This window comes from Nicotiana tabacum, chromosome 16 (assembly GCF_000715075.1).
Source record: "Nicotiana tabacum cultivar K326 chromosome 16, ASM71507v2, whole genome shotgun sequence".
NCBI lineage: Eukaryota > Viridiplantae > Streptophyta > Magnoliopsida > Solanales > Solanaceae > Nicotiana > Nicotiana tabacum.
The window spans coordinates 3,170,988-3,243,076 of record NC_134095.1 but is presented as its reverse complement, the minus strand read 5'-3'; the positions used below and the strand labels follow the sequence as shown (position 1 = coordinate 3,243,076).

General features: G+C 40.0%; 2 non-coding genes and 1 pseudogene across 2 annotated transcripts; all 3 read right to left on the bottom strand.

Moving 5' to 3' along the window:
- Positions 1–11,817: 11,817 nt before the first annotated feature.
- TRNAA-UGC (transfer RNA alanine (anticodon UGC)) lies at positions 11,818–11,890 on the bottom strand. The gene has a single exon. It is a non-coding gene; the product is annotated as a tRNA-Ala (tRNA).
- A 915-nt stretch (positions 11,891–12,805) lies between these two features.
- LOC142170621 (agglutinin-like) lies at positions 12,806–66,027 on the bottom strand (annotated as a pseudogene).
- Positions 19,308–19,380, bottom strand: TRNAA-UGC (transfer RNA alanine (anticodon UGC)). The gene has a single exon. It is a non-coding gene; the product is annotated as a tRNA-Ala (tRNA).
- Positions 66,028–72,089: the final 6,062 nt, after the last annotated feature.

Here is a 72,089-nt window from a genome sequence, read left to right as displayed (position 1 = left end):
AAGGTCAGAAGCAACCGTCAAAGGAAAAGGCACAATGATGGAAACGTCATAATGAGAACTGTCACTTTGTAATTGGTGAAGTCGTAAAAAAGCCTTAAAAGACGCTGAAAGGTTGCAGAACCAACTAGGAGATGCCACGTGTCAAGGACATTAAATGGAAGTGACAGATGAAGCATCAGTTCCAGGGAAGAATTAATGGCGGCAAATATTCCCGCTTTCATGAGATATACTTCCCAAATATTCTATTGATGAATAAATGGCAAGTGGGGGGACTATCTGTATTGGGATAAATTAAATTTATATATGGAATTTATTATAAGATGACACGTGGACCAGTCAAAGGAGGATAGGTGACGAAGAATAATCAAAGAGGCACGAGCTTCAACATGCACGGGTAGATATTCAGGAAAAAGCAAGAGAGATAGACGCTTGAACCTCTTTATGATGGAAGAGAATGAATCTGATAGTAAATAAGGTATAGATACGTACTACAGGGCATTAAATACAGGAAATATTAAGAAATCTGTATTACATCAAATATGATTACTGATTGTAACGTTACAATAAATGCCATTAATTATCAATAATGGCACTATTATGGTAAAAACAAAACGTAATACCTAGAAATAGCTATAAAAGGAGAAGATTGATCATTTGTAAGGACACGAAATACTGTTGGAATACATTGATTTACTTTGCGTTCAGCTATTATTTCTCAATTATTCTTATTTCTATTTGATTATCAGTAAACTGAGTTCTTCTAACATAAGCTTTGACCAAAATCCCTATATTTGGTTAAACACATAGGTCCAAATTTGGTAACCATGGTAACGGATAAGCAAGACATAGGACGGGGTTGACCACGACACAACGACTGACGGTCGTTGCGATAAAGGACGACGATCAGAAGCGGACAACTGAAATAAGATAATAACGGTAGCTTAAACTTAGAAAGAGATATGAAGAATATTCCTTTGGATATTCTTTATATTGTACTTTTTAGAGTTTTTAGTGGAATGTCCCTTATAAATAGAAGGAGATAGTAAATAATGGGGGATCTGCCTTTTCTAAGAACTGAAACACATTGTAAAAGAAGAGAGGGAATATACGAAAGAATTGTCTTATTCACTTTATTCAAGTGCATATTGTTTAACCTTCATCCATAAAATCTCAAGATTCCACATTCATATCAATTGCATACCCTTTCACGTCGTCAGAAAGAAGAGGCACCCAATCACATAATCATTGGGTGACAGTTCCTTTACATTATAACCACTGTCATTTCTTGTATTCATTGCACATTTATGATATTATATATTTTGTCAATCAAAGCGTATTAAGTTCACTGGTTAATGCTCCCAAACTTTTCTCGCAGTATTAGAATTTCATTCTATTTGCTCTAGAATTTATTAAGCTCCAATGAGATTCACCCCATTAATTTGTTACTAATTGGTTTAGTATTTATTTGTTCAAATAATTTGGCGCTGTCTGTCGGGATTTTTTAGTTGAAACTATTGTTCTTTCTAGATCATAAAAAAAATCTCTTCCTCGTTTGCACCAACTAACAATGGCAGGAAAAGGAGATGCGAGGTTGAAAACAATAGCAAGTGTCACTATCAACATCTTGAATACCATCAACGAAGATGGCAGGGAAGACAATGAGAACGCAACACCAAATGCTACACCTAAGCAAAGTGCTTATCCCCCCCTCCCCCGCAAAAGTGTAACTGCTCCACGCGAAAAAAGAGCCCCTACATCAACAATAGAGGAAGCACCACTGGCGGTAAAAAGACTATTGTAAGAGTGGCTAACAAGCACTCTAAACAACATACTCGATAAACCCGCCCAAAAGGATAATAGAGATACTACACACGTAGATATCACAACAACTACAAGCGAACATAATGCCCCTAAACAGGTAACACTCACACCACTATTGATGCAGGTAATGATGTACTCGCAGCCATTCTAAAAAAATGAAAGAAATGGAAAACGAAAACAAGGCTCTCCGTGATCAGATGAAAGAGCATTAAGAAAGGGTCGATCATATATCGGGCGCCCCAAAGTTGTTACCGAAACGAGACGTTGGTCGATTTATCGAACAACCGTACAGCGAGGAAGCAACCTCCCATGCCATTCCCAAAACCTTCAAAATACCACTGTACATAAAGATATACGATGGCACTACAGACCCAGAAGATCATATCGTTTACTATGCCACAGCGTTAAAGGGTAATGATCTTTAGAAGGAGCAAGTACCGTCAGTGCTACTGAAAAATTTGGTGAAACCCTAACAAGGGGAGCCCTAACCTAGTACTCACAACTGCCAGCATGGTCAATAGCAACATTTGAGGAAGTGGCAGACAAGTTTATCACCGCTCATGCAGGGGCTAAAAAGGCGAAAGCCAGGGTGAACAATATATTCGTCGTTAGGCAATCGCCTGGCGAAGGACTCAGGCACATCCTCGCCCGGTTTAACAGGGTGAGAATGAGCCAACCAAATATATCAGAGGGGATGGCAGTAGCGGCCTTCCAGAATGGGTTAAGCAGGAACGGGTCGAGAGAAACCAGAAAACTATTAAGCAGGCTCATGAAATATCCTCCCTCCACTTGGGAAGAAATCCACAATGCCTATTACGCCAAGGTAAGAGTCGACGAGGACGACCTTAACGGTCTGATCCAACTACTGACGTCAGTTCAAGCAGAATCGAGGAAAGATCGTCGTAGCAACTGTCGAAGGGATCAGTCGGGCCCCCGTCTAGGACAAGAAAGACATTAGCCTTACATCAGAACAGTCATCTCACCACCTCCTCGGCACACGGAAGGCCCTCCCAGGCCGCACACAGGGACTTAGAGAAACGAAAGAGGTATGCCTCCACTCTTATCTACTCACAATTTTTGTGTTTCCCCTTCATAAATAGTGTACGCACTAGAGAAGCTCGGTACGAAGGTGAAATGGCTGCTAAAGATGAAGTCCTATCCAAATACTCAGAAGTCAAATGTCCTATGTGAATTTCACCAGGAGCGGGGTCACAAAATTGAGGACTGCATAGGGCTACGGCTAAAGGTAGTGAGAATGCTAAACCAAGGGCACCTGAGAGAACTAATAAGCGGCAAAGGATGAGCCAACTTTGCCCACGGACGCGAACAACCCCAGGGACCTCCAAAACCCCCATCTCTTGCTCGCACCATCCATATAATCATCGGCAGAGGCGACGAGGCAGCAATTAACCATGTGAAATTCACTACTACTCACAAACTCAAGCGGTCGATCACTCACGAACGGTATGATGATCTCAAAAATAGTATCATCTTCGATAAGTCGGATACTGGCGGTTTGACTTTCCCTCATTACGATGCTCATGTTATTACTTTATGTATTTTTTATACTGATATGAAAAGAATAATGGTGGATGACGGATGCAGAGCGTGCATTATCCATCCTCGAGTCCTCGTACAGATGAAACTCAAGGATAAGATAATACTGCATTGTATAACACTAATGGGTTTTAATAATGCAGTCGAGCGAACTTCTGGAGAAATAATGCTACATGTCCTAGCTGGAGGAGTCACCTTAGAAACAACGTTTCATATCATGGACCAAGATATAGCTTACAACGCCATCATAGGACGGTCGTGGATACACGCCATGAGTGCCATCCCGTCGAGCCTCTATCAAGTAATCAAGTTCCCTACTCCATGGGGAATATTCAGCATCCGAGGTGAACAACGCACTATGCAAGAATGCTATCGTATCGCCCAGGATTGCACACACACATAACAACTAGAGGGAGCAAACGCAAAAGCATATAAATTAGCAATGTCGGGAACCAAATCCGATGCACAGACAGACGTTATTAAGGATCCTGACATCGTGGACGCCACTGAGTTGATGATAGAAGATCTCAATCCCGTCCAACTAAACAACAGCAACAACACAAAAAAGGCTTATATCGGGCACAATCTCTCGGAACCAGATATATTTAATAAATTCTTAGCTAACAATGCCGAATTGTTTGCTTTCTCCCACTCAGATATGCCGGACATCCCGAAAGACATCGCTACACACAAGTTGAATGTCGACCCGCTCTATCCACCAGTGCGGCAAATAAGGAGAAAATTCAACGTCGTAATTAATGAGGCCATCAGCAATGAAATTGATAAGTTGCTCGCCAATGGTTCTATATGAGAGTCAAAATAACCCCAATGGGTCGCAAATATGGTCATGGTAAAGATGAAAAACGGGAAATGGAGGATGTGTGTAGATTTCACAAATCTAAACAAAACATGCCCGAAAGACTCTTCTCCCCTGCCTTATATTGACCAGCCCATCGAAGCAACCGCAGGGCACGAACTACTAAGATTTTTGGATGCCTACTCGGGTTACAACCAAATCCTCATGGAGGAGGAAGACCAGGAGAAAACTATTTTCATCACCCATCAGGGAACGTATTGTTACAAGGTTATGACATTCGAGCTACAGAACACAGGGGGCACGTATCAAAGGTTGGTTACCAAGATGTTTAAAGAGAAACTCGGCAAAATAATGGAAGTTTACATCGATGACATGTTGGTCAAATCCAAAAGAAAAGAGGACCACATCGACCACCTTACTGAGGCCTTTGACATATTAAGATGGTACAGAATGAAGCTAAATCCCGAAAAATACGCCTTCGGCGTAACCTCGGGCAAATTCCTCAGTTTCTTGGTATCACAAAGAGGCATAGAAGTCAATCCAGACCAGATCAAGGTCATCGAAGGAATACCTGAAATACTAACCAGCAAAAACAAGTACAAAAGATGACTGGACGGATAGCAGCCTTGTCGAGGTTCATCTCACGGTCATCTAACAGATGCCATAAATTTTTCAATATGCTAAAAAAAGACAACGAGCTCCAGTGGAATTCAGATTGCATCGAGGCCCTGAGGAAACTAAAGACATACTTGTCCTCGCCACCACTACTCGCTAAAGCAGAACTCGGCAAACTCCTCATAGTCTACCTAGACGTGTCAGAAGTCACGGTAAGCACAGTTTTGGTCCGCAAAAACAAAGGTACACAATCTCCGATTTATTATATCAGCAAAACCCTGGTCAATGCCGAAACAAGGTATCCCCACCTCGAGAAACTGGATCTGTAACTGGTCATAGCTTCACGAAAGCTCAGACCATATTTTCAATGTCATCCCATATCGGTGGTGATGACCTTTCCCCTAAGGAGCATCCTGCATAAACCCGAATTGTCGGGAATATTGGCCAAGTGGGCCATAGAATTGAGCGACCATGATATAACATATCAGCCGCGAACGGCGATAAAATCGCAGGTACTCGCCGACTTCGTCGCCGACTTCAGTGCCGAAATACTGTCTGAGGTTGAGCAGGAAATACATTGCACCTCTTTTGGACAGCCCGACCTCCGGGTCCTTTACACTGACTGCGTATCTAATGTGTCAGGATATAGACTGGGACTCGTACTTGAAGTCCCAACAGGAGAAGTGATTCACCAATCCATATGGTACCCCGAAATGACTAACAATAAGGTCGAGTATGAGGCCATAATTGCAGGATTAAAGCTAGCCCTCAAATACGGAGCATGACGAGTTGTACTAAGATGTGACTAGCAACTTGTTGTTAACCAAGTTACTGGGACTTTCCAATTCAAAGAGTAAAGGCTACAAAACTACCAGGCATAAATTCATAAACTACTGCCAGAATTCGATGAATGCCGACTCGATCATATACCCCGGGCGCAAAATATCGAAGCAGATGGCCTCGCCAAACTAGCAGCAGCAACCAAAAATATCACCAAAGAGAATGTGGTCACCCTCTTCCACTCGTCAATAGACCAAATTGAGGTACATTTAATAAATTTGACTTGGGACTGGTGCAAACGCATCATGACATATTTGCAGGAAGGAACACTCCCACAAGATAAAAAGGAAGCTAAAAAGCTTCTAATGCAAGCGGTCAGATACAACCTCATAAATCACGACCTTTACAAGAGAACGTTCGGTGGCCCCTTGGAAAAATGCCTAAGGCCAAATCAAACTAGGTACGTGCTCGAAGAAGTACACGAGGGTCACTATGGTTCCCATTCAGGAAACTGAGCCCTCATCAGGTGCCTCATTTGGGCAGGGTCACTATGAAAAAGGAAGCTGCAGACTACGTCAAGAGATGCGAGCGGTACCAAAAAAATGCGCCTATGATACACCAAGCGGGCGAACTCTTTCACTCCATCACTTCACCATCGTCGTTCATCAAATAGGGGATGTACATCGTTGGACCCCTCCTAGTGGGGCGAGGTAAGACACGTTTCCTTTTAGTTTTAATTGACTACTTTTCCAAATGGATGGAAGCAGGTGCATTCACCCAAATACGTGAACAGTAAGTCATCACATTCATATGGAAAAACATCATATGCCGCTTCGTCATCCCAAAGAAATCAGCTGCGATAATAGACCCTTGTTCACCGGGAAAAAAGACGGCCGACTTCTTCAAAAAATGGCGCATCAAGCGAATCCTCTCCACACTATATCATCCCGTTGTCAATGGTCAAGCTGAATCCTCCAACAAAATAATATTGAATATCTTAAAGAAAAAGCTTGAGGATGCCAAAGGGCTATAGCAGGAATTGATACCAGATGTATTATGGGCCTACCGCACCACGCCAAAAACAAGCACAAGCAAAATGCCATATTCATTGGTCTATGGGACTGACGCCATGATACCTGTTGAGGTCGAAGAACCTAGCCTGAGATACTCCAATGAATGCGGACCAAATAACGACAAGAACAGAAAACAAGACCTCGACGAGGCAAAAGAACGAAGAGACATGGCTTATGTAAGGATGGTATCCCAAAAACAACAAGTGGAAAAGTACTACAATAAGAAGGCCAAAATACGACCACTCAAAGTCGGAGACTATGTTCTCAAGGCCAAAACACAAGCGACCAAAGACCCAAAAGAAGGCAAACTGGGAACCAACTGGGGATGGGCCGTTCAAAATCACAGTGACAGCAAGCAAAGTGGCATTCCAACTAGAAACAACGAAAACTACTACAAAACAACTAGAATGTCGCCCATCTCAAACACTTCAACTTCTGAAAAAATGACGCTCCTCAAGTCGTACTCTTTTTCCCTCACCCGGGTTTTGTTCCAATTGGGTTTTCTCAGGGAGCTTTTTAATGAGGCGACGAGGGGGATGTCTCGAAGTTCAAAGTTTAATTCATCGCCCCGCCTGCCGACGACCTCTCTAGGCCGAACGATGAAGGGACTAGATACATGGAAACTTCTCTAATATATGTTATGAAATAGACATGTACTCCAGTAAATGAAATAATGCAGCATTTTTTACTCCAAGATATTCTCCAACGAAGTAAAACAAAGCAACATTTACTCTCCATCGTTTTCTTTTGCATCTATTGACCTCGATTGAATTATAACGGGTTAACATTTCGACCTTAACTCGAAATAACACCCCTACGGCCGAAGGACATCGCCAAAAGAAAACATTCGACCTCGCTCGAATTACAATGAGTTAACATTTCGACCTTAACTCAAAATAACACCCCTACGGACGAAGGCCATCGCCAAAAGAAAACATTCGACCTTGCTCGAATTACAACGGGTTAACATTTTGACCTTAACTTGAAATAACACCCCTAAGACCGAAGGCCATCGCCAAAAGAATACATTCAACCTCACTCAAATTACAACGGGTTAACATTTCGACCTTAACTTGAAATAACACCCATACGGCCGAAGGCCATCGCTAAAAGAAAACATTCGACCTCGCTTGAATTACAACAGGTTAACATTTCGACCTTAACTCGAAATAATACCCCTACGGCCAAAGACCATCGCCAAAAGAAAACATTCGACCTCACTTGAATTACGACAGGTTAACATTTCGACCTTAACTCGAAATAACACCCCTACGGCCAAAGGCCATCACCAAAAGAAAACATTCGACCTCGCTCGAATTACAACAGATTAACATTTCGACCTTAAACTCGAAATAACACCCCTACGGCCAAAGGCCATCGCCGAAAGAAGACACTCGACCTCGCTCGAATCACTTAACATTCGACCTCACCCAAATTACCAAGATCTACAATCGAGTGAGCCAAAATGTTATACACAAGCGGCGAAACAACTGGCAACCCCCTCACAATAAATAAATAACAATCTGGAAGTGCATAACAAAAGGTACTCATTCCATTACAACTGTTGTATTAAAAAAACTTTTTACAAAAAGCTCGAGACGCCCTCACAAAAATAGCAAAACAAAATAAATACAACAACCCTACGACGTGTCATTACCCGCGGCATACTCCTCGTTATACCAAGAATTAGAGGTGAGCCTATCTGTATCACCATCATCGACATCATCCCCACTGGGCGTACCGGGATCAAAACCACAAGTTTTATGGGCTGCACATTCTTTAACACGAACATCGTCGAGTTCTGCCTCAGAAACCTTCCCGTTAGCCTATAGAAACTTATACACATCAAGCTGAGCCTCGACGTAGACTCACATCTCATATAACTCCCGCGGAACGACGGGATCAACTGAGGTATGAGACGTGGATGGTTGTGACTGCCATCGCACCCCCTCTACCTTCAAAGCAACAACATGTTCGTTCAACACGGACAACCCCGCCTCCAGATCTTGGATCTTTTCCTCCAACCTCGCTACCTTGAGCGTAGACATTTCCATCTCATTGTCTCGCTCAGACCTACAAACACGAAGGGCGTTTTTCAGAGCCGCTACCTCAGATACGGCACTCACCCTGCCCTTTTCAGCGCGAGTCAATCCATCAGTTGTAATGCCCAGTTCGCCCCTCAGATCGACAACCTCCGCCTCTTTTCGACCAAGCTCAGCAGTCAAGGTGGCCACCCGCACTTGAAGGTTAGCGTTCTCAGTCATCATCCCCTTTCTCACCTCAAACTCATCCTCCTTGGCCTTAAGAGACACCTCAAGTTCGCTATATTGGCCAATGGCCTTCATCAGCTCTTCATCTCGCTCTTTCAGCTATTCACCATCTGTTCCAACTCTTCCTTCTTCTGCTTAAGCCTGTCACGAAACAGCTGAAAATTGTTGTCTTTAGTGAAGACATCGGCCAATGCACGATGTTTGGTGCAGTACTATTTGTACTTAAAGGCCACCTTCCCAAAAATGGTTGTCCTTCATTTATCCATCCGATCGCGCTCGATATCCATGATGAGAGTCTGACATGAAGAGGAAAAGATGTCACTTTAAGTAGATTACGCATACAAAATGAATCCAAAAACAAAAAGAAGAAAGAAAAACCCTTACCCGCAAAGCCATACTAGAAATACTCCGCGATAGCTCCATGTCACTCATCGCCTTAAGCGCCGTACTCTCGGAAGCAGCACACAAAGGGGAAAACGCCGATGCTACCTGCTTGGAATTCGCCAACAGGTCATAATCCACGGGGATGACTATGTTCCAGTTAGGACCCTCCGTCCTCACTTCCATGAAGGTATGTCGCTCCAAGAAAGTTCGCACATCTCCGAGATTGATGTCCGAGCCTGAACCATCGTCCTCCGCATGCACCGCTCCATCTCCTCCGGCAACAGACAACGCGCTGCCTTCAATAGATCGTAAAGATCCCCTACCTTGACATACCTCTTCGGCCCTAAGGGACCTTCCCGCCAAAATAGCGTCCGCCATAAAAATGGCCCCTTTGCCTGACCTAGGCGAAGACGCCACTCTCAAAGCAATGATTTTCCTCTTTTCAAGATCGGTGGCGACGACCTTCCCAAGCTCCACCCTCCTCCTCTATCTTGATGGAAATTCATCCCCGTTGGAAGACTCATCTACGAGGTGGTAGGTAGGCTAGGAAGAGATCTTGTCTCGTACAGTGACGTCCCGAAGAGGGTCCCTTGTTGGTACAGTCTAAGTACGACCTCCGCAAACGGACTCAACTAAAGAAAATTGCATCCCCGCCGATGCAATGGCCTGGCGAAATGCCAGGACTAGAGCCTTCTTGTTGGAAGTTCGTCGGCCTGTCACCACAAAGAGGTCGTATCAATAAACGATAGCAAACAAACAAAGGTCGGAGCAAAAGAAACACTTACCAGATGGAACCTTCGGTCCAAAGCGTTTGAAGAAAGCGGCCCAATCTCGAATCCTCACTATGTGAGATAGCACGCAAGCTACCCAATCCTCAATGCCAACGATGGGAAAGGGTGCACGTCTCTCAGCTGCACAGAAAATTCACAGGTGAATAAAAGTCAGAAAGAACGAAAGTAGATAACAAGCATACGTTACCGACACCTACGGTTATGATTCCACTGCTCTGGAAATCCAGCAGGGTCCGACACCAAGTGCTCTGTTTTGATGAAAAAATACTTGTGCTAAAACTTCCGACTTGCCCTATCATCCATTCCAACACCTTGGTCCTGCGATGTCGCAGATGTATCATGGTACCCCTATGAAAGCTCGGGGAAAACAGAAGTAAAAGATGGTGAATGACAACCTCACATTCAGCCAACTCCGCACATTTCATCAACACTAGAAAGATTTTATACACGTACGGAGATAGTTGTGCCAGGTAGACTTCGTAAAACCGACAGAACTCCTCCGTCAGCGAAACAAAAGGGAGGGTATGACCAATCACGAAAGGATACATGTAAAAAGAACAATATCCCGGTTCGTGGACCTCCATGATGTCCCTCCCGGCCGGAACCATATCGACATGGGGAGGAATATTATACGTAGACCGAAGTTCATTTATTTGAGATGGCCGAAATGGGAGAAGGAGCAGGCTCCTTGTGGAAATCGTTCCTAGACATAGGTTTTCTGGGGAGTATCTCCTCTACGGTAGGGACATTGTCACCCTCCTCAGCCGCAATATCCTCGCCACTGGAAGGAGGGGACACTAACAACGGAGTGGCTTTGGAAATTTCATCGTATGCATGGAGGGTTTGGGGCATCTTGGTAATAGGAGGTGTGCTAGTAAACCTGAAATGAGGAACGATGACTGAACGAGAAGACGGGAAGCAGAACCACTGGAACAGAGCTAAAGAATTAAGAAAGATGATCAAAGGAGGATAATGTATACACAAGGAAGGAAATGGCGAAAAATTTCTGAAAAAACTAAACCCTCACCTATTTATAGGGTTGGATGGCGCGAGAATCGCAGTAGAAGACTGCCAATAGGGCTAAAACCAAAGCGACAAGCATTCATATGTTGTCTCGTGAAGATGCGTAATGATGACGTGCGTGGGAGTGACGTCATATCTATATAACCACATCAATTAGGGTTCCGCAAGTTGTGTCGCTCTCTCGATCCTGGTCAACGCGACATAATTTAACAGCCAAATTCTCCCACAACAGAAACGGATTTCGTTCTATTTGGTCTAGAATTTATTAAGTTCAACTGAGATTCACCCCATTAATTTGCTACTAATTAGTTTAGCATTTATTTGTTCAAACATTAAGGATGGTAAAATAGAAATAAATTACATCACATTCATTTTTAAGATTAAATCTGTCACGTAACAATGGGAATAAAAATGAGAAGAGCAATGAGTTGAAAAATCACCAAAAGAGACAGAAAAGATGGAGATACGGGGGATCGAACCCCGTTCTATTTGGTCTAAAATTTATTAAGCTCAAATGAGATTCACCCCATTAATTTGTTACTAATTGGTTTAGCATTTATTTGTTCAAACATTAAGGATGGTAAAATAGAAATAAATTACATCACATTCATTTTAAAGATTAAATCTGTCACGTAACAATGGGAATAAAAATGAGAAGAGCAGTGAGTTGAAAAATCACCAAAAAATGGAGATGCGGGGGATCGAACCCCGTGCCTCTCGCATGCAAAGCGAGCGCTCTACCATTTGAGCTACATCCCCTTGTGGCTTACAATGCGAGCGCTTTTCTATTTGACATTTCCTTGCTTGTTAGTACAGCATTATATATTGCGTTTTTCTACCTTTTTGGAGTTAAATTCTAAGAATCTCTCTACAATGTTAGTAGACATTGCACAATATTCGGTTGAAGTTGGAAAAAATATATTTGAAATTGACGTTGAAAAAGCTTATTTGAAAGTTAAAACTCTATTTTAAATTAATTTCACTTTGAAAAAATTGAAGTTCAATGCATAAAAACCATTACTAATATTTCATTTGAAATACTTTTCGAACAAACTTTTAGTATTTCAAATATTGAAGTTAAACATACGCAAACAATGATGATTTAACCATTATTTGTGAATATTGAAGTTCGATATTTACAATATTTATGGCTAGATATATGGTTAAGTAAAATGGCAGCTTGATTTATAAAGTATTCTGCATTCACATATCCAAAGGGACGGGATATAGAAAGTCTACCTTAATCAAAATATTAGTGGCTGCTTCCACACTTCAAATTTGTAAATTATAGATCACACGAAAACGTTGCTCCAAGGCTCACTCTATAAGTGGTTAAGTTAGCCTTACACAAATTTCCAAATAGCTTCTTCGAATAGATTGGCAGCTTATCCTTGATAAAAAAATGGGATTGCCACTCAATGATCAACTACGAAATGATATTAATAGTAAATTCAAAAATCCATGTTTTCATTTGAAGAAAACCTCAGCAAACACACAATATTCAGAGAGAATCAAAACATATATTATCAATTCATCAATTTCTTTTGGAACAATATCAGGTGGATGCCACAAAGAATTTTGAAGCCACGATAAGTCTCTCCAATATATAAAATTTTATAGATAACAAGAAATATTACAATTGTTAACATCTACGCTTTGATTGTGACTGTCCACTTTTCATTATTACCTTTGCTATCAACATATTTAGAAATATTCCATATGAACACCAATTGCATTTAAGAAAACACCACTTTTGCCATGAAAACCAACGATCTTTCCTCTAGCTGCTGAAGAGCTAAAATAAGTTCCAATTTCAGTTCCCTATGGTCCATATTTTTCTTTATTTGTATAAAATGCAATCTGTCTTATTGCGTCTAGGCCCCATTATCAACCACTAGACTATAAAATCCTTCAATTCCAATTAATATCTCATTTTCACCGTCAATATTTATCTGCATATCAAATCTCAAACTAGTTAGAATCAATCACATTCATTCCTTTTTGTTCAAGTAATTTTATTATTTAGATGATTAATTGTGAGGATCAAATCGGCGGGTTGGACTAATTTTGGGCGAGTTAAAATGATTAAGTTAATAAATTGGCGAGTTAAAATGATTAAGTTAATAAATTGGCGAGTCAATGACCTACTCAAAAGTTACTTGGGCCTATATGAGCTAGGTCAAGATAGGCTAAAATTTGGGTCATAGTCCAACCCGCCCAACTTTTATCAAGCTTTAGTTAAGGGATCTTTACACAAATAGCCGGTCATATTCACCGTTTATTTTTTCTAGCCATATACATAGATTATACATAATTATACACATGTAGTACACAAATTATGCATATGTTATACCTCCACCGGTTATTTTTAGTTTAAATGAACGGGTGAGCGGCTATTTGGGTTAATATTTCTTTAATTAATGTGTGTTGTTTTCTTATGAATTGTTTAATTATCAAATAAAACTATTTTCTTTTGTTATGGTCATATATAGCATATCAAACAAAATAAAATTACTCATGGATCAATTTGGGCTAAAAATCAATCTAACTTTAGATGGACTGAGGCAAGATGACCTGAATTCAACAAATAGGCGGGTCAAAAAATGGTCCAACCTTACGCGAGTTAGCCTTGTTAAATGGGTTTGGGCTCAAATTGTCACCCCTAATTAATTGTAGACTATTTTGGGAGAATGACAGAATTACCTACAAATTTATTGTTTATTGCATATTATTACCTACAAATACTGAATTGTCACCCCTCACACTGGGTAAAAGCTTAAAACAAATTAAAGATAAAAGGCAAGTGAATTTAAGGGTAATAAGTATACTATTATGGTATATTATATATTATTACAGCATACAGTTATAGTATATTGCATATTATTACCATATGCTATAACAATATATTGTATACTATAATAGTATACTATTACAGTATAACTATATATCCCTATAGTATATTGTATATCGTAGCGGTATACTGTTAGGTAACTGTGTTCTTCTTCGATTATTACAATATACCGTTGCAGTATATTGTAAACTATAATAATATACGGTTGCAGTATAGCTATGTACTCCTATAACATATTGTATACCGTAGCACTATACTATTGGGTAGCTGTGTTCTTCTTCGATTTTCAGCTGAAAATTTAGATCTCAATCACCTCAAATCAACTTCAAATGCTATCAAATTTCAGTATGAACTTCTCGAAAGTACTATAAGCAATATTTAACAGTATCCACTTTGAATAAAACAGGAAATCATCAAAATAAAAATTTTAAATTCAAGAGTTTCAAGCCCAATAATGGTAAATATTCAAATACACGTAAGAAATTCAGATCCAGGAAGCTTACTTGAAGGTACTATAATCAATATTTTATAGCACCCACATCGAATCAAACAATAAATCTTCAAAATAAAATTTTAAATACATGAGCTTCAAACTCATCAATGGTGGATCTTCATACACACACAAAAATCAGAGCTGGGAAACATAATATATAACTGCAACAACACATGGATTCAGAAATATAGATAAATATATAGAAAATACTAATATAGAAAGAGGATTTTGGATTGAAACTCATGTACTATTATATTGAAGATAGAAACAAAATCAGAAGAAAAATTGTGATGACCCAGTCATCACTTGATTTACAAGTTAATTCTGTGTTCCGAGACCTTAAAAACCTCCTTTTATGTCACCTCGATTTGAGTGCATGGTCCGAGCATATATCCGGAACGCTTTATGTGAAAATTTGATAAAAAATTCTAATTTGGCCTTTAAAATTGAATTTAAGTTGACTTCGGTCAACACTTTGGATAAACGGACCCGGACCCGTAATTTGACGGTCCTGGAGGATCGGCAGAAAAATATGGGACTTGGGCGTATGCCCGGAATTGAATTCTGATGTCCCAAGCCTGAGAAATAAATTTTTGAAGAAAATTGTTTAACTGAAATTATAAGAGTTTTTGGAAATTTGAATGTGATTGAGTTCGATGGTATCGGGCCCGTATTTTGGTTTCAGAGCCCGATACAGGTCTTATATGGTATTTAAGTTGTGCCTGTAAAATTTGAGAAACAGAATTCATATGACGTGAATCGGACCCTCGGTTGTAAAATTTAAAACTTAAGAGTTCTTGAGATTCTTCTTTAATTTTGATGCTAAACTTGAAGTTCTAGGTGTTATTTTAGCAATTTGATCGCACGAGTAAGTCCGTATGATATTTTTATGTTAGTGTGCATTTTTGGTTTGGAGCCCGAGGGCTCGGGTGAGTTTCGGATGGGGTTCGGGATGTTTTGGATTTAGAATTTCTACTGTCATGGCTGTTGCAGGTGCACAGTGATTTTATTCTTCGCGTTCGCGTGGCTCCACTCGCGAACGCGTAAGGCAAACTCCCTCAGGTGTCATTTTGTTCTTCGCGAACGCGGAGCTCAAGACGCGAACGCGAATCTTTGGGTGGGTTACCCTTCGCGAACGCGTTCTGGCCCACGTGAACGCATAGGGTTAGTGGGCCTGGGGGAGGGAACTCAATATGTTCTACGTGAACGCAGCCCTTTGACCACGAACGTGGGCCATCCAACGCGAATGCGAAGGCCATTTGAGCCTGACCCATCGCGAACGTGGCAGGCCCATCACGAACGCGATGAAGTCCTGCCCAGTCTTTTTAAAACAGATTTAAAAATGGGTAGAACCATTTTCTTCATATTTTCGAACTACCAACAACTAGAGGCGATTTTCTTCACACAAATCTATCCCCAAAGTGTTGGTAATCAATTCTAAACTCTACTCTTTCAATTACCCAACGTTTTTCATCACTTTTTAATCAAAAATCAAAAATTTTAATGGTAGAAATTGGGAATCTGGGTAGAGTTAGAGCTTTTTGAATAATTGGAATTTAAACCTCATTTTGGGGTCGAATTTAGAAACTAATTGAGTATTCAGGCTCGTGGGTGAATGAGTGATCGGGTTTTGGTCTGAACCTCGAGTTTTGACCAAGCCGGCCCGGGGTTGATTTTAACTTTTTGGGGAAAATGATAGAAAACCTATAATTTAGCATTGGGATTGAATTCTTTAGCATTTATTGATGTTGTTAAATTGATTTGGGTTAGATACAAGTAAATTGGAGGCAAAACCTAAAGGGAAAACGGTGTTTGAGGCTTGAGTTTGGCCGTAGAAGTTGAGGTAAGTGTTTGCCCTAACCTTAGCTTGAGAGAATATGTGTTGTATCTTAATTGCTATATGTTAGTGTCGAGTACGACGTATAGGGGAGGTGACGCGTACCTATACATTGGTATCAAGCATGCCCGTGAGTCTTATATTCGGACTTGTTGTGATTTTAATATGTATTGATCGTGCTTAACTTGATAGTTAGCAATTGTGGTACAAGAGTTATGATGAATTCCTAGTAATTGGCAATTGTAAAGTATTGGCTCATGCTGAGGTCTATCTTGTGAATTAACTGTGGAAACTGGATTAGTTGTAGTTGATTCCCTTGCCGGGATATTATTGTTAGGATATTATTTTCTTTGCCGGGAAATATTGTTGTTATATCATTGTTCCCTTACCAGGATTCTTTTGTGATTGGTGTTGATTTGTATATTGGGATCGGGTTGCACGCCGGAATAATATTAAATAGGATCGGATTGCACGCTGCAACAAGGAGTAATAAGGGAGGACAAGTGGGATCGAGTTGCACGCCACAACAGAGTTAAATGCTTTTGATCGGGTTGCACGTCGCAATAGTATTATATGATTTGGATCGAGTTGCACACTGCAACAGAATTATATGATTGGGATCGGATTGCATGCCGCAACAATAAAGAATAAAAGTGGATATTGATTCGTTACTGTTTTCCTTATTCTTGCTGATACGAAATTTAAGACGTTCTTTATGCTTTTCTATTGAAATTCTGTTGGTACTTGATAATCCCCGCAGCATGTTCCCCCTTCCCATCTTTATTGCTAGTTTCCATTGTTATTATTTGCCGTATATGTTTTAACTGCACATGTTTATTTGGTAGTCTTGTCCTAGCCTCGTCACTACTTCACTGAGGTTAGGCTCGATACTTACCAGCACATATGGTCGGTTGTACTGATACTACACTCTGCACTGTATCCAGATCTCGGTACCAGAGCTTTTGGACCATAGCGAGGTTGTTGCCTTCAGTCCTGCGGAGACCCGAGGTAGTCATGCAGACGTCCGCAGACCTTGGCGTCCCCTTCTATCTTTTCTATTATGTTTTTATTTACTTCAGAGACAGACTTGTATCTTTCTATTCAGACCACTGTTTGTAGTATTCGTAGATGGTCCGTGACATTGTGACACCAGTTCGGGGTAGAGTTGTATTTTGGATTTTCGCGCTAGTATTTGGTTAAATTATCAGTTTCGTCTTCCGCATTTCTTTTATTATTATTATTATTATTATTATTATTATTATTATTATTATTATTATTATTATTATTATTATTATTCCGTTGTTGATCGCATGTTAATTTGAAATTGTTAAAAGGTTAAGGAAAAAGGGTAATTAGATCTATAACACTCGCTTGCCTAGTTTTCATGAGTAGGCGCCATCACGACTTCCGAGGATGAGAAGTCAGAATCGTGACAAAAATTCACAAGTCAAATCAGTAATTGTTGTATGAAATATGATTTCTCATGGTTTGGCTATGGAATTTTTGAAATGAAAGAAATGGCTGGGTGAAATAGCGTTAGCTGAGGTATTAAATGAGGGGAATAAGCTAATGCATGAGCCGGGTAAATAGTTTGGGCCGCATGGGTAGGAAAAGTAAATAATTTGGGCATGAGCATTAAAGGATAAATAGTTTGAAATTAATGGGTATAAAGTAAGATTTTCTCGACTATTTTTACGAACTATTGTAGCCTTCCTTCTTTATTTAATCTTGAGATAAAAAGAGAATATTAATTCATACCTTTCTTATTATGTCATTTCCAGCTCCAAGACCACCATGAAGTTGGCACCAAAATGATGTTTTATCTTTCAATTCATACTCAATTTGAATTCCTGATATAGCTGAGCTATGCAAGTTCATATGAACGTGCACTTGTTTAATAGTAGAAAATACTCCATCGTCCCAACCTTTTCCACTACATCCTCCCCAAGGTCCAGGACTTCATGCCACAATAGTCTTCATCACATCCATTTTCTGTTTGCAATGATATGATGTTAAAAAACATAAAAATTATATCGTCATAAATGTCAAATTAAAGTAACTGAACTATATCCAACATAAGGGTAAACTAACTAAAACTTACTCATTGTAATAATGAATCTACTAAACTATTTTTTGTCACATTACCGTAACTAAAATTTACTGTTTAAAACGATAAAACCTGTCTATTAAGGTGACATTATTGTTATGGCATGTATAGTTTCTGCCATAATATAGTAACTGAAATGAAATCTATGCAATTCAAATTAAGAGAAAAAGTAATATGTACGTCATGAATTTCAATTTTTTCAACCATAGGTTCAGTCGGTTCAATTTTTTCAGCTTCAGGATCCTTTGCCGAAGTGGGAGGAGTAAGTTTCTGCAAATAAATACCAATAGCATCAAGGTACAACCCATAACGCCCGTGAAATCCAACAATATCTCCACCTTCTTTTATCACAAGAGAAAATGGAGTTCCATCCGCTTCACTCCCAAATGGTCCAAAATTCTTTGTATTAGTTAAAACTTAGAGATTTCACAGCAAAATGGCCGCCATAATGTCCCAATGTTCCCTTTATGCCCGTCAAATATTCCAATGGTGTCGCCTCAATATTAACCTGATATTGGTGCAAATAACATATTGTTAAATTAGTAGCGAAACAAAGAATTCTAACAAGGATTCAAGAAAGTGCAAGAACATCTCACACGTAGAGTTTATACTTTATGACCTATAACCGGTTTGAACCACGTTTATCATTATGTTAAAAGCTTAAAATAAGAAAAAGAATTAATCTGAAAGATTATGAAAAGCTATTGTTGATTTTTCAATTCAAATAATCAATGAAACGTAAATCTTTTGGGATAAGCTCAAATAATTGATAGTCGCATGAAGTTAATTCATCTAAAATGAAATTAGTAAATAGCAGAAAACTTTTATACGTCTTTCATACAATGATGAGCAATGAGTTGAAAAATCACCAAAAACGACAGAAAAAGATGGAGATGCGGGGGATCGAACCCCGTGCCTCTCGCATGCAAAGCGAGCGCTCTACCATTTGAGCTACATCCCCTTATTGCTCTTAGCCGTCTGCAATTCTAAATTATTTGTTCTTTCTTTCCTTTGTACTGAGGATATCCTACAATGTTATTGGAAAATATCTTGTTGAAGTTTAAACAAAAGTGTTTGAAATTGAAGTTAGAAAAAGAATATTTGAAATTTAAAACTTTGTTTTGAAATAAATTCCACTTCAAAAAAATTGAAGTTTAGTGCATGAAAACCATCACTAATATTTCATTTGACATACTTTTTGAACAAACTTTTCAATGTTTCATCAGTATTTCAAATACTGAAGTTTAATATATGTAGACAATGATGATTTTACCATTTTTGGTGAAAACTGAACTTCAATATTTACAATATTAACATATTATATATGGCCAGATACATGGTTAAGTAACCCTTACACAAATTTCCAAATATCTTCTTCGAATAGATTGGCAGCTAATCCTTGATAAAAAATTGGGATTGTCATTCAATGATCAACTACGGAATAATATTAATTGTAAAACTCAAAAATTCATATTTTCTTTTGAAGCGAACCTCATCAGACAAATCATTCTGTATACGGTAAAATCGGAGGGTCCAATTTTCGGTCACTACGATGCTTCATAAGCACGTTTCTATAGGCTCGAGATTACTGTCGAAATTAACACCCGGGGAGTTATCGACGTCCAGCTGCGAGGCAGTGCGGACCGATTAAGTCATGATGAAAAGGTGGGAGGCTCCCAAGACATGCGACTAGAGCTGACAGAGTCTAGTAGGCTAGTTCAGACCCGAATCAAGGCATTAAATAATTGTACCAGCCCTATATCTTTTCAATAAATGCATTTGTACTATGTTGGGATTCTCCCTGGTATATAAAGAGGATCCTTGTTATTTTGTAAACATCGGTTGCTCAATATTGAATACACAAGAAAATTTTCTCTGCTCTCTAACATATTCTCTTGATTTCATTACTTGCATTTATTGCTTATATTCATTGTGTTCCATTTGTTGTTCTTCATTTATTGCTTATTATTGGTCATAAAGAGCCGTCATTGATTTTATTATAACTGTTAATCATCCGTCGACTACCCTCGGCAAGGCATCAGACTCGACCCCAAGGCCCCGAATAAGCAAGCTCGAGGCCCCGATTGTCGGCCATTCGGTCTGGTTATCATCTTGTTTTCAAGCTCTTATCTTGTTTCCAAGTCTTTTACTTAGCATTTATTGCCTAAACAACTAGCATAAAAATAGATCACGTATTTTTAGAACCACAAAATCAAATCTAATTGTAATTACCACTTTCAAGATAAACAGTTTGGCACCCACCGTGGGGCTAAAAATAATGGTGATTATTTTCTTGCTGGTTTTACTACATAACGCAAGTTATCTTTCACGCTTTTTCTTGTCCAAGATCTTTGATTTCAGGTCAAAATGTCTAACTCAGTAAATGCACGAGAAAACAACAATCTTGAAGACCATGGAAAGAATGGTGTGGATGTTCCAAGTGTTGGTGTACCACCACGAAACCCTGAGAATGCACCAGAACCAATTCCCATAAACGTGGTCTCGCACAACGTTCAACACGGCGAAATAAGCTCTCACACCAACAGGAGCATACACCAGGAAGATCAACAAGAAGCACAAAAAACCCGGCTCAGGAAGAACAAGGGGTTAGCCTTTACGTCATCTTTAAAATGTTACAAGCACAACAGCTGATAATTGCTCAGTTGCAAAGCCACCAAAAAACTCCCAGCACGGTAGCTCGAGAAACGGCTCCCCGAGCCGAGTAAGTACTAGAAAGATCAAGCAACAACGGGTCGGCAGCCTACCCCGCCATCATAAAGATGCTCGACGACCTCACAAAGAGGATCGAGTCGGACGAAAAGAAGATAGAAGCCAACGACAAGAAGGTAGAGACCTACAATTCTAGGGTTGATCAAATCCCGGGTACACCCCCGATTATGAAAGGTGTAGATTCGAAGAAGTTTGTAAAAAGTCATTCCTACAGGAAGCGGCCCCAAAACCCATTCTAAAGAAGTTCAGAATGCCCGACCTTCCGAAGTACAACGGAACCTCGGACCCCAACGAGCACATCACTGCTTACACTTATGCGGTGAAGGGAAACGACCTAAAGGACGACGAGATCGAGTCCGTCCTACTGAAAAAGTTTAGGGAAACGGTTTCAAAGGGGGCAATGGTGTGGTATCACAACCTGGCCCCAAGCTCGATAGATTCATTTGCTATGCTAGCAGATTATTTTATAAAGGCACATGTTGGTGCCATCAAAGTAGCTATAAGGAAATCCGACGTCTTCAAAATCAAGCAGAGGGAGAACGAAATGCTGCGAGAGTTCGTGTCTCGCTTTCAAATGGAACTAATGGAACTACCACCCGTCTCCAACGACTGGGCAGTGCAGGCCTTCACTCAAGGTTTGAATGAACAAAGCTCGGTGGCTTCAAAACAACTAAAACAGAATCTGGTTGAATACCCCGCCGTGACTTGGTTGGATGTTCACAACCGATATCAATCAAAGATTAGGGTCCCCCTCGGACTCGAGATATCCTAACAGACTTCCGACAAAGGAGTCAAAGCCGAACAAAGAGAGATACCAACCATACACCGAAGATAGAAGAAACGCCCTAAGGCGCAACATACCCCGCAATGATCGAAGAATGGAACGAGGTTAGAACCCTCGGGGACTTGTCAGTAGAGCTGGATTCGATAGGCACATAGGGTCAATAGAGGCACCTCGCTTGTCGGAATACAACTTCAATGTCGATGTTTCAGACATCGTATTCGCCATCAGTAAAATCAGAGACACCAGGTGGCCAAGGCCCGTGCAATCAGATCCTTCACAAAGGGACCATAACTTAGTGTGTGAATTCCATAACACGCACGGTCACAGGATCGAGGATTGTCGGCAACTCCAGGAAGAAGTAACCTGACTACTCAGAAAAGGTCACCTCCGAGAATTCCTCAGCGACCGGGCCAAAAATCAGTTCCGGGAAAGAGAGGCGACCAAGAAGAATGAAACAAATGAGTTGCAACATGTCATCCATATGATCTTGGGAGGCATCTATGCTCCACAAGAGCCCATGATTGCGTAGAACAAAAATTTCCATCACTAGAGAAAAGCGAACTCGGGGATACATACCCAAGGATGCTCTCACATTCAGCGACGAGGACATCGAGACCTTGTCTCAGCCTCACAACGACGCACAGGTAATCTCTTTCCTTGTAAATACATTTCAAATTAAACGTGTACTTGTGGATCCAGGTATGTAAGGCCCCGAAAAATTTTTGCTAAGTAATTTAGGATTTCGAGGTGCCATATAAGCTAATTATAATATTTTATGTGCTATTAACATGATGGGAATCAATTGGATTTGGTAAATAAGTATATGTCTTATAATGTGTAATGTGGGGTCTAATGGGAGGCCTAAGTCTAAGTCAAATTGGAAAATTTCATAATAGGCTAAAATTCCAAATGAGTTCAAACAAGTCCACACTTTGGACGATCATAGCTAAATATATATAAGGTTTTATGTGGTAAACAACCTATATATATATATATATATATATATATTATGTGGTGAACAACCTATCAAATGAAAGGTCTTCGAGTCTAGTTTCTAACGCTTCAAACCGTTTGTCATTTGGACACTCCTACAAGAAGTTATGACTAGATTACTAAACACTGGCCGAAAATTGCACTACAACGGCACCCCATGCGGCGCGCCTGTGGGGAGGTACAGAGAGCATCCAAAAACGTTTTCTGAGCATATTTTTCGCAACCGCAGCGCCCCTTGCGGTGCAACTGTGCAAAAAATCGGGCTTTTGTTATAAAACGACCTCATTTCGCCAAATAAATGCAATGGATCATTTCTTTAGCTAAAATTGGATATTTTTAGAGTGAGAGAGTGCCCCAGAGTGGGAAAGTGCCCCTCATCATTTTTTCTTCAATTCTTGCTCAAATCTTGAAAGATTAACAAGGAAAAACACACTAGGTCTTCATCCTTGAGATAAGATTCTACACCCTAACCCTTAATTTCAAATTTTAGCTAAAGATGGGTATTTATCAAGAAAGTTTATAGGTATTGGAGTTGTTATCTTGCTTGCATGTGTAGTCAAAAGGTGTAGGAATATTGTTGAGCTAAAAATGGTAAAGTATGGGTTGTGGGTTGATGAAATCCTCTATAAAAGGACCATAGAGATTTAACGCACATATAGTATTTGATAAAGTGCTCAAATGAGCTAAATTATGATCATCTTCCTAATTTTGGTTCAGATTGTTATACTTCCAAAATAGATTGAAGTTGCTAAGAGTCCCGGAATTTTGTAAGAATTTAAGGAAAGCTCTATTGAGGTATGTAAGGCTAAAACCTCCTCTTCTTAGAAATTGAGCTCCTTTGGTGTCCATGCAACTGTTGTTAAGAGCAAAATTTGATTGATGTATTGATTGTTACTTCATATGAATTAGTGTTGCAAAATATATACGTGAAATGTGTGTCTCAGTGTGTTCAACATGCCATCCTTGGTAATTTAAGGATATGAGAAGAATGTGAACCATGTGTTGAAATGCCTAGACTTCAAGTCAAGTTTAAACTGAGATTGTTATGCCAAATTGTGTGAGAAAACTCATTATGGTTGATCCTCCTAATTGTTCTCATGTGTACTAAATGTATTTGATTGATTGTGTCTAGTTGTTGGTAATGTATAAAGATGTTTGAAATAAATCAAATGAATATGGGAAATAGCGTGTGGCCAACGTGCCGAGAACTTGAGTTATAATTGTACCTGGTGATGCCTATGACATGAGGAAATATAAAACAGATTATGAAATGAGCCTTGACTCTACTTTCCATAAATGACTTCGATAGTAAAATGCCCTAAAGGCTTTGTACACAATTTTTACCCATAAGTGGTTGTTCGAGATAATGTTTTGCCTTATAAGTACATCCAATGTGATCCCAGTTATTACATACTTCGATGTTGAAAATGTATATTGTCGTGATTGGAGAAGAGTAGTTCAAGAATAATTGGTGTAATTGCTTGTTTACGCCTTTGATGTGTGTTTCTATTGTGGTTTGATGTGTCCCCTCCTTTTTGGAAGAATCCTTTGTGTTTAAAGTTCCATTACTAATGAACTTGAGGTGTATGATTCTGAAATACTCTATATGTCATGATTCATGTTTCCTCTCATGTGTACTTGACGTCTTGAATTGAATGGCTTGTTGTTGAAATTGATATTGATGTGAAATATGTGGAAATGATGTGAAATGTGGGAAAGAAGAGCTTGAGTTATGAAATATGACCTAGTGTCAAGTATGATGTGATAATTGTAGCTCCAAGTGCCTATGAATTGATATATATAAAATAAAGATTGAAATGAGATGATTAATGAAAAAAGGACAACGTCTTGGTAAGACGGCCTAGCCGATCGGGTCGTGATCGGACATCATGTCGCACACATGGTGGTATTGTGTTGATATTGAATTCTGGAAATTGAGAATGAGATTATGATTGAGGTACATATCTAAAATGAGGTAACCTAGCTGATCGGGTCGTGATCAGACTCCGCTCAAAAAAGCGGTGGTATTATGAATGAGGATGAACAGTATCAAATGCCCCAACCTAAAGCTATGGGAATTATGTGAAAGTTATATGATTCTTCGATTTGATGATGTGGTGATTGTTAAAGCTTTTGATTAACCTTTATGATTTCTTTATTCTTGTATGATAGTTCATTCTAATGGAAAGGTGTTTATGATTTCTTTATTATTGTATGATAGTTCTTTCTAATGGAAAGGTATTTATGATTTCTTTATTCTTGTATGATAGTTCTTTCTAATGTAAAGGTGTTTATGATTTTTTTGTTTTCGTATGATAGTTCTTTCTAATGAGAAGGTGTTTATGATTTCTTTTTTCTTGTATGATAGTTCTTTCTAATGAAATGGCGTTTAGTTATACATACTAGTGCTATTCGACGGCACTAACGTCTCTTTTGCCGGGGGCGCTACGTCTTTAAATGGATGTATGTTTTTTCATAGCAGGCAGTGTTGGTCGCAGCTAGTGACGCACCTTTCTTTTAGCTGACTTGGTGAGCCCCACTTTATTTCGGGGTCCTATTTCATCTGTTTATCATGTACTTTGTATTTTGAGGTATAGCCGCAGTCTTGTTGCCGATATTTCCATATTATTCTTCAGTTGTATTTAGAGGCTCCGTAGATAGGTTGTGGGTGGAGTTTGGTAATAGGGAATTGAATTAGAAATATTGATATTTGGCAAAGATGTATAAAATTTGTAATATTTTTGAAAATTATGAATAAAATTGCTAATGAAAATGAAATGAAAGTCGTAAATGTTATATGTACAAGTATGATTAATGGAGTCCATCCCCTCCTTATTTATGGATTAGTTTGGGTAGAATGAAACCTAACATGCTTGCTCAGTCGTGTTTAATCAGGTGAGCGCCGGTTATGCTCCTCGGTTTTTGGGCGTGACAAACTTGGTATCAGAGCCTATGGTTTTAAAGTATCCTAGAATGTCTCAGAGCCGTGTCTAGTAGATTTCTTCTTATCTGTGTGTTGTCGACTACATCTATAAGTTTGAAGCTATTCTGACATTTAGGAATTTCACCCTTCTTTGATACTCCAGATCGTGCGATATAACACTCAAGATAGGGAGCTAATTTCCTCGCTATGTCTTACTCTCAAGATGAGTAATCTTGAAACCATAATCCACGAGTTTGAAGCAGTAAGAAGGGAATGACCCCACCATTGAATCAGAGGGAGATTGCCCAAGGTTTTTTTTGAAGAATGTATCGAGCCGTGGAGGGATTGGTAGAACTTGTTGCTAATGGAAGTACCCTTGTTCCTATTAATGTCTCTGTACCACCAGATCATGTAGTATATCGGTATGTTATCAACGTACGTTAGGGATGTGGAGTCGAGGGGTATCGATTAAGCTATTGCCCTATCAACCTAAAGTCACCAGGTAAGTCACTCCTTTTTACATCAATATGAACAACACAAAATTTCTACTTGTTGTATATGTACATCCATAGTGAAGAGTCCTCATAAACATGGTCTTATCAAGATGTTGAATCACAAAACATTGCAAGCACCTACTCTTTGAACGAGATGTATTATTCACGAAACTTCCCGATCACAGTTCTCTTACTTACAGCCTCCTATGGAATTGAGCTCTATAATTATGTTCCTGAATTGAGTTATAACACTATTAATACTTCCCACTTGCTTTCCTAAATTCTAAACAAGGGACCATACCTGATAAATTTCTTACATGATCTTTTTATTTAAATGGACAATATCTGCTCACTTGTGCCTATGCATGCACCGTCGTAAAGTTTACCTATGTGGTGTCAAGTTCCATATAAAGCATCCCAGTGTTGTGATCCTTCTCGAGTCACTCTTTTACTTATTGGTGTATATGGCTTCTATGGTCTGAACAGTCACTCTACTCTCTTTCGAGTATCATCACGAAACCTTCACTCTACTCTCTTTCGAGTATCATCACGAAACCTTCTCACTGTCAAATATCATGAGAGCATGCATCAACACCTATCATATGAGTGCATGTCAATCGAAATGGTCACCGTGTGCATAAAGTCTCTCTGAAAATTGAGATCCTCACATCTCCATCATAGGAAGATCATGTGTCGCCATCGTGGTATAACTTTCGTGTCCACTTGGGACATACCATAGCAAGTAGCTCACTTGGTTCCTAGTATTGTGGTCCCCATGATGTGGTCTTGTATTGCAGTTTGGAAGTTAGTATAGCAGAAGCATGTCCAACTCATAACAAATGATTATTTTCTCTTTATACCTCCACAACGTGTTAATTGTATTCCTTAGTTAGTGAATTCATTTTGCTAGTTTCCCAACACTTGTTCGATAACCATGAGAGAACATGCCCTTCTATGTGTCACTATGACACTTCCTTTCTCAAGTCAAAATCCATGGAGAATTCATCATGAAAATCTGCAAACCTTCCATGATTATTTTGCACTGTCTCATTGAGTTTTGTTGTCTTTACACCCTCGACTTCTAAAATCATTGACTATGTCATTGTCATGTGCGGGGAGTTTTGCTACCCTTGGTATTCCACCTTCCTGGGTGGGTAGGAGTGCTATTTGTCTTTCTCCCCCGAAGCATCATGTTAACCATTAGAACTCCTCCAACCAATACATGATTTCGTCCCAATATTAAGATGTCCTAGCTATGTGGTTTTACTCGTGAAAGGTTGAGATTAGATGTCTTCAGATTTTTGCACATATCATGAGCATATTGATTGTGAAGACAAGTCATTGTATTTTTACTTCTCTCATATAGGATCAATTATCATGAAGGGTTAAGCTGTTTTAAATATGATAATCTTGTAAGTGTTCCACTTCTTTTCATCCTCATGGGCTTGTGGCATAGATTCCTTGTGTCAGTTAATGTTAAGAGTGTAATTCAACTTCATGTTTTTTTGAAACCCATATCGCATTCAAGGTGCCAGAATATTCTCATTCTTGATAACTGGATTTTCCCTACACTCTAGGAGACGATTGGGTCACGTACTTGAATATTCCTCATTAATGATTCCTATTGCCAAGGTACTAGTTACCCATATGCCTCATTTGTCTAATAATTAATGCCGTCACAATGATTAACCCTGTCAGCATTGTTAGTAGTAATTTTCATGTCCCTTAGCATATAACCTTAGGAAGTACTCTGCTCAGCGTCTTAATGGATTGTTAAATAATTCTAGCCCGATCTTGAACTCCGTTGCTCCTCATTGTATTAAATCTATTGGGTATTGAAGGTTCAAACATGTCAAATAGGAAGCATCCTCGTGTGATCACATATATTTGATAGGTAATTTTATGGTCAGTTTATGATAGCACATCTTAGAGTAATTGTTGAAGGTCATCAAAGGTTTAGCGTGGGTGTTCATATAGAGATTTAGAATTTAGGAGGGTGAACAAGTTATTCTCAATATTTTCCCCTGAACATGTTATGTGAGTTGATAATGAAGGTTGTATAAGTGTATTTCACATTAGGCCACATTAGGAGTATGAAGTTTCCCCATAGTTGTTCCCCATATATTTTGTGTTTTCACGTGTCTATGTCTAAGAAGGCAGTTGGATATCCTTTGTGTATCATTCCGGTGAAAAATATTGAAGGTGAAGTTAATGGATGGTTAGCTTATGTGAGGTATCTAGCTGTCATCCTTGTTAGATAAGTTTGGAGGTTGGGGTTGTTTTCATGAACGTGTTATGGCAAAGCCTGTGAGTATAAGAGGTCATATTAAAGGCCGAGAGTGTTGTGGAAATAAGGTATTTTCTCTTGATTGTATAGCAATTGGTCTTGACTTGAAAGGTACCTTCTAGGTTTTATGATTTAGAAATGTGCAGTTCATGTCCAGGTACCCTTATGATAATGTAGTGCTTAAAATGGTGATATTAGTATTGTTGATATATACATTGTGGTGCTTTGTCTCGTTGTGGATGTGTTTTTAAGATGGTTTTGGTGGTTCTCTGGCAGGTGGATAGGCCTAGTTACAAAGGAGACTTGGCCGAAATTTCTGAAACATTTAGGAGTTAGTCAAAATTTAGGGACTTGAGGTAGGTGAGAAGAAAAGAGATATGTTATGTTAAACGTTTAGGGCGGACTCTACTCCTCATTCGAGGATGAATGATCCTAAGGGGGAGAATGTAAGGCCCTGGAAAATTTTTGCTAAGTAATTTAGGATTTCGAGGTGCCATATAGGCTAATTATAATATTTTATGTGTTATTAACATGATGGGCATCAATTGGATTTGGTAAATAAGTATATGTCTTATAATGTGTAATGTGGGGTTTAATGGGAGGCCTAAGTCTAAGTCAAATTGGAAAATTTCATAATAGGCTAAAATTCCAAATGAGTTCGCGCAAGTCCACACTTTGAACGTATATATATAAGGTTTTATGTGGTGAATAACCTATCAAATGAAAGGTCTTCGAGTCTAGTTTCTAACTCTTTAAATCGTTCGTCATTTGGACACTCCTACAAGAAGTTATGACTAGATTACTGAACACTGGCCGAAAATTGCACTACCGCGACGCCCCATGCGGCGCGCCTGTGGGGAGGTACAAAGAGCATTCAAAAACATTTTCTGAGCACATTTTTCACAACCGCGGCGCCCCATGTGGCGTCCCACGTGGCGCGGCTGTGCAAAAAATCGGGCTTTTGTTATAAAAAACACCTCATTTCGCCAAATAAATGCAATAGATCATTTCTTTAGCTAAAATCGGATATTTTTAGAGTGAGAGAGTGCCCTAGAGTGGGAAAGTGTCCCTCATCAATTTTTCTTCAATTCTTGCTCAAATCTTGAAATATTAACAAGGAAAAATACACTAGGTCTTTATCTTTGAGGTAAGATTCTACACCCTAACCCTTAATTTCAAATTTTAGCTAAAGATGGGTATTTATCAAGAAAGTTTGTGGGTATTGGAGTTGTTATCTTACTTGCATGTTGTGAGCACGTGATTTTTGACCTATATGAATTATTCTCATAGATTCAACAAAATAATTTTTCTTCATTATTTACAATTTCGTAGATTTTCGTAGCATTTTTTGTTATTGTTTGCATTTGTCTCTGCATGTTTATTTTATTTAATTCATGAAAATACAAAAATACATTGCATTTGCGTTTAGGATTTATTTTCACATTTTAAGGTTAATTATTAAATTAGGTATTTTATTAAAAAATAAAAATCACAAAATTGGTTTAATTCTGCATTTCTAGCATTTTAATTATAAATCAATAATTTCCCTTTTAATTTAGAAGTAATTAATTCTTGTAAATATTACATTAGGTTTTTAGCTTAATTTGGTAAATTAATTATTTTTAGGAGTTTTTAATTTAAGTTTTAATTAATTAAAAAGGGGAAAAGAAAAGCAATTAAATAAAGGAAAAGGAATGGAAATGAAGAAAAGGAATTTGGGCCAAAATTAATTTAATTATATCCAAGCCCAAACATTTTGCCCTGGAACTCACCAAATTTTTGGCCCAAACCCGCCCCAATATCCGGTCCAGCCCCACCGCCCACCTAAACGACGCCGTTTTGACATCCCCAGATCTGAGTCGTTGATCACTTTCAATCCAACGGATGGGAACTGGCTTTCCGTTAGTATATTAGTGTCCAAACGCACCCCCTACCCCCCTCATCGTCTCTTTCATAGAGACTCCAACCTGCAAACCCTAATGACGCCGCCTCCATTTCCACCGCCTTAGCCCGACAGCGTCACCTCAAATCCACACTAGATTCACACCATAACACCCTCTTCCCCCCCCCCCCTTATGTCGAATCCGTCGTTGGTTTTGCTCAAATCACCATGGAACTCGTCGAATCTTCAATTGAAAGTTAAGACCAAAAACCTAACTTCTCCCAAATCACCCCAAACTAATACCCTAAAACCCCCATGACCCCCTCTTTCCAAATCCCTAACCCATTTCCCTCGAATCCCTCTCAATCCCTTCGAATCTCGAATCAAAATTCGAAGCCCTAAAAGCCAAATCGCTCTGCCTTCGATTCTGTGGCTTGCATAACCACAAGTGTCCGAGTCTTCAAGATTTTTGAGTCTAATTTGGCATAATCAGTGTTGGTCGTTTGTTCTTAACAAAGAACAAGCGACTAACACTGATTGTGTTAAATCAGGAGTCCAACGTTGTGGTCAAGTCTAATCGGTAAGCTTTCCTTGTCTTTTTCTTCTGTCCACTTTTGATTCACGTCCTACTCCTCTTCTATTCTTCTCATCTTTCTTGAAGTAGACTGAAAGTCGAGCAAGTTTCCGAGCTTAGGTTTTCCCCCTAGATTAACTTTTGTGTTCGTTTTGTCATTCAGTTTTTTGGTCGAGGTCTAAAGGTCTATTCTCTGATTTTGTTAATAACATGCTCGAACCTTTGATTTTGCTTTAGTCTCATAAGTTAATTTAATTAGGTCGTCTCAATTTAATAACCTAACTCACCATTTGCTTGTTTATGTAATTAATCAGTCGTGTAGTTAAACTTTAATTTTCAAACAAGTGTTTACTTTCTGCTCTTGGTAAACTCAGAATCTAGTTGGTTCTGACTGTATTTGGGCCTGGGGTTCATGCCTTTAGGTTCAGGCTCATGGTTTGGGTTGGGTTTTGAGTTAATTCAACCTAGGGTCAAATTGACCCATACCCGTTTGGTCTATCTGATTAATTAACGGGGGTTCAGGGGTAATTTGGGTAGTATAGGTAGGGGAATCTTATGTAACAACCTTAGGAAGCTTCCAGGAAAGGGGTTTTGGGGCTGGTTTTGAAATTCTGAAATTTGCATTAGGGGTATGGGAGCTAAAACAAAAATTAGAAAAGGTTTGAAATGCAAATTTTAATACTTTTAGGTTGCCCTAATGCTTTGCCTATAAAGGCACTTAAACTTGATAGGCAAGGCAGATTTAAAAAAGAGGAAGAGACTTGAAGAGATAGAAAAATTCAAAAAAATCAGAAACGGTTGAAGAATATTAGAAAAACTACTGTTTCCTTGAATTTTCTGAGGTTCTCAACTTCTGAAGCAGTGTCTGGTTCACTAGGGGTTGAAATGGATTGAGCTTGATTTTCAAAAAGTTTGGTTTTGAAGTTGTTCAGTTGAAACTGGTTTATTCTTTACTGCTTCACATCATTTTCTGGGTTTGAGCTGGTTTTGCTGGGACTAATTTCTGCTTTGTTCTGCTGCTGCTGGCTACTAATTTCTTCATTTCTTTTGTTTATCTTTTATGCACAGGTATGTATTGACTCTTGATTAACATATGAAGTGCAAATGTGAAGCCATGTAACCAAATTGAAGGGAAATGGCAAATGCTAGCTTTCTATTGTCGAATAACTGCTCGAATGTGTTATATTTTGTCCATGTGTCCTTAGTTTAGCTTTACTATGTATATTTCGTTCATGTTATTAATATTGTATTTTGTTATAAGGCTTGTATTTGTGGTTTTCTTTTGAATGATGTTTGGATTCAAGAATGTTCTTAGGCTTAGGATGATATGTATGGGTTGAGGATTATGACTCTTTTGGTCTGATTTTGTTGAAGTTTTGCTGAACTTTGAAGATGTTTTTTTTTCTATAGTCGTGTTTAAGCATCCATCAGATTAATTATTTTATTTGTTCCTCCTTACCAAATCAGGTTTATGTTCTGTTGTCCATCCATTAGCTTCTTTATGTTAGATTGTTCCGTCACGATCCGCAGAATAGCTCAGTTACTTCAGTTTGTTGCCTTGCCTTGCTTTACCCATGAATGAATGACTTGAATTCATAAAGGCTTTCAAATAGATGTAGGGTTTAATTTCAAACTTGAGAGTTCTCAGATTAGCTTAATTCTTTACATCTTGTTGTTTTCTTTTGCGGAAATAATTAAAGGCATATGACTCTGACCAACGTGTTAGCTTGAGTCAGATTTGGCATTGGGCTATAGTATTTGTTCTTTCCTCTACCTCTGGGTTTAGCCTGGAGCCCAGATCTCTCCATCAGTGCTGTGTTACTGAACATATAGCACACTGCAGCCCATCTGGGCCTGGACTCGTAGCCTATTTCTGAGTGAGTGTTTGTAGTTCATTCTCGGGATCAAGTTGGGCCTAATTCTCATTTGATCGTTGCTGCCAGCCTCGTTCGTAACAGGCATGGTCCAAGGGTCTGAAAACCAATGTGAATGATATACGCCCAAGCAATAGCCCAAAATTACGTGATTTCAGAATAACTGCTTTATAGTTGAGTCGTGCCATATTAAATAATATTAATGGTTTATGGCCCTCATAATGTCAAATAAAGAATTTTAGACATTTGCATGTGAGGCGTACCAAATTAGATAATAATAGTTATGGCCCTCCAAACTTTAGTTTGAATACCCTTTAACAAATGGAGTTGAGGTGGACTACGCCAAATATAATCCTGAATGTGTAGCCCTCACTTAATTATATCCCTTAAAATTCTTAGAACTCGAGGAGTGCCATTTATCAAATTTTCATGGCCCTCGCAAAGTTGCAAACGCGTAGTTGCTTTAGGTGCGTCATTTAATAATATTACCTTCCAAAATTCGGGTGCACATTTATGTGACCCAAATCCAAATCTCAACGATGTTAAAATATATCAAAAACCACGGGTTCATTTATGTGACGTGGTTCGAGACGTGTTTTAATAACGTTGCAATTTTCTTTAAAAAATGAATAAAAGCGGTTAAAACTAAAATTTGCACATAGGTTCATAATTGTTTAAAATCAGATAATTAAGCCGAATATAACAGTTGAGCGACTGTGCTAGAATCACGGAGCTCAGGAATGCCTAACACTTTCTCCCGGGTTAACAGAATTCCTTACTCGGATTTCTGTGTTTGCGGACTGTAAAATAGAGTCAATCTTCTCCTCGACTCGGGATTTTGAACCGGTGACTTGGGACACTATAAACTATCCCAAGTGGCGACTCTGAATTTTATTATTAAACAATCCTGTTTCGATTTTATCACTTTAAGTTGGAAAAATCTCCCTTCTACCCTTTTTCTGGGGTATAGTGAAAAAGGAGGTGTGACAGCTCTAGCGACTCTGCTGGGGAATCAAACCCAGAATCACTGGTTCAGGTTTCAAGAATTCGAACTTAGACGAATTGTTATATTTGGTTTTATCTGTTATCTGATTTTATTGATTTTATTAATGATCCTTTTATCTGTGTTAAATGTTGCTTTTTACCGCTTTGATATTATCTGAACTGTATATAAACTACTACCAAACCCCTCTCTTCTCTTTCCCGAGGAGTGCACGCTGGTCGTGACTTCTTTCTGTTAGTGTCATATCCCAAATAGAACGAGGTTCGGATAAGTTGCAAAGATGGATGATCTTTTGGTTATCGGTACGCAGCCCCCCCTCGGCTAGAGTTGTCCGCTCGGGTAAGCCAGGTCTAGAACAAATAAACCCAGGTTTTTTAAACTTAGTATAATAATACCTCATGCCGGATCTCTAGTAGGAACATTTATTTGCATCATGTGCATTTTGACTTTGGAGACTCAACACAGAGGTTGGGTCTGTCTAGGACAGGTGTACCTGAAATGAAAGGATCATCCTGATACATCTTACTTGCTACTTGTGCATTTATTTGCTTCGGAGTCGCATGCTGACCGGCTTTTGAATAATAGGAGAAAGTTGACAAAAAAAGAACAGCAGTGTGAGGGCTAAGTAAGATAATCACCTGTTTTGAAAAAACCAATGTCCAAATGGTACTGAAAATCTGCCAAAATTTTAAAAAAATGTTTTATTTTGAAAAAAAAAAGAAAGAAAAAATTGGTTTTTGTTTTAAAGTTGCCCGAACTACGTCAGTTTGATTCTCATAGGGTGTGGGATACGTAGGCAACCCTCATCGGGTCCAACTTCCCTTTTTGCAAAAATAGCCCAAAAGAACAAAAAATTTACTTTTATTTGAAAATAATTAGGAGGATATCATTCTTGTCAAAAATAGTTGAATGTTCCTAAAAGGGCGCCGGAAGGCTGCTTTTGCAAGAACAACCGTCTGTGGTCATTTTTCAAGGTTTCGCCGGTTAGCCAACACAGCCTTAAAATCTTCGCCTTCGAGGTGCTGAAAGGCCATATTTGCAAAACCGAATTCTATTTTTAATTTGAAAAAATAAAGGAAAAAAAAGTGTCAACTTTGTCTTTGAGTCAAATGAGTCTTGATTTTTGCTTAATCACCCTAATAAATGTGCAGAATGAGCATGAGTCCAAGTTTGCCGATAATAGTCAAGAACAAGATCCCTTTGGAGTTGCATATGTGGTGGAAGGATCTGGGAAAATCGGAGCAAGATAAGGTCAATATACATTTGGGAGGTCTCACCGGGTTATTGAAGATCAGACCTAGAGGAGACATCATAAAGGTTTTGGTTACGTTTTGGGACCCGACCCATAACGTATTTCACTTCTCGGATTTTGAACTCACCCCAACCTTGGAAGAGATAACAAGTTATATAGAAAGTACTGAAGGGCTGAGTCATAAGTATCTGATCGTTCCAAGAGTCGTTAACTCTCACAAATTCATAGATTTGCTAAAAGTAAGCAAGGGAGTCCCATACTCCGAGTTGGAGGGTGGTTTTTCCACTCTACGTTTTATATACTAGAGGTACGGGCATGTAGGAGGGTTCAACGATCCGGAAAGTAGGGTTTGTAGCAAAGGGAACCGAACAAAATGGGATGAGCATAGGCGTTTCGCCTTCATGGTAGCTTTCCTAGGCCTTGTGGTGTTTCCTCGGAAACACGGGAATATCGATTTGCGGGTGGCTGGAGTCGTCAAAGTCCTGATTACCAACGCCAAGAGTATTCTTGACCCTATGATAGTATCTAAGATATACCGAGCTCTCAAAGCTTGTAAAGCTGGGGCGGATTTTTTCGAGGGATGCAATTTGCTATTACAGATGTGGATGATCGAGCACCTGTGTTATCGCCCTCAGTATATGAGTTACAGATCCACAGAGAAATGTTGCATTGAAGAGTTTGACACAAGGATATCAGGGTTCAAGCTGCCGGAGGGGTTTGGAGATTGGGTATCCCGCCTTCGTTCCATCAGTGCGGGACAAATAGAATGGACACTAGGTTGGCTTCCTGTTAAAGAAATTGTGTATATGCCCGCCATTGGTCCTTACTTCCTCCTAATGGGTTTGCGAGGTATTCAGCCCTACGCTCCTTTCCGGGTGATGAGACAATTAAGAAGGTGTCAGGTGATGCACCCAGATGAAGATCTTAGTGTTTATGCGGTCGAGGTTAGTTCTGACGGCCAATTTCATGAAGAAACAGTTCGTTCCATTTGGAACGAATGCAAGTATTTGATGGTGAACACTCGAGTACGTGGCCTATCTAGAAGTGGAGTCTCACCCACCTATCTTGCCTGGTATAGAAAGAAGAACACTGCAAGGGCCGAACCTTAATGACCAGCCAAAAAGTCCCACATTCAGAAATTCGTTGAGGCATCGCAAGAACAGTGGGCTTGGTTGGCCAAGGAGAATGAGTACAGGGCCACAATAGGAAAGTTGGAGAAATAAGTCAAAGAACTTCAATTTTAGAATTGATTACAAGCCGCGACGGACGAAGGTGAAAAGAAAAAGCTAGCTAAAGAAAACGAGGCCCTCCAAGCCCAAATTCAGAAAATGAAAGTAGCGGCAGAAAACCCCGCCTGAAGTGCCAAAGATGAAAAACTTATAGGTAGCCTGAGGTAGAAAGTGAGTGACTATAGTTTTGATTTGAACAAAGTAGAAAGTGAACTAACCAGGATTCGAAAGCAATTGGCTAAAAATGCGGATGAACGAGCACGCCTGGTTAAGCAGTTGAAAGAAAAGTATGACAACGAGGTCGCAGGATTAAAGAAAAGGGTCATCTCCACGGAAAACAAAATGACCAAACAGGCGAAAAATTTCAAGGTTGAAAGGGAACATTGTTATACAGCATTGGCACAATTAGAAATAGATTTGCAACAACTTCAGGAGCAGAATCATGTGACCGAGCGAACTTTGGAATCCAGGGCCCAGCAGATCTGGCGTTTATTGCAAGAAATAGGAGTCATAAAAGAAAGAATTACAACCATAGCCGATTACATTGTTGTGAAGTGCCAAGCCTGTGAGGATATGACTCGCACCACCTTCTTCGTGGCAATGAAGATATTTGTTAAACAGATAATGAGTGATGTTAAACAGATAATGAGTGACTTGGTAAAAAAAAAGACTTCAAAGGGATCTTGCATATAGGCCCGCGGCGAGACCGAATGATATCCCGCGAGTACCATGAGCATTAATGTATTCATGATTTTTCATTTAAGTCTGTATTTCCTTCTTCGTTAGAGTCTGTCAGTTGTTTTCGAGTCTGTATTTTCTTTTGTGGGAGTATGATAGTCTATATTCGGAGTCTGTATTTCGTCCTTGCATCAGAGTCTGTTAGTTTCTTTTGGAGTCTGTTAGTTTTGAGCCTTTGTAATCAAAGCATTTGTTTTTATGAAAATTGAAAAATCCCAAAATGTTTTATTATTTACTTTCACACTTATCTCCCAAAACTACGTTCGGTCTGATTCATGTGGGGTCATGATACGTAGGCAATCTCCATAGGATTCGACCATAACCAAAAGAAAAGAAAAAGAAAGAAAAACAGAGAGGAAAAACAAGAGAGAAAAATAAGAAAAGAAAGAAACAATGGCAAAACAAGAGGGAAATGAGAGGATAAAAACAAAGAAAAAGCAAAGGCCAGGATGAAAAGAAAAAAAAAAGAGAAAAGAGAAGTTGCAAATGTAAACAAGGAAAAGTCGGGATGACGCAAGCAGCCGATCAAATGCATAATAGAAACGGTTAACTGCTTAGGTGCACTCATTCCTCGAAATGTGCGGTTACCGATTTGTTAAAGACTTAATCACTAACAAGGTTGTTATTGATATACTGAGTCCAGGCAGGTGGTTAGTTGATTGGCATTCTGGCAACTCACTCCTATAATACCCGATCGAAAGATAAGCTAAACATGGCCAACCAATAACCGGAGACAAGTATTGTTGATCCGTCAAAAGAGGTGGAAGAATTGGATGTTAATGCGATGAAGGAAGAGATGTATAAGTTAAAGCAACAAATGGCTGAAATGTACCAGGCCTGGGCAAAGGGTCATCCATCACCGGTTTATCCCGCCAACCCTGCTTATATCCCACCATCGGCCCAACCTTAGGAGCCTCCCACTGTGAACTCATCTCCAGCCTTTCCCCTCTACCAACAATGCTATGGCACCACTTCCCATACTTCTCAAGCTCCACCACCCAAACAAGTCCCACACCCTCCTCCACCAGTCACGCCTGTTTTTGTGGCACATCCACCTGCTGCATTACATCGGTCTTCCAGTGAGCCTCTATTCCAGACTCACAACAACCAGTATTATCCCCTTAAGCCCGCCTTCAAAGTCCCGATACCATATTCTTACACCCCTCATCTTGATCTCCCAGCAGAGACCGAGAAGACACCCAAAAATCCCGAACATGAGGAGATGATCAGAAAGGTCAAGAGCTTAGAACAATCGTTCAGAGATATGAGGGGGTTGGGAGGTCAAGTAAGTGTGGCCTATAAGGATTTATCTTTATTCCCGGATGTTCAGTTACCAATAGGGTTCAAGATGCCCAAGTTTGATCTGTACGATGGGCATGGTGACCCAGTAGCACACTTAAGAGGATTTTGCAGTAAGATAAGAGGGGCGGGCGGAAGAGATGAATTATTGATGGCATATTTCATCCAAAGTCTGAGAGGATCGGCATTGGGATGGTATACCAGACACGATCACAATCGGTGGTACACATGGGATGATTTGGTCCAAGACTTCGCCTGTCATTTTCAGTACAATCTTGAGATTATCCCAGACCGTCTGTCATTGACGAAGATTGAGAAAAAGCCTGGTGAGCGTTTTAGGGAATATGGATTCCCCTGGAGGGACAAAGCAGCGAGGGTTGACCCTCCGATGAAAGAAAGCGAGATGGTTGATTATTTCTTGCAGGCCTTGGAGCCCACTTATTTTGGTCACTTGGTATCAGCAGTAGGCAAGTCCTTTAATGAGGTTGTAAAAATGGGAGGCATGGTAGAAGAGGGACTCAAGTCTAATAAATCATGAGCTACTCAGCAATTAAAGCAACCACTCAGTCCATTCAAAACAGTACTGGGGGTGTACTCGGGAAGAAGAAGAAAGAGGATGTTGCGACAATTGAGTCGAGAGCTTGGGTCGGATCCAGGGGCCCTTCACATTACTACAACCAGCTTCGACCCGATCACCAAACTTACCACCACACTCCATATAGCCCACCACGACACTACTACCCAACGCCAGATCCCCATTTTTCTGTCCATCATGCACAAATATACACTCAACCTCCCGCACACGCACAATGGCATGCGCCAGTCCCACAAAATACATACCCAGCTCCACAAAATTCCTATCCACCCCTAAGAGCCTACCGAAATCCCCCTGGAATAGGTTTCCGGCCCAATCAGGCCACCAAGAATGAGAGGTTGCAGAAGAAGAAGACTTTCACTCCATTGGGAGAATCCTATACCAGTTTGTTCTGCAGGTTGAGACAATTGGATATGCTGAGTCCGATTGAACCAAAATTTCCAAATCCTCCCCCAAGGAATCTTGATCACTCCGTGAGTTACGAATATTGTTCTGGTGCCCCGAGGCACGACACAAAGAAGTGTTGGCAATTGAAAATGGCTACTCAAGAGCTCATTGATACTAATCGGATTGAGGTCCAAGCTCTGGAGGCACCTAATATCAACCAGAACCTATTGCCAGCTCATCAAGAGACGAATATAATTGAGATAGTGCAAAAGGAAGGGGAGCCTTCGCAAACTGTCATGATGATTCGGTCCAGTGATGCCTGGCCATTCGAAAAGTCAACAAGTGAGAAGTCTGCGATCAAGTTGAATGGGACAAATAGTGAACCATCTGTGGTGGTCAAGAAGGGGTCCTCAAGTGACGTCGCAGGGAAACATGAAAGAGCGAAAGTGGTTGTACCGGGAGTGGCGAACAAGCCTGTTGTAATTATGGAAGGTGCCCGCATAGACCCCGTCATTATCAAGCCAGTAACTCAATTACCAATATTCAACAACAGGGCGGTTCCATGAAATTATGAACTAGTGACAGTGACTTACAAGGGGAAAGAAGTTAAAGAAGAAGTATGTGAGACCCATGGTTTGACTCGATCGGGGAGATGCTTTGCCCCCGAAGAGTTGAGAAAAGCTAAAAGCTCCAAAGACAACCCAGTATTGGCAAAGAAAGTTGTGACTGAGGAAGAAGCAGAGGAGTTCTTGAGAAAAATAAAAGTGCAGGATTATTCCATTGTGGAGCAGTTGAGGAAGACACCAGCTCAGATTTCATTATTTTCATTATTGATCCATTCAGACGAGCACCGTCGGGCTTTGATGAAGATCCTGAATGAGGCCCACGTTCCCAACAAAATCTCGATAAACAACTTGGAAAAGATAGCTAACAAGATATTTGAGGTGAACAGAGTCATTTTTTCTGATGATGAGTTGCCCATTGAGGACAATAGAGCCCTCTATCTGACAGTGAAATGCGAAGACTCCGTGGTTACTCGGGTGTTGATTAACAATGGTTCCAGCGCAAACATTTTCCCTCTCTCCACTCTGAACAAGTTGAAGGTGGATGATGAAAGAATTTACAAGAATAGTATCTGCGATTGGGGATTCGACGGTGGAGGGAAAGATTCAGTCGGGGACATAGTGCTTGAGCTTACAATAGGGCCAGTTGAATTTACCATGGATTTCCAGGTGCTCGATGTGGCTGTTTCTTACAATCTGCTGTTAGGTCGACCCTGGATTCATGTTTCCAAAGCGGTCCCGTCTACTCTGCACCAAATGGTCAAGTTTGAATGGGATAGATAGAAAATCGTTGTGCACGGCGAAGATAATTGGTGTGTTCCCAGCGATGCCATTGATCCGTTCATAGAGTTCGAGGACGACAAGGGGCCATGGGTTTATCAGGTTTTTGACACGGTATCGGTAGAGAAAATTCCAGAAGGGAAGTGCGTTCCAACCCCGAAGGTAGTTGCCGCATCAGTCATGGTAGCTACCGAAATGTTGAAAAATGGTTTTGTACCAGGCAAGGGTTTGGGTGCATCTCTGCAAGGTATCGTGCAGCCGGTGTCTCTCTCCAAAAATTTGTATACATTTGGTTTGGGGTTCAAGCCCACAACTTCGGATGTGAAAAGAGCTAGAAAGTTGAAACAGAGGGCCTGGGTCCTCCCAAAGCCTATCCCACGGCTTTCCAGATCATTTGTTAAGCCTGGCACCAAGAAACGCCTAGTGGCAACAGTTCCCAATTCAGTGGTTGATGTAGATAGAGATTTGATTGAAAAGTTCGAGAGGTTATTCGCCGATGTGAACATGTTGGAAGCTGGAGAGGGCTCGAGTAAAGCGGATGTGCAGTTTGTTGGGCCCAGTGCAAAGATTAACAATTGGGGAGCCACCCCTCTCCCCACCATGAAGGATTTTTGGTAGTTTGCTTTGATTTTTCTTTCAGTTTATCTGGATTACTCCAGGGTTGTAATTCAGATTCTATGTTCTGTCCGTTTGGATGTATAAACCTTATTATCTTTAATTTCAATGAAATGCAATTTCCCTTTTTATTCCTTCCTGATAGTTTTATTTTTGTTTTTCTTTTCTTCCTTGTACAGTTCTTTTTATGATGGCTTCAATGATATGACATGCATGAGGAATCTCCGGCCCAGTCTTAAAAGTCAATCTAATTCTAAAATAGTAATTCAAGAAATAGAGTGTGATGGTGAATCGGAATATGACGAGGATGAAGCCTTTGAAGAGATTAGTAAAGAATTAAGCCATTTTGAAGAAAAACCCAAGCCTAACCTGAGTGATACAGAAGCAATCAATTTAGGGGACCAAGATAATGTCCGGGAAACTAAAATAAGTGTCCATCTTGAACCACAACTCAGAGATGAGATAATTAAAGCACTATTCGAGTATAAAGATGTTTTTGCATGGTCCTATGACGACATGCCGGGTCTAAGCACTAACTTGGTGGTTCACAAATTGCCCACTGACCCGGCATTTCCCCCTGTCAAGCAGAAGCTGAGGAAATTTAAAACTGATATGAGTGTGAAGATTAAGGAAGAGGTCACCAAACAGTTCAAGGCCAAAGTCATTCGGGTCACCCGGTATCCCATCTGGTTAGCCAATGTTGTGCTTGTGCCGAAGAAGGATGGCAAGACTAGGGTGTGTGTTGATTACCGAGATCTCAACCAGGCGAGTCCCAAGGATAACTTCCCATTGCCGAACATCCATATATTGATCGATAATTGTGCCAAACATGAGATTGGTTCTTTTGTGGATTGTTATGCGGGCTACCACCAAATCTTAATGGATGAGGAGGACGCAGAAAAGACGGGATTCATCACGCCATGGGGAACGTACTGTTATCGGGTCATGCCATTTGGTTTGAAAAATGCTGGGGCAACCTACATGAGGGCAGTGACGACCATATTCCACGACATGATACACAGGGAAATCGAGGTTTATGTGGATGATGTGATTGTAAAGTCTAGAAAGCAATCTCACCATGTCAGAGATCTGAGAAAGTTCTTCCAAAGGCTTCGCAGGTACAATCTCAAGCTCAATCCCGCAAAATGCGCGTTCGGTGTTCCATCTGGAAAGTTGTCGGGATTCATAGTCACCCACCGAGGTATTGAATTAGACCCGTCAAAGATCAAAGCTATCCAGGAATTGTCACCCCCAAAGAACAAAACTGAGATAATGAGTCTGTTGGGGAGATTGAATTACATCAGCAGGTTTATTGCTCAGCTCACGACAACTTGTGAGCCTATCTTCAAATTGTTAAAGATAGATGTTGCGGTCAAGTAGACAGATGAATGTCAGGAAGCATTTGATAAGATAAAGGGGTACTTGTCAAACCCACCTGTGTTGGTCCCGCCAGAACCAGGGAGACCTTTGATTCTGTATTTGACGATCTTGGACAATTCATTTGGTTGTGTGTTGGCACGACGTTACCAGCAGGAAGGAGAAGGCCATCTATTATCTCAGCAAGAAGTTCACATCTTACGAGGTTAAGTACACTCATCTTGAGAGGACGTGTTGCGCCCTCACTTGGGTGGCACAGAAGTTGAAGCACTATTTGTCATCTTACACTACTTACCTCATTTCTCATTTGGATCCGTTAAAGTATATCTTTCAGAAGCCTATGCCTACAGGGAGGCTCTCAATGTGGCAGATTTTGCTCATAGAATTTGACATTGTCTACGTCACTCGGACTGCGATGAAAGCACAAGCATTGACCGACCATTTGGCTGAGAATCCTGTGGATGAAGAATACGAACCTTTGAAGACTTATTTCCCTGATGAAGAGGTATGCACATTGATGAATTGGAACAGATTGCAAAGCTAGGATGGAAACTTTTCTTTGATTGGGCTGCTAACATGAAAGGCGTTGGGATAGGAGCAGTACTTGTTTCTGAAACAGGGCATCACTACCCTGTTACGACTCAGGTTTAGTTCTACTGTACTAACAACATGGCTGAGTACGAGGCATGCACTCTGGGTTTGAGGATGGCTGTGGATATGGGTGTCCAGGAAGTCTTAGTCTTGGGTGACTCAGACCTTCTAGTGCACCAGATTCAGGGAGAATGGGAAACACGAGATTTAAAACTCATACCGTACCGACAGTGCTTGTAGGATCTTTGTCAACGGTTCTAATCAATAGAGTTTAGGCATAGTCCAAGGATTCACAATGAGGTCGTTGATGCTTTGGTAATTCTGGCGTCAATGTTACATCATCCAGATAAGACTTATGTGGACCCTTTGTATATTCAGGTCCACGACCAGCATGCTTATTGTAATGTGGTGGAAGAAGAACTCGATGGGGAGCCTTGGTTTCACGATATCAAGGAATACATCAGGATGGGGGTGTATCCAGTATAAGCCACAGGTGATCAAAAGAGAACAATTAGGCGGTTGGCAAGCGTTTTTTCTTCAGCTTAGGGGTTCTGTACAAAAGGACTCTAGACCTTGGGCTACTGAGATGCATAAATGCTAGGCAGGCTACAGCTATTATGACCGAAGTACACTCTGGAGTCTGTGGACCGCACATGAGTGGGTACGTTTTGGCAAAGAAGATTCTCCGAGCAGGTTATTATTGGCTCACTATGGAGCGAGATTGTATTAGTTTCGTGCGTAAATGTCATTAGTGCCAAGTGCATGGAGATTTGATTCATTCTCCACCATCTGAATTGCACAAGATGTCTGCACCGTGGCCTTTTGTTGCATGGGGCATGAATGTCATTGGGCTAATTGAGCCATCAGCATCAAATGGGCACAGGTTCATTTTGGTGGCCATAGACTACTTCACCAAGTGGGTAAAGGCTAAAACATTCAAGTCTGTAACCAAGAAGACGGTGGTTGATTTTGTGCACTCAAATATCATTTGCCGGTTTGGGATCATTACAGACAATGGAGCTAATCTCAATAGTCATCTGATGAAAGAGGTATGTCAACAGTTTAAGATTACACATCGCAATTCCACCCCATATCGCCCCAAGGCGAATGGAGCAGTCGAGGCAGCCAACAAGAATATAAAGAAGATACTTCGAAAAATGGTGGAGGGTTCTAGGCAGTGGCATGAAAAGCTGCCGTTTGCATTGCTGGGTTATCGCACTACTGTCCGTCCTTTAGTAGGGGCGACTCCTTATTTATTGGTGTATGGCACCGAAGCAGTGATACCCGCAGAAGTGGAAATTCCATCCTTTCGAATTGTCGCGGAGGCTGAGATCGATAATGATGAATGGGTCAAAACCCGCTTGGAACAATTGAGTTTGATCGACGAGAAAAGATTGGCAGCAGTGTGTCATGGCCAATTGTATCAACAAAGAATGGCAAGAGCATATAACAGGGGCCGTTCATCGTAACTAGAGTGTTGTCAAATGGCACTTTGTATCTAACAGATATAGAAGGCAAGCGTGTAGAAATGTCCATCAATTCTGATGCAGTCAAGAGATACTATGTATGATTTTCTTTGGTTAATTTATATTTGTTTGTACTTGGCATGTTTTTGAAGATTTGGAATGACGAAGGCATTTTGTTCTGCTATCTAAACACTTTATCCTTTGTTACCCCCTTTGAGCCTTATTTATTTTCTTTCATACCCCTCTTTCGGGATCAGTAGCAAATATCAGAAACAACAGCGTGAAAGATAAGTAAAGGAAGAAGAGAAAAAGAGAAAGAAAAAAAGAAAAGAGAAAAAAAAGAATAAAAAGAGAAAGAAGAGAATGAAAAGAGAAAGAAAAAAAACAACAAAAAGAGAAAAAGAAAGCAAAAAAGAGAAAGAAAAGAAAGAGAAAAGAGAAAATCACAACAACAAAGTAATTCCTATGTCATGAACTACGTTCGACCTGATTTCTTTTAAGGATACATAGGAAACCTCACGGTTCGGTCTCATCAAATAAAAATCCAAAAGTCCCCAAACAAGAAACTGGGGTAGAAGTTGTGGTTGTTGTTAGAAATCTGATTCCGAAGGTTGTAATTTTGTACCCATTCGAATTGTTTTGAGCCTTTGATATCCTTCCTTTCTAACCTTATCCAAAAGCCCACATTACGGTCCAAAGAAAGACCTTCCGATCAGTCTTCGAGAGATTCCAAGTCAAGCAAGTGGAGGTGATTCATATCAAGGGCAACACTCTGGTCCAACCAGAAAATATCGAAAATGAAAGAGTCTTATTGGTGAAAACTCTCACGGGCACCATAAGGAGACGGGAGCTGAGAGAAATTAAAAATGAGAGAGTCTTATTGGTGAAAATCCTCACGGGCACCGTAAGGCGAAAGTGAGTTGAGAAATGAACAAATGAGAAAGGCTTGTTGGAGAAAACCCTTCAGGGCACCGCAAGCCGAACAAGATCAAAGTTTTGGTGAAGAAATCAGGTTATGGAAACTCCAGGGCAACAAAGTATGGCAACTAAAAGTTGATTGGTCGGATAGATTGGGCCGATTAATCCGAAATGCATGTCACAATCATTGCTGCCAGTTGCTCCACTCAGATAAGTCTCTTTTCTTTTTCCCCTTCAGATAGTCTTCCAGTTTTGGATTTTCTTATCCTTAACTCTGAAAGTTATTGAATTTCATTTCTTTTAGGTTTATTTCTATAAGATATTCCCAATGTCAACTTCTGTTTAAGCAAATAAGAAGGAATTTTGAAGCTCACTACCAGCTTCAAAATTGCAAAGCACCGTGCGGCTAAAGCATACCAAATATAGCATGATGTAAAGTGGGATGAAGTGCCAGCAAAAGTTCCATTGGCAGAATGATTTAGTAATTTCATGGGAGATGCATAGGTTCAGTTAAATGGGTTAGAGGCGTGAAACAACGGTTCGGGTTTAGAACACTCGGGTCATCCAAAGTCAAGGGGGTTTGAAAGTCAGCCGGGAAGCCAAGCGGTTCGTAGCCAGTGCAGAGGAAGCCAATCAAAACAAAGCATGGCAGCGGAGAGGTCTTCAACAAAGAATGTCGTCAACTAACCACCACATTTTAAACTGACAAGATTTTTCTTTGATTGAATTAGGGACAGAAAAATTCGTTTGTTTCAGAGAAATGCTCCGTAAGGGAAAAGCAAGCACTAATCAGGTTTGACCGTAAACTCTCAGGACCCTCCTGGATAATGGGATTTAATTTTTTGTTGCCAAGACCCTCCTGGATAATGGGATTTAGTCTTTTAAGTGTTTAGGACCCTTCTGGATAATGGGATTTAATTTTTCGTTATCAGGACCCTCCTGGATAATGGGATTTAGTTTTTAAGTTTTCAGGACCCTCCTGGATAATGAGATTTAGTTTTAAATTTTCAGGACCCTCCTGGATAATGAGATTTAGTTTTAAGGTTTAAGAACCCTCCTGGATAATGGGTTTTAATTTTTTGTTGTCAGGACCCTCCTGGATAATGGGATATAGTTTAAGACTTTCTTAGATAACAAGATGCAGCAGGAGTAACACCTTTAGAAGATATGATTTATATTTTTAAAGCCATCATTTAACTAGGAGTTGTCAGGACCCTACTGGATAATGGAATTTAGCTTTTAAATTCATAGAGATATTTGGTAACATGATTCAATGCGCCAGCATCAAACCGGGGCAGACGTTTTCTTTGTTTTATGTAGTTTTTGGCAATCAGGCGCCCACCTGGAGAACAAGGGAATACAGTTCAAATTTTGGCAATCAGGCGCCCACCTGGATAACAAGGGAATACAGTTCAACTTTTGATAATCAGGTGCCCACCTGGATAACAAGGGAATACAGTTCAAGTTTTGGTAATCAGGCACCCATCTGGAGAACAAGTGAGTATAGTCCAAGTTTCGGGTTTCAAGTTCTTAGTAATATTTGGTAATACGTCAAACTCGGGTAGAAGTTTTCTTTGTCTTTGTTTATTTTGTAGAAATCAGGCGCCCACCTGGAGAACAAATGAATACATTTCAAGTTATGATAATCAGGCTCCCACCTGGAGAACAAGGGAATACATTTCAAGTTTTGGTAATCAGGCGCCCACCTGAAAAACAAGGGAATTCATTTTTCAAGTTCAGCTATTAGGCGCTCACCTAGAGAACAAGGGAATACATTTCAAGTTTTGATAATCAGGCGCCCACCTGGAGAACAAGGGAATACATTTCAAATTTCAGCAATCAGGCGTCCACCTGGAGAACAAGGGAATACATTTCAAGTTTTGGTAATCAGGCGCCCACCTGAAAAACAAGGGAATACATTTTTCAAGTTCAGCAATCAGGCGCCCACCTGGAGAACAAGTGAATACATTTCAAGTTTCAGCAACCAGGCGCCCACCTGGAGAACAAGGGAATACATTTAAGTTTCAGCAACCAGGCTCCCACCTGGAGAACAAGGGAATACATTCTCAAAGTTCAGCAATCAGGCGCCCACCTGGAAAACAAGGAAATACATTTCAAGTTCAGCAATCAGGAGCCCACCTGGAGAACAAGGGAATACATTCAAGTTTCAGCAATCAGGCTCCCACCTGGAGAATAAGGGAATACATTTCATGTTCAGCAATCAGGCGCCCGCCTGAAGAAAGGGAAACATCTTAGATTACAATTCAAGGCGGCAACAAGGGGACTCCACCAGGAGAATACCAGTCAACAAGGCAACAAGAACCACAAGAGCAAGTTGGAAGATGTAGATAGGATTTTGTAATGCATAGATTATAGTCTAGTCTAGCTTCTTTTTATTTTATCATGGTGTAATAAAGGGTTCAGTAAGCAGCAGCAACAACAACAATAGTGAAACCACAGCTTCATGGTAGTCCCAGCTACCAAAACTTCCCGAACTACACTGACCTGATTCTTTTATAGCCAAGGATATGTAGGCAACCTCGAAAGCAGGGTGCGGTCAAATCTTTCAAAAATGCTTCCCACGGAGTATTCAAACGGGCAAAAATCGCTCGTATCCGCTCACTTTATCTTTGCGCGAAAACTCTTCGTGTTTCCGGGCAAAGAGGGGCAGCTGTGAGCACGTGATTTTTGTCCTATATGAATTATTCCCATAGATTCAACAAAATAATTTTTCTTCATTATTTGCAATTTCATAGATTTTCATAGCATTTTTTGTTATTGTTTGCATTTGTCTCTGCATGTTTATTTTATTTAATTCATGAAAATAAAAAAAAACACTGCATTTGCGTTTAGGATTTATTTTCACATTTTAAGGTTAATTATTAAATTAGATGTTTTATTAAAAAATAAAAATCACAAAATTGGTTTAATTCTGCATTTCTAGCATTTTAATTATAAATCAATAATTTCCCTTTTAATTTAGAAGTAATTAATTCTTGTAAATATTACATTAGGTTTTTAGCCTAATTTGGTAAATTAATTATTTTTAGGAGTTTTTAATTTAAGTTTTAATTAATTAAAAAGGGGAAAAGAAAAACAATTAAATAAAGGAAAAGGAATGGAAATGAAGAAAAGGAATTTGGACCAAAATTAATTGAATTATATCCAAGCCCAAACATTTTGCCCTAGAACCCGCCCAATTTTTGCCCCAAACCCGCCCCAATATCCGGTCCAGCCCCACCGCCCAACCAAACGACGCCGTTTTGATATCCCCAGATCTGAGCAGTTGATCTTTTTCAATCTAACGAACAAGAACTGGCTTCCCATTAGTATATTAGTGTCCAAACACACCCCCTACCCCCCTCATCGTCTCTTTCACAGAGACTCCAACCTGCAAACCCTAATGACGCTGCCTCCATTTCCACCGCCTTAGCCCGGCGGCGCCACCTCAAATCCACACCAGATTCACACCATAACACCCTCTTCCCCCCTCATGTCCCCCTCATGTCGAATCTGTCGTTGGTTTTCCTCGAATCACCATGGAACTCGTCGAATCTTCAATCGAAAGTTAAGACCAAAAACCTAACTTCTCCCAAATAACCCAAACTAATACCCTGAAACCCCCATGACCCCCTCTTTCCAAATCCCTAACCCATATCCCTCGAATCTCTCTCAATCCCTTTGAATCTTGAATCAAAGTTCGAAGCCCTATAAGCCAAATCAGTCTGCCTTCGATTCTGTGGCTTGCATGACCACAGGTGTCCGAGTCTTCAAGATTTTCGAGTCTAATTTGGCATAATCAGTATTGGTCGTTTGTTCTTAACAAAGAACAAGCGACTAACACTGATTGTGTTAAATCAGGAGTCCAGCATTGTGGTCGAGTCTAATCGGTAAGCTTTCCTTGTCCTTTTCTTCTATCCACTTTTAATTCACGTCCTACTCCTCTTCTTTTCTTCTCCTCTTTCTTGAAGTAGACTGAAAGTCGAGCAAGTTTCTGAGCTTAGGTTTTCCCCCTAGATTAACTTTTGTGTTCGTTTTGTCGTTCAGTTTTCTGGTCGACGTCTAAAGGTCTATTCTCTGATTTTGTTAATAACATGCTTGAACCTTTGATTTTGCTTTAGTCTCATAAGTTAATTTAATTAGTCGTCTCAATTTAATAACCTAACTCACCATTTGCTTGTTTATGTAATTAATCAGTCGTGTAGTTAAACTTTAATTTTCAAACAAGTGTTTACTTTCGGCTCTTGGTAAACTCAGAATCTAGTTAGTTCTGACTGTATTTGGGCCTGGGGTTCATGCCTTTAGGTTCAGGCTCATGGTTTGGGTTGGGTTTTGAGTTAATTCAACCCAGGGTCAACTTGACCCATACCCGTTTGGTCTATCTGGTTAATTAGCAGGGGTTCAGGGGTAATTTGGGTAGTATAGGTAGGGGAATTTTATGTAACAACCTTAGTAAGCTTCCAGGAAAGGGGTTTTGGGACTGGTTTTGAAATTCTGAAATTTGCATTAGGGGTATGGGAGCTAAAACAAAAATTAGAAAATGTTTGAAATGCAAATTTCAATACTTTTAGGCTGCCCTAATGTCTTGCCTATAAAGGCACTTAAACTTTATCGGCAAGGTAGATTTAATAAAGAGGAAGAGGCTTGAAGAGATAGAAAAATTCAAAAAAATCAGAAACGGCTGAAGAATATTAGAAAAACTACTGTTTCATTGAATTTTTCTGAGGTTCTCAACTTCTGAAGTAGTGTCTGGTTCACTAGGGGTTGAAATGGATTGAGCTTGATTTTCAAAAAGTTTGGTTTTGAAGTTGTTCAGTTGAAACTGGTTTATTCTTTACTGTTTCACATCATTTTCTAGGTTTGAGCTGGTTTTGCTGGGACTAATTTCTGCTTTGTTCTACTGTTGCTGGCTACTGATTTCTTCATTTCTTTGGTTTCTCTTTTATGCCTAGGTATGTATTGACTCTTGACTAACATATGAAGTGCAAATGTGAAGCCATGTAACCAAATTGAAGGGAAATGGCAAATGCTAGCTTCTATTGTCGAATAACTGCTCGAATGTGTTATATTTTGTCCATGTATCCTTAGTTTAGCTTTACTATGTATATTTCGTTCATTTTATTAATATTGTATTTCGTTATAAGGCTTGCATTTGTGGTTTTCTTTTGAATGATGTTTGGATTCAAGAATATTCTTAGGCTTAGGATGATATGTATGGGTTGAGGATTATGACTCTTTTGGTCTGATTTTGTTGAAGTTTTGCTGAACTTTGGAGCTGGTTTTTTTACTATAGTCGTGTTTAAGCATCCATCAGATTAATTCTTTTATTTGTTCCTCCTTAGCAAATCAGGTTTATGTTCTGTTGTCCATCCATTAACTTCTTTATGTTAGATTGTTCTGTCATGATCCGCAGAATAGCTCAGTTACTTCAGTTTGTTACTTTGCCTTGCTTTACCCATGAATGAATGACTTGAATTCATAAAGGCTTTCAAATAGATGTAGGATTTAATTTCAAACTAGAGAGTTCTCAGATTAGCTTGATTCTTTACATCTTGTTGTTTTCTTTTGCGGAAATAATTAAAGGCATATGACTCTGACCAACGTGTTAGCTTGAATCAGATTTGGCATTGGGCTATAGTATTTGTTCTTTCCTCTACCTCTAGGCTTAGCCTGGAGCCCAGATATCTCCATCAGTGTTGTGTTACTGAACATATAGCACGTTGCAGCCCATTTAGGCCTGGACTCGTAGCCCATTTCTGAGTGAGTGCTTGTAGTTCATTCTCGGGACCGAGTTGGGCCCAATTCTCATTTGACCGTTGCTGCCAGCCTCGTTCGAAACAGGCATGGTCCAAGGGCCTGAAAACTAATGTGAATGATATCCGCCCAAGTAATAGCCCAAAATTACGTGATTTCAGAATAACTCCTTTATAGTTGAGTCGTGCCATATTAAATAATATTAATGGTTTATGGCCCTCATAATGTCAAATAAAGAATTTTAGACGTTTGGATGTGAGGCGTACCATATTAGATAATAATAGTTATGTCCCTCCAAACTTTAGTTTGAATACCCTTTAACAAATGGAGTTGAGGTGCACTGCGCCAAATATAATCCCGAATTCGTAGCCCTCACTTAATTATATCCCTTAAAATTCTTAGAACTAGAGTAGTGCCATTTAGCAAATTTTCATGGCCCTCGCAAAGTTGCAAAGGCATAGTTGCTTTAGGTGCGTCATTTAATAATATTACCTTCCAAAATTCGGGTGCGCATTTATGTGACCCAAATCTAAATCTCAACGATGCTAAAATATGTCAAAAACCACGGGTGCATTTATGTGACGTGGTTCGAGACGTATTTTAATAACGTTGCAATTTTTTAAAAAAATAAATAAAAGCGGTTAAAATTAAAATTTGCACATAGGTTCATAATTGTTTAAAATCATATAATTAAGCCGAATATAACAGTTGAGCGATCGTGCTAGAACCACGGAACTCGGGAATGTTTAACACCTTCTCCCGGGTTAACAGAATTCCTTATTCGGTTTCTATGTCCGCGAATTGTAAAACAGAGTCAATCTTCTCCTCGACCCGAGATTTTGAACCGGTGACTTGGGACACCATAAACTATCCCAAGTGGCGACTCTGAATTTTTAATTAAACAATCCCGTTTCGATTTTGTCACTTTAAGTTGGAAAAAACTCTCTTATAGCCCTTTTCTGGGGTGTAGTGAAAAATAGGTGTGACATATGTGTTGTAAAAAGGTGTAGTAACATTGTTGAGCTAAAAATGGTAAAGTATGGGTTGTGGATTGATGAAATCCTCTATAAAAGGACCATAGAGATTTAACACACATATAGTGTTTGATAAAGTGCTCAAATGAGCTAAATTATGATCATCTTCCTAATTTTGGTTCAGATTGTTATACTTCCAAAATAGATTGAAGTTGCTAAGAGTCCCGAAATTTTGTAAGAATTAAAGGAAAGCTCTATTGAGGTATGTATGGCTAAAACTCCCTCTTCTTAGAAATTGAGCTACTTTGGTGTCCATGCAAATGTTGTTAAGACCAAAATTTGATTGATGTATTGATTGTTACTTCATATGAATTAGTGTTGCAAAATATATACGTGAAATGTGTGTCTCAATGTATTCAACAAGGGAATACATTTCATGTCTTTACCATTAGGCGCTCACCTGTATAACAAGGGAATACATTTCATGTCTTTACCATTAGGCGCCCACCTGTATAACAAGGGAATACATTTCATGTCTTTACCATTAGGCGCCCACCTGTATAACAAGGGAATACATTTCATGTCTTTACCATTAGGCGCCCACCTGTATAACAAGGGAATACATTTCATGTCTTTACCATTAGGCGCCCACCTGTATAACAAGGGAATACATTTCATGTCTTTACCATTAGGCGCCCACCTGTATAACAAGGGAATACATTTCATGTCTTTACCATTAGGCGCCCACCTGTATAACAAGGGAATACATTTCATGTCTTTACCATTAGGCGCCCACCTGTATAACAAGGGAATACATTTCATGTCTTTACCATTAGGCACCCACCTGTATAACAAGGGAATACATTTCATGTCTTTACCATTAGGCGCCCACCTGTATAACAAGGGAATACATTTCATGTCTTTACCATTAGGCGCCCACCTATATAACAAGGGAATACATTTCATGTCTTTACCATTAGGCGCCCACCTGTATAACAAGGGAATACATTTCATGTCTTTACCATTAGGCGCCCACCAGTATAACAAGGGAATACATTCCACGTCTTTACCAATATGAGACGTACTTCCTAAGTCCAGTTTTACCAATAGGAGACGCACTTCCTAAATTCATTTTACCATAGGAGACGCACTTCCTAAGTTTAGTTTTACCAATAGGAGATGCACTTCCTAGTTTAGTTCATTCCGATTCAACCATAGAAGACGCACTTCCTAGTTTGAGTCATTGAGGTTTTATTTTAGCAGACACATTTGCTAGCAAGAGTTTTTTGGTTTTACTCGTAGGAGATGCGCATCCTAGTCTAGTCATTAGTTTACTCTTATCATTGCATCAGTAGTATAATTGGGTTATAATTTTGCTAACAACTCACAAATCTTCCCAGTACAAACTGGGTTAGGAAATTTCGTTTGTTTTGTTTGTTTTGGTTGTCAGGAGCCCGCCTGGAGCATGGAGGCTGAATTAAATTTTAAGAAGTTGAAGAAGTCAGGAGCCCGCCTGTAGAACGGAGGTTGTTATATGTTCAAAATGATGAAGTCAGGTGCCCGCCTGTAGAACGGAGGTTGTTGTATGTCGAAGATGAAGAAATCAGGAGCCCGCCTGTAGAACGGAGGTTGTTGTTAAATTCAAGATGATGAAGTTAGGAGTCCGCCGGTAGAACAAGGGAATATCTTTCAAGATCAAGTAGTAACCCACTGGAAGGCAGAAGGTTACAACAAAAATCCCCAACATTCAATCCAAGTTAGAAATAGCAGAAGCTCGCCTCAAGAATGCGAGTCAACAGTCTGAGATGATCAACAGAAGCTATTCACAAAAAAAAATGATGAATCCAAAGTACGGAAGTGGAGAACAGATGTGGTCTGCTTAAGAACTAGCACCTACAACTAGCAAGTATCAAAGTTCAAATCCAAAGTCTGTATGAAGCATCATTCAAGATTCGAGACCAAGTTTCAGAAGACTTATAGATAAGAATCCTTGTAACTGATAGCTGATAGGCTTAGTTAGTTTTTCTCATTTTTCATTTTTGATGTAATGACAGGACCGCGGACCGGAACCTCAACGGAATAGCACCTCGATCGGCTCTTCACCTCGGTACACTCTACCATCTCTCTCATTTCCGAACTACACGTGGCCTGATTCCTTTATAACCAAGGATATGTAGGCAGCTCAGATATCGGGGCTCGGTCACATTCCCTTCCTTTCCTTAATATAGTCCCTCCAAATAATGGTCGGGTCAAAAACATGTCTAGTCGTTCTTTGTCGGAAAACTCTTCGTGTTTCCAGTCAAAGAGGGGCAGCTGTAGACGTGTGATTTTTGACCCTCCCCGGGGATTTTCACATTTTTAGCGTGAATATTTAAATTGGGTCTAATATAGCTATTTTGACTATTTTACTTTATTTCGTCGCAAAAGAAAAATTACAAAAAATATATATATAAATTTTAGCTTATGTATTCTCATAAACTTGAAAAAATACAAAAAATAGTACCTTATTTTTGTACTTTAAATAATTTCGAAAATTATAAAAAAAATATAGTTTTATTAATGTTTTGTAATCATTTTAATCTTGAAAAATACAAAAATAGTACTTTATATTTTATCTTTATATGAAAACGAAAATGACAAAAATAGTTTTATTTATGCTTTGTACCTATTTTAATCTTGAAAAATACTAAGAAAAAAAGAGAAGAAATAGTTTTGTTTTAAATAATTAGTCTTATTTCGGTAGTTATTTTGCTTGCATATGACTAATTGAATAACATCGTGTTTTTATTCTCGGGTCTGGGCAAAGAATAATATTTGGGTTTAAACTACCCGTTTTTAGGCCTAATTTTTGGACCTGGCTCATAATAATCCGAACCCCACCCGCGCATGGGGACACATGTCTTGGACCCCTACCCACGTGGGGTCCATGTCCTTTGATACACGGACAAAGCATGTCATGGGGGAGGGGATTTTTAAAAAAGGAAAAGAGGCTGAAAATTTTTTAAAAAAGGAAAAAGACAGAACGTGAGAGGGGAGGGGATTTAAAAATTTGAAAAGGCAAAAATTTTGAAAAGGGAAAAGGGGACAGAAGGTTAAAAGGAACGGGCTGGGGGGAAAAACAAGAAAAAAAGGCAAAGAAAATTAGAAGAAGAGGGACTTTCTTCTTGATTGGAAAGAAGAAAAACGAAAAAAAAACTCCCACTCTCTCACGTCCAAACGCCACCACCAAACGACCCTTCCAGCAGCCCCCCACGCACCAGCCCCGTCGAGCAGCAGTTGTTGCTGCTGCTCGTTGCGCCGTTACGCCCCCAAACAACGACCCAGTCATCCCCTTCATCTTCCTCGCAGCAACTTCCCTTCGAAAACCCCATAATTGGCCGGAAAAACCAGTAGCTTCACCATCTCCATTCGAGCAGCAGCTGTGGCTACGCTGCTGCATCGTGTCGCCAACAACCCTTCATTCCCGTCAAGTAGCAGCTACTGCTGCTGCGTCGTTCAGCCTCATCGTCTTACAGTGTCACTCACCGGCGACCACCAGCAGTCCACCATTGTTGCTTCACCATCTTGCCCAAACGACCCGCCATAGCTGCTCCTTCCTCACATCCAAACGACCCTTCATTCCTCGTCAAGCAGCAGCAACTGCTGCTGCATCATCCAACCCCTCACATCCAAACGATCATTTGGAAATACCAGTAGCAGCCATGACCCATTCTCCGTCCGTTCGCGTTCAAGCTTATGACGCGAGCTATTCCGTTTGAGCTTTGATGACTGTTTCTATGGTTTCCCGTTTGAAGTCCGTTCGAGTGCCGATGTGAGGTTCCAGTTCGTTGGTTTCGTTGCTTCATCTCGCCGACTATGGCTCCATTTCGGTTTGACGAATGAGTTGTAAACCTCCAGCAGTGTTTATCATTAGAGGTTCGTTTCTAATCTTTGTTTGAGTTGATATCGGTTACCATCATGTCCGAGCTTGAATACATGTTATGTTGAAATTTTTGTTTAAATCTGTCGAGTTTTAGTTTTGGTGCTTATGTTAATGCTATCTCAAATTGGCATGCTAGACGAAACGTTGTGCAAAAGTTTTCAGGCTCGTGACTAGCTTGCCGAATTTGTAGTCGGATTGATTTAATAAGTTCTATCATAATTTTGTTAGTCATTATTCTGTTGGTTACCATATGGGTTAGTTCTAATGTAAGTTCATGTTTAATTGTAATTTGTCAAGCTTGAAACACTCTTTATTAGCCGTACATCCTAATAGCTTCCATTGTTAGATTAATAAATTAGGATTTCCTTTTTTTTAAAGACAAACAAAATAGAAAATGTAGTCATGCTAAGATTATCCTTTTAAATAAATGAGATGAGCCTCGCTGGATAGATACATAAATGGCGGGGCCCTCGTTAAATGTATGTATTAAATACTTAGATTCCGGGATGGGCCGTTTAGCAAATTTCAAGGCCCTACCCAAAATAATGATACGCTAGTCGCTTTAGGCGCGTCTTTAATAATGTTATCTCCTTAAACTCGGGTGCACATTTATGTGACCCAAATCCAAATCTCAACGGAATCGAAATGTGTCTCTAATCACGGGTACATTGATTGTGACGTGGTTCAAGATATGTTTCCACGATGTTGCAATTCTTGATAAAAAATAATAGTAAACGATAAAAGCGGTTAAAAGTTAAATTTTGCACATAGGTTCAACATGTATTAAATCAGATAATCAAGCCAAATATGACAGTTGAGCGATCGTGCTAGAACCACGGAATTAGGGAATGTCTAACACCTTCTCCTGGGTTAACAGAATTCCTTATCCGGATTTCTGGTGCGCAGACTGTAATATGGAGTCATTCTTTTCCTCGATTCGGGATTAAAATAGGTGACTTGGGACACCCTAAATCTCCCAAGTAGCGACTCTGAAATAAACAAATAAATCCCGTTTCGATTGTCCTTCAATTGGAAAAAACTCCTACGCCCCTCGCGGGGGCGGGAAAAGGAGGTGTGACAGCTCTGGCGACTCTGCTGGGGATAAACTAGTAACCCAAAACCACTGGTTTAGGGTTAGAAATTCGAGCTTAGATAAATTGTTATATTTGGCTTTATCTGATTTTTACATGTTTGAGCCTAATGTGCTAAATGCTGTTTTTACGGCTTTGATATTATTTGACTGTATATATAAACTGTGCCGAACCCGTCTCTTCTTACCTCCGGGGAGAAGCTCGCTGGTCGAGACTCCCTATTCTGTTAGTGTCGATACCTGAAATAAGAAAGAGGCCGGACAAGTTACAAAGTCGGACAATCCCGCGGGTCCCCGGTACGTAGCCCCCTCCTCGATTCGAGTTGTCCGCTCGGGTACACTGTCTAGAACACATACCCAGGTTTTGAACCTAGAATAACTCAGCTTCATGCCGGATCCCTAGTAGGAACGTTTAGTTGCATCATGTGCATTCGACTTAGGGGACTCAACACAGGGGTTGGGTCCATCTAGGACAAGCAACCTGAAAATAATAGACCATCTTAAGGCATCCTATGCGCTACATGTTGTATTTATTCAAGGGTAAAAGGGTCATTTGGCGGACCAATGATAGTTGAGGACAAATGGCACTCCTTATCATGCTGATCACGTTAAATAAGAAAGTTGCACAATTTTTTAGATAAGCATGCTATTATGTTAATTAAGCACATGGGGAACATTTGTGGAATTCAAGAAGCCTTGGTATTCCATATGTCCCCCACACTTCATTTTTGGGAAAAGCACATGGAGAACATTTGTGGAATCCAAGAAGTCTTGGAATCCCCTATGTCCCCCATGCTTCATTTTTGGGAAAAGCACATGGAGAACATTTGTGGAATCCAAGAAGTCTTGGAATTCCCTATGTCCCCCACGCTTCATTTTTGGGAAAAGCACATGGGGAACATTTGTGGAATCCAAGAAGTCTTGGAATTCCCTATGTCCCCCCATGCCACGTTTTTAAAAATAATAACAAAAATAATAATAAATAAAAAGGAGCATTGAAAATTCAAAAAGATTTTGTATGTTGTCATCATTTTTCACAAATTAGAAAATCGTGAAAAAGAGGAGAAAATAACAATGTAGAGATATAACTACTTATTTTTAGAAGAAAAAAAAACAATGTCCAAGTAGTTTCGAAACTCTGCCGAAATTTTGAAAAAAGAAAAAGAAAAAGAAGGAATGTTTTATGTTTTACGTTAGTTTGTTTGTTTGTTATGAATGAAAAATAATAGTTTGTTTGTTTGTTGTGGAAAGAATAGAAAAATGGAAAAGGGTCTTCTCAAAAATAGTTTATTTGCACGAACTACGCTGGTTTGATTCTCACCGGATGTGAGATACGTAGGCAACCCTCATCGGGTCCAACCTCCCATTTTGCTAAAAATAACCAAAAACAAATAAATAAACAAAAAACATGTCAAAATTTTGATTTTGTCATAAATAGGTCAGGTGATGCTGTTTTGTCATAAGTAGCCGAATGTTCCCGAAAGGGACGCCGGAAGGCTGACTTTGCATAAACAGCCACCTTCGGGTCATTTTTTAAGATTTGGTCCAGTTGACCCACACAGCCTTAAAAATCCTCGTCCCGAGATGTTGAAAGGCCGTGTTTGCAATATTGAGTTTTCTAATTTGAAAAACGATAAAAAGAGTCATAAATAAGTCAGGTGATGCTGTTTTGTCAAAACATAGCCGAATGTTCCCGAAAGGGACGCCGGAAGGCTGACTTTGCATAAACAGCCACCTTTTGGGTCATGTTTAGGATTTTTGGTCCAGTTGACCCACACAGCCTTAAAAATCTTCGTCCCCGAGGCGCTGAAGGGTCGTGTTTGCAACACCAGGTTTTTATTGTAATTTGAAAAAAAAATAACAAAGAGTCAGCGGTCAGGTGAATACCGTTTGAATTTTTTGTCATAATAAGCCGAGCAGCTTCGGCCGCGTCTTAAACTGTTCTTGCCGAAATAGCCTTAGAGTATCTTTCAGTTGTCGAACGGTTATTTTCGTAAAAGAACGGACAAGTTTGTAAAGTGTCATAAAATAATCCTCCTCGGCCTCAAAATTCATGTGAAATTTGGAAGGGGCCACGTTTGCAAAAATAACCGTTCGGTTGCACTTGTTAAACGGAGAAAGGAAGCTGGCCATTTGTTTTGGAGTTTGTAAATCTTTTAATTAGAATATGTGGGTTGTTTGATTTTCGAGTTTGTAGGTCATCTTCAAACCTTTGAAACCCAGTTTGTTTTAATATAAAAATTGAAAAAATGTTTATTATTGTTTATCTTTTATTGGTCCGAACTACGCAAGGTCTGATTCATGCGGGGTCATGATACGTAGGCAATCTCCATAAGATTCGACCACACACACAAAAAAAAAATATGAAAAAAAAATCGAAAAAAGGAAAAATGAAAAAAAATGAAAAAAAGAGAAAAAAAGAAAAATGAAAAAAAAAGAGAAAAAAAAGGAAAAAAGATGTTGTTAATAATGAGGACCGACTGAGTCCATTCTAACCTGTTTTGTTTTGAATCGCAAGGAAAGTTAAGGTGGTTGGTTTGTGGTAAGCCGGACAATGACACCCAGAATATCGCGCAAAATCATTTACCTGCACATCATGATGCACACTTTGCGGGGATCAGGCCTGATAGCAGAAGCACTCAAATCTTATTGGGGACTTGTTGACCAAGGTTAATGATATTGAATGTTGGTAATGGTCTAGGCAATACTGATGCGAAGCTCAGTGGCTAATATGCCAGTTTTGATAAAGTGGGAGGACGCTCCGTTCCTTTGTTAGCAAGAGAGAAGCTTTTGGTGGCTTATTTTGTTGTCATTTCTGTTCTCCGGATTATTAAGGTTGTAATTCGGATTTTGTCCTGTGTCAAACCTTCTTATCTTTCCATTTTTGTCATAGCAGTTTGTTTAAGTTTTGTCCAGGCTATTTTAGGATTTTATTCTGCTTTGTTTCGTTTGTTTTATTATTCAAACCATTTCACCGGTAGTCTAATACAAAATACGGTCTCTTATTATTTCCATTCATCTTTTGTTTGATCCTTTTGTCATTTTGTTCAGCGCCGATTCTAGTGACATGACATGTACGCACAGTTGGGCCTAATCTTAAAAGTTAAATCATAAAATCCCGGAAAGGTGATCAGAACATTTAAAGGAAATAAGGACGGTTTGAGATTATTCGGAGCTCGAGTCATGTGGAACTAGGGCAAGTTAAACACAAAGAAAACCGTTAAAAGCAAGATTCGCCAAATTGGCATTAGGGTCGTTCATGATAACGAGAGTGAGAGTATCTCCCAACGGTGCTTTAGAAATAACAAATGAAAAAGCAAATGTGTGAATATAATTGTCAAGTCCAGCACCATCGAAAGAGGCTACAAATCTTTGTTTAAATGTGTTGTTTGCACTGGGCATGTTTTGAAGATTGGAATGACGAAGGTATTTTGTTCTGCTACCTAAACACTTTATCCTTCGTTAACCCCTTTTGAGCCTTATTGTTTTTCTTTCGTACCCCTCGTTCGGAATCAGTAGAAACGAATAGAAAACGCAAGCACGGCAGGTAAAGAAAAAAAATTAAAATAAATAAATAAATAAATAATCCCCAAGCAAGAAACTGGGGCAAGGGTTGCGCTTGTTGTAAATAAATATGATTCTGAAGGTTGTAATTTTAAACCCCAAATTTATTTTGTTTTTGAGCCTTAAATACCCTTTCTTTCTAGAATATCCGAAACCCACATTACGGTCCAAAGAAAGACCTTCTGATCAGTCTTCAAAAGATGCCAAGTCAGACAAATGAGAGTCTTACCAGTGAACATAACATTCTGTTCCACAGCAGAAAGGACTCTAATCCCCAGCAGAAGAGTCATACCGGCAACACTCCAAATCCCCGGCTGGAAAGTGATACAAATGAGAGAGTCTTATCGGTGAAAACCTTCACAGGCACCATAAGGCGGTGAAAGCTGAGAGAAAAAACAAAATGAGAGAGGCTTGATAGTGAAAACCCTTCGGGCACTACAAGTCGAATAAGATTGGGAATCAGATGGGAAATCGTCAAGGGAAGGTCTTGAAAGACGATTGACGGCGGAGGATAGGCCACATATGCATGTCATGACCATTAGAGTCGGAATCTGCGTTTGATAGGTTTTTATTTATAGTTTCTTTTGTTAAAGAGTCATCTTTTTCCTTTGTCTTTTATTCTGTTCCTTTTTATCTTTCTCCTTTCATAGAAAAATTCCCTAGTAGAGTCTGTTTGGTCAGAACCAGTGGGAAATGACTTCAAAATAGGCCATCAACTTTCCAATCATGCAAGATGAGATCTGACTAGTACATCCGAGTGGTATAGTCAGCAAGGAACAGGCGCAAAGCCCGTGTCAAGAAGGGTATCCCCGTCAATATGAGATTGATAAAAGGGATGGGCCAGTGCAGCAATTAATATCATCCCCAGCAAGTTTTGATAGCATAATGGAACACAAAGCGGGGAAAGGAGAAAGAGGAAACCATCCCCAGCAGGAGTGGCATGACCGCTTACCATGTTTTTAAACTAAAAAAAATTTCTTTGATTTGAAACAGGAAAATGAATGTTATCAATGGCGGAAAGACAGGCCATAAAGAAGATCATCAAACCGGGGCAGAAAATTTTCTTATTGTGAAAATTTTCTTAAAGACAGGTACCGATTTGGGGAAGAAGAAAGATAACACCAGTCTCAAGAGAGCTGATCTTTCAACCAGTGTTATCCCCAAGTTTTAATAAAGGAAGCTGTATCCCCAGCGGACAGAACAAAAAGATTGAAACTTGCGGAAAAAGGCAAAGGGCCAGTGTCGCTCCCAGCAGGCTTCAGAAGAGTGAAACACTAGTTTTGAAGGAATCAAAATCCCCCAGCAGTGTTATCCTCGACAGCGTTATCCCCAGCTGATAACATTTTATCCCCCAACAGTTAAGTAAATAATTCCCCAGCAGTGTTATCCCCAACAAGTTTTGAGGTAAGACATTTTCAAGTTTTAAGGATATGTCGGGTTCATCCGCCCTCGAATAGGATATGGCGGGTTCATCCGCCCTCGAATAGGATATGTCGGGTTCATCCGCCCTCGAATAGGATATGTCGGGTTCATCCGCCCTCGAATAGGATATGTCGGGTTCATCCGCCCTCGAATAGGATATGTCGGGTTCATCCGCCCTCGAATAGGATATGTCGGGTTCATCCGCCCTCGAATAGGATATGTTGGGTTCATCCGCCCTCGAATAGGATATGTCGGGTTCATCCGCCCTCAAATAGGATATGTTGGGTTCATCCGCCCTCGAATAGGATTTTATTTTCAAAGTTGTTGTTGAAGACAGGCGCCCACCTGAATAACGAGAGGAATACTTTTTTGTCTGTTCATTTCATATTCTAGGTCGCCCACCAGTATAATGCGGGCATATCATTTTTCATGTCTTTACCATTAGGCGCCCACCTGTATATCAAGGGAATACATTTCATGTCTTTACCATTAGGCGCCCACCTGTATAACAAGGGAATACATTTCATGTCTTTACCATTAGGCGCCCACCTGTATAACAAGGGAATACATTTCATGTCTTTACCATTAGGCGCCCACCTGTATAACAAGGGAATACATTTCATGTCTTTACCATTAGGCGCCCACCTGTATAACAAGGGAATACATTTCATGTCTTTACCATTAGGCGCCCACCTGTATAACAAGGGAATACATTTCATGTCTTTACCATTAGGCGCCCACCTGTATAACAAGGGAATACATTTCATGTCTTTACCATTAGGCGCCCACCTGTATAACAAGGGAATACATTTCATGTCTTTACCATTAGGCGCCCACCTGTATAACAAGGGAATACATTTCATGTCTTTACCATTAGGCGCCCACCTGTATAACAAGGGAATACATTTCATGTCTTTACCATTAGGCGCCCACCTGTATAACAAGGGAATACATTTCATGTCTTTACCATTAGGCGCCCACCTGTATAACAAGGGAATACATTTCATGTCTTTACCATTAGGCGCCCACCTGTATAACAAGGGAACACATTTCAACACATTTCATGTCTTTACCATTAGGCGCCCACCTGTATAACAAGGGAATACAATTCATGTCTTTACCATTAGGCGCCCACCTGTATAACAAGGGAATACATTCCACATCTTTACCAATAGGAGACGCACTTCCTAAGTTCAGTTTTACCAATAGGAGACGCACTTCCTAAGTTCATTTTACCATAGGAGACGCACTTCCTAAGTTTAATTTTACCAATAGGAGACGCACTTCCTAGTTTAGTTCATTCCGATTCAACCATAGAAGACGCGCTTCCTAGTTTGAGTCATTGAGGTTTTATTTTAGCAGACACATTTGCTAGCCAGAGTTTTTTGGTTTTACTCGTAGGAGATGCGCATCCTAGTCTAGTCATTAGTTTACTCTTATCATTGCATCAGTAGTATAAGTGGGTTACAATTTTGCTAACAATTCACAAATCTTCCCAGTGCAAACTGGGTTAGGAAATTTCGTTTGTTTTGTTTGTTTTGGTTATCAGGAGCCCGCCTGGAGCATGGAGGCTGAATTAAATTTTAAGAAGTTGAAGAAGTCAGGAGTCGGCCTGTAGAACGGAGGTTGTTATATGTTCAAAATGATGAAGTCAGGTGCCCGCCTGTAGAACGGAGGTTGTTGTATGTCGAAGATGAAGAAGTCAGGAGCCCGCCTGTAGAAGGGAGGTTGTTGTTAAATTCAAGATGATGAAGTCAGGAGTCCGCCGGTAGAACAGAGGAATATCTTTCAAGATCAGGCAGTAACCCACTGGAAGGCAGAAGGTTACAACAAAAATCCCCAACATTCAATCCAAGTTAGAAATAGCAGAAGCTCGCCTCAAGAATGCGAGTCAACAGTCTGAGATGATCAACAGAAGCTATTCACAAAAAAAGATGATGAATCCTAAGTACGGAAGTGGAGAACAGATGTGGTCTGCTCAAGAACTAGCACCTACAACTAGCAAGTATCAAAGTTCAAATCCAAAGTCTGTATGAAGCACCATTCAAGATTCGAGACCAAGTTTCAGAAGACTTATAGATAGGAATCCTTGTAACTGATAGCTGATAGGCTTAGTTAGTTTTTCTCATTTTTCATTTTTGATGTAATGACAGGACCGCGGACCAGAACCTCAACGGAATAGCACCTTGATCGGCTCTTCACCTCGGTACACTCTACCATCTCTCTCATTTCCGAACTATACGTGGCCTGATTCCTTTATAACCAAGGATATGTAGGCAGCTCAGATACCGGGGCTCGGTCACATTCCCTTCCTTTCCTTAGTATAGTCCCTCCAAATGTGGTCGGGTCAAAAACATGTCTAGTCGTTCTTTGTCGGAAAACTCTTCGTGTTTCCAGTCAAAGAGGGACAGCTGTAGACGTGTGATTTTTGACCCTCCCCGGGGATTTTCACATTTTTAGCGTGAATATTTAAATTGGGTCTAATATAGCTATTTTGACTATTTTACTTTATTTTGTCGCAAAAGAAAAATTACAAAAAATATATTTATAATTATGTATTCTCATAAACTTGAAAAAATACAAAAAATAGTACCTTATTTTTGTACTTTATATAATTTCGAAAATTATAAAAAAAATATAGTTTTACTAATGTTTTGTAGTCATTTTAATCTTGAAAAATACAAAAAATAGTACTTTATATTTTATCTTTATGTGAAAACGAAAATGACAAAAATAGTTTTATTTATGCTTTGTACCTATTTTAATCTTGAAAAATACTAAGAAAAAAAGAGAAGAAATAGTTTTGTTTTAAATAATTAGTCTTATTTCGGTAGTTATTTTGCTTGCATATGACTAATTGAATAACATCGTGTTTTTATTCTCGGGTCTGGGCAAAGAATAATATTTGGGTTTAAACTACCCGTTTTAGGCCTAATTTTCGGACCTGGCTCATAATAATCCGAACCCCACCCGCGCATGGGGGACACATGTCTTGGACCCCTACCCACGTGGGGTCCTTGTCCTTTGATACACGGACAAAGCATGGCATGGGGGAGGGGATTTTTAAAAAAGGAAAAGAGGCTGAAATTTTTAAAAAAGGAAAAAGACAGAACGTGAGAGGGGAGGGGATTTAAAAATTTGAAAAGGCAAAAATTTTGAAAAGGGAAAAGGGGACAGAAGGTTAAAAGGAACGGGATGGGGGGGAAACAAGAAAAAAAGGCAAAGAAAATTAGAAGAAGAAGGACTTTCTTCTTGATTGGAAAGAAGAAAAACGAAAAAAAAAACTCCCACTCTCTCACATCCAAACGCCACCACCAAACGACCCTTCCAGCGGCCCCCCACGCACCAGCGCCGTCGAGCAGCAGCTGTTGCTGCTGCTCGTTGCGCCGTTACGCCCCCAAACAACGACCCAGTCATCCCCTTCATCTTCCTCGCAGCAACTTCCCTTCGAAAACCCCATAACTGGCTGGAATAACCAGTAGCTTCACCATCTCCTTTCGAGCAGCAGCTGTGGCTACGCTGCTGCATCGCGTCGCCAACGACCCTTCATTCCCGTCAAGCAGCAGCTACTGCTGCTGCATCGTCCAGCCTTATCGTCTCACACTGTCACTCACCGGCGACCACCAGCAGTCCACCATTGTTGCTTCACCATCTTGCCAAACGACCCGCCATAGCTGCTCCTTCCTCACATCCAAATGACCCTTCATTCCCCGTCAAGCAGCAGCAACTGCTGCTGCATCGTCCAACCCCTCACGTCCAAACGATCATTTTGAAATACCAGTAGCAGCCATGACCCATTCTCCGTCCGTTCGCGTTCGAGCTTATGGCGCGAGCTATTTCGTTTGAGCTTTGATGACTGTTTCTATGGTTTCCCGTTTGAAGTCCGTTCGAGTGCCGATGTGAGGTTCCAGTTCGTTGGTTTCGTTGCTTCATCTCGCCGACTATGGCTCCATTTCGGTTTGACGAATGAGTTGTAAACCTCCAGCAGTGTTTATCATTAGAGGTTCGTTTCTAATCTTTGTTTGAGTTGATATCGGTTACCATCATGTCCGAGCTTGAATACATGTTATGTTGAAATTTTTGTTTAAATCTGTCGAGTTTTAGTTTTAGTGCTTATGTTAATGCTATCTCAAATTGGCATGCTAGACGAAATGTTGTGCAAAAGTTTTCAGGCTCGTGACTAGCTTGCCGAATTTGTAGTCGGATTGATTTAATAAGTTCTATCATAATTTTGTTAGTCATTATTCTGTATGGGTTAGTTCTAATGTAAGTTCATGTTTAATTGTAATTTGTCAAGCTTGAAACACTCTTTATTAGCCGTACATCCTAATAGCTTCCATTGTTAGATTAATAAATTAGGATTTCCCTTTTTTTAAAGACAAACAAAATAGAAAATGTAGTCATGCTAAGATTATCCTTTTAAATAAATGAGATGAGCCTCGCTGGATAGATACATAAATGGCGGGGCCCTCGTTAAATGTATGTATTAAATACTTAGATTCCGGGACGGGCCGTTTAGCAAATTTCACGGCCCTACCCAAAATAATGATATGCTAGTCGCTTTAGGCGCGTATTTAATAATGTTATCTCCTTAAACTCGGGTGCACATTTATGTGACCCAAATCCAAATCTCAACGGAATCGAAATGTGTCTCTAATCACGGGTACATTGATTGTGACGTGGTTCAAGATATGTTTCCACAATGTTGCAATTCTTGATAAAAAATAACATTAAACGATAAAAGTGGTTAAAAGTTAAATTTTGCACATAGGTTCAACATGTATTAAATCAGATAATCAAGCCAAATATGACAGTTGAGCGACCGTGCTAGAACCACGGAATTCGGGAATGCCTAACACCTTCTCCCGGGTTAACAGAATTCCTTATCCGGATTTCTGGTGCGCAGACTGTAATATGGAGTCATTCTTTTCCTCGATTCGGGATTAAAATTGGTGACTTGGGACACCCTAAATCTCCCAAGTGGCGACTCTGAAATAAACAAATAAATCCCGTTTCGATTGTCCTTCAATTGGAAAAAACTCCTACGCCCCTCGCGGGGGCGGGAAAAGGAGGTGTGACACTCCTAATTGTTCTTATGTGTACCAAATGTATTTGATTGATTGTGTCTAGTTGTTGGTAATGTATAAAGATGTTTGAAATAAATCAAATGAATATGGGAAATAGCGTTTGCCAACGTGCCGAGAACTTGAGTTATAATTGTGCCTGATGATGCCTATGACATGAGGAAATATGAAACAGATTATGAAATGATCCTTGACTCTACTTTCCATAAATGACTTCGATAGTAAAGTGCCCTAAAGGCTTTGTACACAATTTTTGCCCATAAGTGGCTCTTCGAGATAATGTTTCGCCTTATAAGTACATCCAATGTGATCTGAGTTATTACATACTTCGATGTTGAAAATGTATATTGCCGTGATTGGAGAAGAGTAGTTCAAGAATAATTGGTGTAATTGCTTGTTTATGCCATTGATGTGTGTTTCTATTGTGGTTTGGTGTGCCCCCTCCTTTTTGGAAGAATCCTTTGTGTTTAAAGTTCCATTGCTAATGAACTTGAGGTGTATGATTTATGAAATACTCTATATGCCATGATTCATGTTTCCTCTCATGTGTACTTGACGTCTTGAATTGAATGGCTTGTTGTTAAAATTGATATTGATGTGAAATATATAGAAATGATGTGAAATGTGGGGAAGAAGAGCTTAAGTTATGAAATATGGCCTTGTGCCAAGTATGATGTGATAATTATGGCCCCAAGTGCCTATGAATTGATATATATGAAATAAAGATTGAAATGAGATGATTAATGAAAAAAGGACAACATCTTGGTAAGACGGCCTAGCCGATCGAGCCGTGATCGGACACCATGCCGCACACATGGTGGTATTGTGCTAATATTGAATTCTAGAAATTGAGAATGAGATTATGATTGAGGTACATGTCTCAAATGAGGCAACTTAGTTGATCGGGTCGTGATCGGACTCCGCTAAAAAAAGTGGTGGTATTATGAATGAGGATGAACAGTATCAAATGCCCCAACCTAAAGCTATGGGAATTATGTGAAAGTTATATGATTCTTCAATTTGATGATGTGGTGATTGTTAAAGCTTTTGATTAACCTTTATGATTTCTTTATTCTTGTATGATAGTTCTTTCTAATGGAAAGGTGTTTATGATTTCTTTATTCTTGTATGATAGTTCTTTCTAATAGAAAGGTGTTTATGATTTCTTTGTTCTCGTATGATAGTTCTTTCTAATGAGAAGGTGTTTGTGATTTCTTTGTTCATGTGTGATAGTTCTGTCTAATGAGATGGTTTTAGTTATACATACTAGTGCTATTCGACAACAATAACGTCTCTTTTGCCGGGAGCGCTACGTCTTTAAATGGATGTAGGTGTTTCCATAGCAGGCGGTGTTGGTCGCAGCTAGTGACGCACCTTCCTTTCAGCTGACTTGGTGAGCCCCACTTCATTTCAGGGTCCTGTTTCATCTGTTTATCATGTACTTTGTATTTTGAGGTATAGTCGCAGCCTTGTTGTCAGTATTTCCATATTATTCTTCAGTTGTATTTAGAGGCTCTGTAGACAGGTTGTGGGTGGAGTTTGGTAATGGGGAATTGAATTAGAAATATTGATATTTGGCAAAGATGTATAAAACTTGTAATATTTTGAAAATTATGAATGAAGTTGCTAATGAAAATGAAATGGAAGTCGTAAATGATATATGTACAAAGTATGATTAATGGAGTTCATCCCCTCCTTATTCATGGATTAGTTTGGGTAGAATGAAACCTAACAGGCTTGTTAAGTCGGGTTTACTCGAGTGAGCGCCGGTCGCGCTCCTCGGTTTTTGGGGCGTGACAAGGTAGCTCGGCCAATATTATCAGGTCGAGGGTGGTAGAGCAACTCAGGCTGCTTGACCAAACCATGCCTGCCTCTCGAGTCCTCAATGGATTCAATATGGCAAGCGAAATAACGAAAGTGGAAATCACCCTCCCAGTCAACATGGTCGGCACAACCCAAAATGCCAAATTTTATGTCATCGAAGGAGACATGAGATACAACGCCTTGCTCGGAAGTCCATGGATACACTACATGAGAGTAGTACCATCCACCCTCCATCAAATGATGAAATTCTCGACAAAGGACGGGATAAAAATCGTCTACGGGGAACAACATGCAGCAAAAAAGATGTTCGCGATGCATGTTGTGGCACCAACACCATTACCTCCACCATCGAAGGAGCCGAAGGATAAGCAAACAGTAAGATATCTATAACAAGCTACATTATCGGCTACGCCCGACTAAACAAAATGGAGGACCGTACCGAGTCCTCATAACAAAAAATTGAATCATATCGAGGTCTGAAGCGCTGCCAGCACTAAGGTATGGTCATCTCCTTTTTTCAGTTACATTTTATACTAACCTGAACGCAGGTATACGATTGAAACGGCCGAAGCACTTTCCAACTCGAAGGCCTTAGGTTCCAAAAGTATACGTTGCACTCTTTTCCTTTGACTGAGTTATTATCCCAAGAAGGGTTTTACCAGCAAGGTTTTTAACGAGGAAACATCTATATTCTACCTAAGAAAGACTCAACAAGTATTCAAGGCTTCCTTTTTAATCAACCTTGAATACTGGGGGGGGCATCCCCCTGGAAGATCACCTCCTCAGAAAAGCCAAGAAGTGCTGAACGAGATCTTGATAGGAAAATAATGTACCAAGTCGAACCGTGTCTGTATAGAATAACCGAGCCACTAACAGCGAAAACATGTATACTTGTACCAAGTAATCGAAGAATACTTTCCATCAAAGCATTTTGCGTTTCAAAAGAGTCCGCTATTTTTACAAAAACGGTTCTAGAGCCAAAAACATCCCGAACACTCTCGGACTGGCGTCAACAATTCAAAGCCACATGACCTCCGAGTCGGAAACTCCAAACTCATAAGACCTCGATGAGGAAACACCATGTTTACAAGAAATGGCTCCCGAGCCAGGGAATTTTTGATGACTCGGGGACTGCCGCCAATAGCCACCCCATCGATTTATCAAAACCCGAGGCCATAAGACTATATGTGGGTAGCCTCGGTCTCGTAAGACCTATATAAGGCAATAACAATATCTGTATGTCCTCAAACAAGGCATGAACCACACTTGTACCAAGTGAGCAACAACAATGTCTGTAAGACCTCAAGCAAGGCATGAACCACACTTGTACCAAGTGAGCAACAGTAATATCTGTAAGACCTCAAGCAAGGCATGAACCATACTTGTACCAAGTAAACAAAACTGTAAGACCTCAAAGGCATGTAAAATTTGTAAGACCTTACTAAAGGCATAATATCGATCTTAAAGTTAAGGCTATATATCGAACTTGTAAGACCCCTAAAAAGGCATACCCTCGATATAGACGCCGAAACTACTTCACTCGGGAACTGAAAGGCTCCGGCCAAACACAATGACTACTATCATAAGGATGTACTAGCCAAACTAACGTGACTCGGGGATGCCCAATCGTCGCTATAAAATCGTAGGCCTTCAATTTCTTCGAAAATACTTCGAAAAGAACCAATTAAACAGGCTACCCTCGACATAGGAAAAAGAGCTTCGACCATGTCCGATCCAAACTATAGGCTTTGAGATACTCAGCCACCGAGCCAAACCTCCCGAGGTGCTCGATCATCGCCATATAACAACTCACAATCGAGGTTTTTATCAAACCATCGAAGAATCGGGCAAACACAACTTCAAAAGTCCTTAACGAGGAAAAAATAAAGCCTACTAGAGGTCATACCGACCCAATGCGTAAGAGCCACTGTCGCCAGCCCATACTAGAGGTCATACCGACCCAATGCGTAAGAGCCACTGTTGCCAGCCCATACTAGCGTGTAAGAGCCACTATCGCCAGCCCATACTAGAGGTCGTATTGACCCAATGCATAAGAACCATTATCGCCAACTCATACTAGAGGTTATACCGACCTAACGCGTAAGAGCCTAAGAGCCAGCTTTAAAATTCAAAAACTTAAGGGTCAAATGAGCTCGAGTCGAAACCCGACTCGAAGACTGAACCCGAAACAGTTAACTAAATATGCCTAAGAGCAAAAGCATAAGAGCTTCAACACTAGCTTATACTAAAAGGTCGTATCAACTAAAGTGCGTAAGAGCCTACGGGCCAGCCCAATGAGCCCCAGGGCCATACTATAAACCTAAGGGTTCTATCTGAAAACTAGTTCACCTGGCCAATAACTGGAAAACATCGAAGCAAAGGGAAGTGTATGAAAAATGAAACCGCAAGGCTTCCTTTTATACATATATGCGAAAAAATACAAGCTCCATTCACAATGTTCTTTGAAAATACTATACACGAAATCAGAAAGGGAAGGCCTAATCTACGTCCCCTTCGAGGACTATGGCTCGTCAGCCTCTTTCTCGCTATCCTCGACATCGGACAGAATGGACCTAGCGCCATGTTCATCCGCCTTTGCCTGCTTCACCTCTTCCGATAGGTCAAAGCCCCTAACATGTATCTCCTTGAGGGTCTCCCTTCGAGATTTGTACCGAGCATATT